The following is a 72,089-nucleotide window of genomic DNA, read 5'->3' on the forward strand; positions in this document are numbered from 1 at the left end:
TACTAGAGATAAAGAATTCTAAACTTACATGCATCTAATATGAAGTTCAAATACAGAGAAGAAATTCGCAAATCCAAGACCATATTGAGACTTTTAAACACATCTCTACCAGTAATTCGTATATCCAGCTAAAATAATAGAGTAAAAATACAGAAGATTTGAAAGAACACTAGGGTTGTCAGTTAGCATTTGAAGTAAGTTGGTAGTTAATACAGCAGGGATGGTTATTTAGTAGTAAAACTTTAACCAGAAGCCCTTTTTTATAAATGGTTACCACAAGGCTTTAGGTATCTTTATGTTTGATTATCAAGGAAGGATTCATTGATGGTTATTAGAAATGATCTCTTAAGTGAAATGGATTCAGAGTATGTGGGTTGGTTAGCAGTACTGTACAGGCATCTCTGCTCAGGCATGAAGACATTTTAAGAATCTAAGGAGTTCAGTAGCCTCTTCGGGGATTTTGTCCTGTCCTGTGTTCAGCCACATTCAGGTGTTTCTGCTCTTTGAACTCATTAGAACATTGCTGCTAGAATGGAGTTGAATCTGCTTCCACTGAGCATTTCATAAAGATGCTTGTAGAACAACTAAATGGGCAGAAAGCGGGGACTTCATTGATCTCACAGAACAACTTGTGATTGCTTACAAATTCATATTTGTACATATGGTAATATTCATTTTTAGACCTTTTATTTGTAACATACTATGCACAGTTATAGTGTTATTGGAGGGGAGACTGAGCTATGAGCTACAGATATTTATATTTAAAAAAAGTAATAATTATGAAAAATCTGATACATATAGGTTAGTTAACAACACCATGATTCCAATTCATCCACTAAAGGTCAAAATCCAAAATAACTTGAATCATTAGTATGGAATTTTTCTGGCTGATTTTATCTAATAAAGATTGACTATTTTATCTGAAGAAGTTGAATTATTACTGTGGATTGTAACTGGGTGATTTTGACTGATAGAAAATGAGAATATTTATGTTAAATCTGTAAAAGTACTTACAGGTCGTTTTCTTTTATGGAATTATAAAGACCTGTTTGAGAACAATTTGCTTATATCTGACATATGGGAAGAGCCCCAACAATGGATAGGAGATTTTTATTCTTCATCTGAGATTAACTTTTATTTGCATTGAGGATAGCAGTAAAAATTCTATAGGTCTCTTTCTGAAATATGAACTAATTAAGTTATTTATATATCACCTTCAGCAAATGGAAAAGGTAAATGTTTAGGTCTTGGGTTAGGAGTATTTTGATCTTACGTTCCTGTTATTAAGCAAGACAGAGAGTTGGTAGAGAATAAGGTAATTTAGTAGAAGAATGACATTAGGTGTGATAAATTGTTTTTAGAACCAGGACAATACTAGATAGTGTCACATTGTAAATTCTTTATCTACTGAAACTGTCATATAGTTATTTTTTTCTTCTTCCTTTGAACTCCTGCAACTTTTGCCTCTTGCCATTGTGGGGTTAGCTATTTTGCCCTTATCTTTCCAACGAATTAGATGCTACATTCTTCAGGGATAGGAAGACATTGTCTTTGGCTTTCTTTTCTTTTTTTTTTTTTTCTTCCTTCTTTTATTGAGAGATAATTGACATCCATTATATTAGTTTCTGAATTATATATTAGTTTGTATAAAGTCTTTGGCTTTCTTATATGCCCAGCCTTGCTAGCCCTTTGCCTTGCATAGTAAATATCTAGTAAATATTTAACTGACTAATTCATGCAAACCTACCACCTAGGGCTTTGCTGTCATCTCGGTGGTCATTTGGTAAATACTTGAGTGTATCACATATTAATCATTGACCTTTCAGAAGCAAAGGGAGTGTTCTTATGACTTCAGCCCTAGATTACTTTTTGTTTCCTTGCACCTAGCAAAGAGCCTTTCCCAGAATGGGCCTTTGTATGAAATTGTTGAATTCAAGTGAGGATTCTGTTGTTATGAGAAACTGTAATGCAGCCTTGCAGATGGTTTTACAAAGCCATAATGGCCTGCAGACATTTTTTGGCCACCATATTTTTCACTGACCCTTTAATCAGATGTAGTGATACTACATCTGGTGGCAGTGAAAACCACAGTAAAAAAGTATAACACCATTTCTATTGAATGTGGATTTAAGTTTCAGTTAAATTCTTTCTTGCCCTGCTCTTTTTGGCACCATCCTTGTTTGCTTTTAGTGTTTCATCTGTGGATCTGTACTTGTTTATTTGGCAGGTATAATCTGCCATTCCTTCCCATCCTCCATCCTCTGGAAGCCATTCTTACTTTGTGTCACCCCTATAGCTGGTGTCGACTCTGTTTCCTGGCTTCAGAGAAGGCTTTATGCCCTTTTTTTTGAAATGAGCTGTCTTTGATTACAGCTTGTCAGTATGGTCTGACTGCTAACATTGATTCCCAGCAGTCAACAACTTTGTCATATTGTTCAAGATTAGGTTTCGATGTGTCATTTTAATAGACTAAAAAGGCATTCTCAGTAAAATCGAATTCCTGTGGGAATTGTTAAGGATGCTTTCAAAATGAAGAAAATTTGTAATGTTTTGGAGATTTCACCGGGGAGGCATCAGGTGACTACATTTACTGAAACTGCCAGTGTTTTAGCTGAATTTTATATTCTGAAAATGCATTTTAAAACTTGCTTCCCTTTATTTAGGCAAAACATGATTCACAATAATTAAGCTTTGTGAGCTTTTTCATTTAGCAGGTCAGAGAATATTTTTATTTTTTGTTTTTGACAGAAAGAGAATATTTACTCTTTCTTCACATTTCTGTTTGTGACCCTAACTAAATTCATGGTTGTGCCAAAACATATGGATGTCCCATTCAGGCTAGACGTGTGGTATTTCTACAAACTAGTATTATTTAACTATATGTTATAGTGGTGAAAAGAGTAGGCTCTGAAACCAGACTATGTGGGTTTAAATCCTACCTCTTCCATTTATTGGCTGTGTGACTTTTAGTGTTAAATTCACTGTGCCTCAGTTTTTCATCTATAAAATGGAGATAGTAGTAGTACCTTCTTTATAGGATTTTAAGAAAAGATTTATTTATGTGTTTTAGAGAGAGTGTGCGCATGAGCAGGGGAAGGGCAGAGGGAGAGAAACTCAAGCAGACTCTGTGCTGAATGCAGAGCCCGGTGCGAGGCTCCATCTCAGTACCCTGAGATCATGGCCTAAACCAAAATTCAAGAGTCAGATGCTCAACTGACTGAGCCACCCAGGTGCCCCTCGTTATAGGATTTTTGAATGAGAGTTAATACACTTATAAACTGTATACTTCATAATGTACATATCTTATATTTAGATCTTAGTAAATATTATTTGTTATTATGCTGTTGTTTTTGGTATTTTGTAGTTGATAATGTCTAACATTTATTTGGAGATATTTTCAGCCTTACATGTGGGAAGGATGCTGAAGTAACCAAAGGTTACTTTATTGACCCAGCACGTTATCTCTGATACCAGATTTGCATACACTAGTTAACAGAATGAAAGTTTTGCATTCTCTTTGGGCTGCAGTGTGATAGCCCTCTGTGATTACTTAAGCAGACTCCTGGCAGTCTGATTCCTGCCTCCTGCCTCCAATCTTCTTTGAGAAAAATCCTATAAGTAAAGTTTTCCACACTTATTTAAATTACTATTGGTAGTATTTTGCTTACCTGGACAGCCATTTAGCAAGGCCATCCTTAATCACCCCTGATTTATATATATATTGTCTTGGGTTGAACTGTGAGGATCTCAGTTCCTTCCTCAGAGGGAAGTAGGACCTGGAAGGACTCCAAAAGAAGCCAAGTAGGCAGACACTACTAAGCATTCAGGTATCTATATTGGCCCATTAGCCATAGATGTGGCAATAGAGAGCTCTTAGCTGAGTAGGAAGGTCTAAATCTGTGTGGACTTGTTTTACAGCACTGGCTATTTCAAATCATGTAAGAATGCCTCTAGAGAGAAACTTGGTTGATTCCAGAGAAAATTTTATTTGCCACAGATGCTGGCCCTAGCAGTAAATTCATCTTAGGGCTGTTTGTAGTATGTTCCTCAGACTTACTCCTCGGTTCAAAGTAACCCCATCTATCCTACTTCTGTGTCTTAGCTAAACCACTACATACTGAACCTTCAGCCCTGCTACAGTTCCTGCCCATGTCATGCATGTCTGGAGCTTAGTCTTGTTTGGTACATGGGGTGAATTTTAAAACTGGTTTGTCCTTTTGACTAGGTCTTCAGAGTCTCATGAACTTGAGGTTTGTGTTCTTACCTATTGCTTGGATGGGGGAAGGTTTTGTTCTCAGAATGCTCAGACTAAACAAGTATGTGGGATGGAAACTCCAACTGCCAGTTTCTTTAGGAGAGAGGGAGATACCTAGATGTATGGTAGAGCTATATAGCCTTTCCCATATCCATCCCCAAGGCATTCACCAATTCCTATGGTAGGTAGACACGAAGATTTCCAACTACAAGTACCTACCACTGGTTGCCTGAAGGCTTTCTCTGGCTCCTGAAGCCAGCTTAGCTTGGACAGAGGAAGCACAACAACAGCGTGGGGAGTTAATATCCAGGAGCCCTCATTCAATGACGGACAGGAGTTGGTGGAGAAATACTTAGTTTCTCTTAAATGTTAATATGCTTAAGGATCATGGGAATTGCTTAAAAATTATTAGATCAGAGATGAAGTCCATAATTTGCATTTCTACCAAGCTTCCCGATGATGGTAACCCTTGAACCACACTTTGAGTAGCAAGACCCTAGCTCGCATGTGTCTCCTTTGGGATAAATATGAGGTTTATTATATACTGTCTTCTAAGTTCCTTAGCAGAATTAAGCTTCAGTTGCCCATAAATGTAACCTGCTAAACAGTGAATGTTTAATTATCTCTTTCTCTTTCCTATTTGACATCCCCATTTTTCGGTCTATTCTCCCTGGCATCAGCATTCAATAAATTACTTGCATTCTCATGCTTATCTCAGTATGTTCTTCTAGTAGAGCCCAAACTAAGCAGATGACTCTCCCAGCTTCTGGAATAGACAGTCCCAATAAGATAGTGGGCCTGTGCCCAGTGCTGAAGACTTTGGCTGACATGAGGTCATCTGGGCAGATCTGTTCCAGGAAAGTCTCACTGGGCATGAGGTGGCCCAGGTTGAGCTAGACAGAACTTTGCCTGTATTGATCTGAAAGTATTTACAGATGAGGGCATAGCTGGCATTCTTCCCTTGGGGGTTTGCCAGGACCCTTATGTGAGAGAAAGATACTGTGTTTCTCTCTAGAAAATTTGGGCTTATCCACTCAGTATGAACCACAAGTCCTAAGTACTTAGGTAATTTTTTTCCCCCTTAAGTGTAAAAGAAAAGCGAAGACCCAAATCCCCAACCCTAGGAAGTTTATCACACTCTTGAGGATTCATTAGAAATAAGGGTTAGGGAGTAGTTAGTCACCTGCACGCTTTCACTCTGAATTCCTGTTCTCAACTGAAGTCCTTTTAATCAAAGTCCCTTTTAACCAGTCTACTTGCTGCTGCATCTCACTCTGGTTCTCATTAGCTCTAAATTTTTTCTTTTTTAAAGATTTTATTTATTTGACAGAGAGAGACGCAGCAAGAGAGGGAACACAAGCAGGGGGAGTGGGAGAGGGAGAAGCAGGCCTCCCGCCGAGCAGGGAGCCCGATGCGGGGCTCGATCCCAGGATCCCGGGATCATGACCTGAGCCAAAGGCAGACGCTTAATGACTGAGCCACCCAGGTGCCCCTAACTCCAGATTTAAACACGGCTCCTTCTACATTCTCCACAGCATACTCCCATAATGCTATTTAGTGTGTTAGACCTTTCCAGAAGGTCTGAAGTTAAAGGATGGGGATTACTTAAAGAGCACTTGAAATTAAGTATTGCTAAGATATGGAATCACATTGAGTCACTCATTACCTATCGCTAAGAATCAGTATCAGAGTCAGTAAGGTTTGGCGCCCGTTTCTGCTGCCAGGCTTCCCATACTGGGGGCTACTTCTCCTGTTGGCCCCTAGAACCCACTTTATTTCTTATCTTCTCTAAGTCCAAGACCTTCCCTACCAGAGCCTCCTGTATGGCTGTGTAGACTATAGACTATGCAACTCCAGGGGCACAACTCACATAATGTGTGGTAGGAATGGCACCTCCTGGAGTTTGTGCAACTAGACAGCTCTGCTTTCTCTCAACCCTAAAAGGCTCAGACCCCATCCCTCTGAAACTAGGGGCTTTGTAAAATTTTCTGTTATTTTATTATACTTTTCTTTCAATCTCTGTTTTCTAGAAGTGCCACCAGAATCCTACCTTAGCATAACCAAAAGTCTCATTAAAGTATTTTTTCCCCAATCAAGAAGAATGGTTTTCATTCTATGAGGAATTCTATCTTTCTTCTAAGCTCAAATTGCATCCAGCTTCTAAAATTGCAATTTCTCTGTCTGCTCTTTCTATTTAGCCCATTAAAGGATGATACAGGTCCTATCTAGGCCTTAATCAAATATACCACTGTGAGGACCTCTGTCTCAGCTATGTCCCTGGGCCCTCAGGGAATTCTAATTCCCTCCAGACCTTTCTGGAGCTAGCTTTTTATCTTGATGTTGCCCTGCTTCCAAGGCAGCCTTAGAAAACCTTTCAATTGAAGATGTCACCTTGGCCATAATGCAAACGGTTCTTTGTATCTTTTAGTCCTCCCCAAAAGACTGATTTTCTTTGCCAGTGATTCATAGAAACCATAGAAGAGTGTGAGATCTGAGCCATTCTCAATGATTAGGAGCAGTTACAGACCTCAAGAAAAAAGATTGAATTCCAGAATCCATAGCCTATATTTATGCCAATAATAATAGGAAATAGAAACATAGGGATTAGAGCTATGGCAAAGCTCTCAAAGGGACCTAAATATAGTACTAGCTCTGTAAAGTTTTGGCAATTTACTTAATTTCTTAGTCTTCTCATCTGCAAAATGGAGATGATAATCCCTATCTCACAGGGCTGTTAGGATTAACATGCTAATGTTTGTAACATTCTTAGCATAGGGTCTAATAAGTAATAAGTTCTCAAAAAAATACTCTCTTGTCACAGAACTTCTAAATTTGTGTGTGAGAGGTGTGATGTCATGATTTAGCCTGATAGTCCTTCCTAAGTAACTTGAATCCACCCAGCAGATGGAAAAGTCCAGTGCAGGAGAATTTAGATTCTAAGTGGCATGGGTAGCACACCCCTCACCCCAGATTGTAATTAGTCTAAACTAAGGCAGCATCTTCCTATAAACTCCTGGGAGACTTAGAACCAATGACAGAGACTCAGACCTGATAGGAGGTGATATTATCCACAGCTGCAGTCATAGTCTTCTGTTACCATTTTTGGCAGGAGCCAGCTGTACCTGCTTTCGCTGCCCTGTATTATCTCAATAAAATAAAACAGTAATTATGTAATCCTCAACAACAAATCACATACTTAAGATTGTATTTAGAACCATTTACTTTCTAGGTAAAAATTAACACTGAAAGTATCTTAGAAAATGTTTGCCTATCTTGAAGGCTGAGTCATTCTTTTATCTTTCTGGTCTTTGTATCCACTTCACTGTTTTTCAAAATCCAAGAATGTGCTCTTATCTTGGTCTGCCCCATCTGGCTTTCTAGCTCTTTTTTTTTTCTTTCACTTTTAATACTCCTTCTATAGTGTCTTGCTTGGCAGGCCCATGTCTTCTTCTACTCTCAAAAGACAACTTTAGGGGCGCCTGCGTGGCTCAATTGTTAAGCGTTTGCCTTCGGCTCAGGTCATGATCCCAGGGTCCTGGGATTGAGCCCCACATTGAGCCCTGCATCGAGCCCCGCATCGGGCTCCCTGCTCGGCAAGAAGCCTGCTTCTCCCTCTCCCACTCTCCCTGCTTGTGTTCCCTCTCTCGCTGTCTCTCTCTGTGTCAAATAAATAAATAAAATCTTAAAAAAAAAAAAAAAAAAGACAACTTTATAATGGAAACAGTGTGTTATAATGGAAACAGTCCTTTTTGTGTATTGAACACATGTTCCAGAAGACCTTTCTTTTTTGTTGTCAACAATCATTTACTTAGCCAATATCTGGATTTTTAGTGTTTCAGGTATAAAATAAAATTTTAGATCATTTTCTTCTTTGTCTTCATAAATTGGGGGAGTGAAACCTCAGTGAAGATTAAGTGAACTAATGTATGTAACCACTTAGACTATAGTAAATGTTCAAAAAATGATGATTATTATAAGTATCTGACATTGGTGGTTATATTAGCTATATCATGGTACTAACATGATTTATTCAGTATTGTAGACATTAAAAAAATACATATTATGAAATTAGAATACCTTAGGCTACGGGTGCCTGGCTGGCTCAGTCAGGGAAGTGTGTGACTCTTGATTTCAGGGTTGTGAGTTTGAGCCCCACACTGGGTGTTGAGATTACTTAAAAAAAAAAAAAAGAGTATCTCAGGCTATCTTTGGTTTGCTCCCTGTGGATTCCTGAATATTGCATATACTTTAAGGAGAGGCTGCATAATAAATGCTATAATTGATATAACTTTTTAGATTTGTGAGGAATTGTTTTGGAACCTAGTTAATGAAATTCATATTTATAATGTAAAAGAAAAATACATACCCTAACGTCATCATCATCATTATCATCATCACATACATATGTAACATTTACTATTTCTTTTAAATGTTTTGCATATATTAACTATTTTACTTTCATAAACAGGTAGATACTAATATTATCCCATTTTGTAGATGAAGTAACTGATGCACAGAGAGGTTAAGTAATATGACAAAGCTCTAAGAGGTTAGTAATTGGAGAGCTCAGATAGAAATTCAGCCTGGCTCCTGTGAACAGAATTTAACTATTCAGTATACTCGTGCATATACTGTATGCTATACATTTTATCAGAAAATAATCTCTTATATTTTAACAATAGACTGTATTATCACAAAGTTCCAAAAAGTAAGAAATGATGCCAAGAAATCCCAAGAAATCCAGTAGACCTTAATGGAAACATATCACATCAACTATACTAGACCTACCTTAAGGAAGTTTGTAGGTAAAAAGTTAAATTATTCAGGAAGAGTGAAATAATAATAAAGAGAAATATTGGAATATTAGAAAAAACATACCCACTTGCTCATGCATATGTCATTGTATAATAATGACAATAATACTAATAATTTTTATTTCTTGAGTGTTTACTATGTGCTGGGCACATGTGTCTTTTGATATTGTCAGCAAACTTAGCAATTGTACTGTTATAATACCAATTTTACAAATGAGGAAACTAAAGCTATTCAAGGATTGGGCTATTAATGAAACCTAAACAATCCAACTTCAGAACATGTGCTCTTAATCACTATGTTTTACTGTCTGTCTAAATATATATATGTACTTACTTATTTACACACATAAATAACAAATTATAAGCATTTACATATAATATATTATAATGATATAAATATGGTGTATATGGTTTTAAATTGCCTTAATGTATTTCCCTGTAAGAATAATATTTATAAGTTTAGAAAACATATTTTTCCTTTATATTGGAACCATGCCCATGTTTACTTTCATCTATGAATTAAATTTATCTATTTGTCACTGGTACTTCCTTTTTTTTTTTAAAATTTTTTTATTGTTATGTTAATCCCCATACATAACATCATTAGTTTTAGATATAGTGTTCCATGATTCATTGTTTGTGCATAACACCCAGTGCTCCATGCAGAACGTGCCCTCCTCGATACCCATCACCAGGCTAACCCATCCTCCCACCCCCCTCCCCTCTAGAACCCTCAGTTTGTTTTTCAGAGTCCATCGTCTCTCATGGTTCTTCTCCCCCTCCTATTTCCCCCCCTTCATTCTTCCCCTCCTACTACATTCTTCTTCTTCTTTTTTTCTTTCTTAACATCTATTGCATTATTTGTTTCAGAGGTACAGATCTGAGATTCAACAGTCTTGCACAATTCACAGTGCTTACCAGAACACATACCCTCCCCAGTGTCCATCACCCAGTCACCCCATCCCTCCCACCCCACCCCCCACTCCAGCAACCCTCAGTTTGTTTCCTGAGATTAAGAATTCCTCATATCAGTGAGGTCATATGATACATGTCTTTCTCTGTTTGACTTATTTCGCTCAGCATAATACCGTCCAGTTCCATCCACGTGGTTGCAAATGGCAAGATCTCATTCCTTTTGATGGCTGCATAATATTCCATTGTATATATATACCACTTCTTATTTATCCATTCATCTGTCGATGGACATCTTGGCTCTTTCCACAGTTTGGCTATTGTGGACATTGCTGCTATAAACATCGGGGTGCACGTACCCTTTTGGGTCCCTACTTTTGTATCTTTGGGGTAAATACCAGGAGTGCAATTGCTGGGTCATATGGTAGCTCTATTTTCAACTTTTTGAGGAACCTCGATACTGTTTTCCACAGTGGCTGCACCAGCTTGCATTCCCACCAACAGTGTAGGAGGGTTCCCCTTTCTTCGCATCCCCGCCAACATCTGTCATTTCCTGACTTGTTAATTTTAGCCATTCTGACTGATGTGAGGTGGTATCTCATTGAGGTTTTGATTTGGATTTCCCTGATGCCGAGCGATATTGAACACTTTTTCATGTGTCTGTTGGCCGTTTGGATGTCTTCTTTGGAAAAATGTCTGTTCATATCTTCTGCCCATTTCTTGATTGGATTCTTTGTTCTTTTGGTGTTGAGTTTGATGAGTTCTTTATAGATTTTGGATACTAGCCCTTTATGTGATATGTCATTTGCAAATATCTTCTCCCATTCTGTCAGTTGTCTTTTGGTTTTGTTGACTGTTTCCTTTGCTTTGCAAAAGCTTTTTATCTTGATGAAGTGCCAATAGTTCATTTTTGCCCTTGCTTCCCTTGCCTTTGGCGATGTTTCTAGGAAGAAGTTGCTGCGGCTGAGGTCGAAGAGGTTGTTGCCTGTGTTCTCCTTTAGGATTTTGATGGACTCCTGTCTCACAAGGAGGTCTTTCAACCATTTGGAGTCTATTTTTGTGTGTGGTGTAAGGAGATGGTCCAGTTTCATTCTTCTACATGTGGCTGTCCAATTTTCCCAGCACCATTTGTTGAAGAGACTGTCTTTTTTCCTTTGGACATTATTTCCTGCTTTGTCAAAGATTAGTTGACCATATAGTTGAGGGTCCATTTCTGGGCTCTCTATTCTGTTCCCTTGATCTATGTGTCTGTTTTTGTGCCAGTACCATACTCTCTTGATGATGACAGCTTTGTAGTAGAGCTGGAAGTCCGGAATTGTGATGCCGCCGGCTCTGCTTTTCTTTTTCAACATTCCTCTGGCTATGCGGGGTCTTTTCTGGTTCCATACAAATTTTAGGATTATTTGTTCCATTTCTTTGAAGAAAGTGGATGGTATTTTGATGGGGATTGCATTGAATGTGTAGATTGCTCTAGGTAGGATTGACATCTTCACAGTATTTGTTCTTCCAGTCCATTGCATGGAACGTTTTTCCATTTCTTTGTGTCTTCCTCAATTTCTTTCATGAGTATTTTATAGTTTTCTGAGTACAGATCCTTTGCCTCTTTGGTTAGATTGATTCCTAGGTATCTTATGGTTTTGGGTGCAATTGTAAATGGGATCGACTCCTTAATTTCTCTTTCTTCTGACTTGTTGTTGGTGTATGGGAATGCCACTGACTTCTGTGCATTGATTTTATATCCTGCCACTTGACTGAATTCCTGTATGAATTCTAGCAGTTTTGGGGTGGAGTCTTTGGGATTTTCCACATAAAGTATCATATCATCTGCAAAGACTGAGAGTTTGACTTCTTCTTTGCCGATTTGGATGCCTTTGATTTCTTTTTGTTGTCTGATTGCTCTGGCTAGGACGTCCAATACTATGTTGAATAGCAGTGGTGATAGTGGACATCCCTGCCACGTTCCTGACCTTAGGGGGAAAGCTCTCAGTTTTTCCCCATTGAGAATGATATTCACTGTAGGTTTTCCATAGATGGCTTTTATGATATTGAGGTATGTACCCTCTATCCCTATACTCTGAAGAGTTTTGATCAAGAAAGGATGCTGTACTTTGTCAAATGCTTTTTCTGCATCTATTGAGAGGATCATATGATTCTTGTTCTTTCTTTTGTTAATGTATTGTATCACGTTGATTGATTTGCGGATGTTGAACCAACCTTGCAGCCCAGGGATAAATCCGACTTGGTCGTGGTGAATAATCCTTTTAATGTACTGTTGGATCCTATTGACTAGTATTTTGGTGAGAATTTTTGCATCCATGTTCATCAGGGATATTGGTCTGTAATTCTCCTTTTTGATGGGGTCTTTGTCTGGTTTTGGGATCAAGGTAATGCTGGCCTCATAAAATGAGTTTGGAAGTTTTCCTTCCATTTCTATTTTTTGGAACAGTTTCAGAAGGATAGGTAGTAATTCTTCTTGAAATGTTTGGTAGAATTCCCCTGGGAAGCCATCTGGCCCTGGGCTTTTGTGTTTTGGGAGATTTTTGATGACTGCTTCTATTTCCTTAGTGGTTATAGGTCTGTTCAGGTTTTCTATTTCTTCCTGGTTCAGTTTTGGTAGTTGATACATCTCTAGGAATGCATCCATTACTTCCAGGTTATCTAATTTCCTGGCATAGAGTTGCTCATAATATGTTCTTATAATTGTTTGTATTTCTTTGGTGTTGGTTGTGATTTCTCCTCTTTCATTCATGATTTTGTTGATTTGGGTCATTTCTCTTTTCTTTTTGATAAGTCTGGCCAGGGGCTTATCAATCTTGTTAATCCTTCAAAGAACCAGCTCCTAGTTTCGTTGATCTGTTCTACTGTTCTTTTGGTTTCTATTTCATTGATTTCTGCTCTGATCTTTATTATTTCTCTTCTCCTGCTGGGTTTAGGCTTTATTTGCTGTTCTTTCTCCAGCTCCTTTAGGTGTAGGGTTAGGTTGTGTACTTGAGACCTTTCTTGTTTCTTGAGAAAGGCTTGTATTGCTATATACTTTCCTCTTAGGACTGCCTTTGCTGTATCCCAAAGATTGTGAACAGTTGTGTTTTCATTTTCATTGGTTTCCATGAATTTTTTTAATTCTTTAATTTCCTGGTTGACCCATTCATTCTTCAGTAGGATGCTCTTTAGCCTACCTGTATTTGAGTTCTTTCCAACTTTCCTCTTGTGATTGAGTTCTAATTTCAAAGCATTGTGGTCTGAAAATATGCAGGGAATGATCCCAATCTTCTCGTACTGGTTGAGACCTGATTTATGACCTAGGATGTGATCTATTCTGGAGAATGTTCCATGGGCACTAGAGAAGAATGTGTATTCCGTTGCTTTGGGATGGAATGTTCTGAATATGTCTGTGAAGTCCATTTGGTCCAGTGTGTCATTTAAAGTCTTTATTTCCTTGTTGATCTTTTGCTTAGACGATCTGTCCATTTCAGTGAGGGGGGTGTTAAAGTCCCCCACTATTATTGTATTGTTGTCAATGTGTTTCTTTGCTTTTGTTATTAATTGCCTTATATAATTGGCTGCTCCCATGTTAGGGGCATAGATATTTACAATCGTTAGATCTTCTTGTTGGATAGACCCTTTAAGTAGGATATAGTGTCCTTCCACATCTCTTATTACAGTCTTTGGTTTAAAATCTAATTTGTCTGATATAAGGATTGCCACCCCAGCTTTCTTTTGGTGTCCATTAGCATGGTAAATGGTTTTCCACCCCCTCATTTTCAATCTGGGGGTGTCTTTGGGTCTAAAATGAGTCTCTTGCAGACAGCATATTGATGGGTCTTGTTTTTTAATCCAATCTGATAGCCTGTGTCTTTTGATTGGGGCATTTAGCCCATTTACATTCAGGGTAACTATTGAAAGATAGGAATTTAATGCCATTGTATTGCCTGTAAAGTGACTGTTACTGTATATTGTTTGTGTTCCTTTCTGGTCTATGTTGCTTTTAGGCTCTCTCTTTGCTTAGAGGACCCCTTTCAAGATTTCTTGTAGGGCTGGTTTCGTGTTTGCAAATTCCTTTAGTTTTTGTTTGTCCTGGAAGCTTTTTATCTCTCCTTCAATTTTCAATGACAGCCTAGCTGGATATAATATTCTTGGCTGCATATTTTTCTCATTTAGTGCTCTGAATATGTCCTGCCAGTCCTTTCTGGCCTGCCAGGTCTCTGTGGATAAGTCTGTTGCCAATCTAATGTTTCTACCATTGTAGGTTACATATCTCTTCTCCCGAGCTGCTTTCAGGATTTTCTCTTTGTCTCTGAGACTCGTAAGTTTTACTATTAGATGTCGGGGTGTTGACCTATTTTTATTGATTTTGAGAGGGGTTCTCTGTGCTTCCTGGATTTTGATGCCTGTTTCCTTCCCCAAATTAGGGAAGTTCTCTGCTATAATTTGCTCCATTATACCTTCTGCCCCTCTCTCTCTTTCTTCTTCTTCTGGGATCCCAATTATTCTAATGTTGTTTCGTCTTATGGTATCGTTTATCTCTCGAATTCTGCCCTCGTGATCCAGTAGTTGTTTATCTCTCTTTTTCTCAGCTTCTTTATTTTCCATCATTTGGTCTTCTATCTCACTGATTCTTTCTTCTGCCTCATTTATCCTAGCAGTTAGCGCCCCCATATTTGATTGCACCTCATTAATAGCCTTTTTGATTTCTACTTGGTTAGATTTTAGTTCTTTTACTTCTCCAGAAAGGGTTTCTCTAATAACTTCCATGCTTTTTTCAAACCCAGCTAGTATCTTTAAAGTGATGGTTCTGAAGTCTAGATCTGACATCGTACTAATGTCCGTATTGAGTAGGTCCCTGGCAGTCGGTACTACCTCTTGTTCTTTTTGTTGAGGTGATTTTTTCCGTCTTTTCATTTTGTGCAGAGGAGAATAGATTAATGAGAGAACAAAATGCTAGCAGGGTAACAACGTCCCCAGAAAATATACTCTAAACAAATCAGAAAAGACCTGAAGCAGTGGGAAAAGAAAGGCAAAGAGAGAAAAAAGAAAAAGAAAGAAAAAAAGAAAAAAGAAAAAGATAAAGATAAAAACAAACAAAAGCAGAACAAAACAAAACAAAACAAAAACAGAATGTGATCAAATATGATCAGGCTGCTTTATAGATCAGTGCCACACACTAGATTTTGGGTGTATTTTGGTCTGTTAAAAGAAAGTCCCTCCCAAAATTTTAAAGAAAGAAAAACTTATATATGTACAAAAATAAGGGTTGATATGATGAAGGGATGGAATATGACTGTAAAGATGGAAATTATAAAAAATTTTATAAAAGGATTTGATAAGTTGTTTGAAAAAAGAAAGAAGAGGATTAAAAAAAAAAAAAAGAAAGAAAAAAGGGAGAGAATGTGATCAGGCAGGGGAGTAGAAAAAAACCATACACTAGAGATTTAGAGTATATTTTGATCTGTTAGAAGAAACTATCTCAAGATTTTAAAGAGAGAACAACTTATATATATGCCAAAAATACGGGTAACTACTATGAAGGGATAGAATATGACTTTAAAAATGAAAAATAAAAATGTTTTTTTTAAAAAAGGGATTGATAAGATGTTGGTTGAAAAACGGGAAAAAGAAAAATTCAAAAAAAAAGGAAAAAAGAAAAAAAGACAGTTAAAAAAAATAATTAACTTTGAAAGACTAAAGAATCATGGTAAAAAAGCCCTGAATTCTATGTGCAGTATTTCCCTAGCGCTGGAGTTCTGCCGTTCTCATTGATCGGTAAACTTGGTCTTGGCTGGCTGTTCTAGCTGATCTTCTGGGGGAGGGGCCTGTTGCCGTGGTTCCCAAATGTCTTTGCCGGAGGCAAAATTGTCCCGCCCTTGCCGGTCCGGGCTAAGTAATCTGCTCGGGTTTGCTCTCCGGAGCTTTTGTTCCCTGCAAGCTTTCCGTACAGCTTTGGAGGCAGAGAGTGAAAATGGCGGCCTCCCAGTCTCCGCCCCGGAGGAGCCGAGAACTCGGGGTCCCGCTCCTCAGCGAGCCCCCAGAGAAAAGCAGTCAATCACTCCCGTCTCCCCAGTCTCCGGCCACACTCCGCGTTCACCCGGCCTGTGACCGCGCCTTTCTATCTGGCATCCGACCCCGGGTGGAGTCTCCAAACCCAGCAGATCCCCGCGGTGCGCTCTTGCACCTCTTCTCCCGGGGGAAGAAGGTGAGTCTCCCCGGATCTGCCGCTTGTTGGGTCCCTGCTGGAGGAGCAGTGGCCCGACTGTGCCGCGGATCACGGTTTATGACAACCCCGAGCTGAGAGCCCGCGCCTGGGCTCCGTCTCTGCAGCTGGCTTCCCTGCTCCGATACCTGGGAGCTCTGCTGCACTCAGGCACCCCCGGTCTTTCTGTGACCCCGAGGGTCCTGAGACCACACTCTCCCGCGAGGGTTCCACCCCCCACTTCGCCACCAGAGTGACGTCCCTCAGCGGAGCCGACTTCTAAAAGTTCCGATTTTGTGCTCTGTGGCTCTATCACTTGCCAGAAGCGGCGGACGGAGGCCCCTCCCCCGCCATCTATCCTCCCGAATAACGCCTCGGATTCACTTCTCCGCACATCCTACCTTCCAGAAAGTGGTCGCTTTTCTGTTCAGAGAGTTGTTGCTATTCTTTTCTTCAATCTCCTGTTGAGTTCGTAGGTGTTCAGAATGGTTTGATCCCTATCCAGCTGAATTCCTGAGAGGAGACGAAATCCAGGTCTACTCCTCCGCCATCTTGCTCCGCCCCCTCCTCCGATTTGTCACTGGTACTTCCTAAGTTGAATATCTTATGGATTATTTTTAAAGAAATTCTTATGGATCCTTAGTATTGACATTCTATTCTATTGTAATGTTACTGTAAAATATATATATAATCACATACAATAAACATATAATCAGGTATAAATTTCTTATGCTTTTAGCTCCTAAGGTTATTTTAAGATTGAGACTACAAAGCAATGAAATTCAAATTAACAATTCAAGTTTCATGTGATAGATAATGATATTCTATTGAAATGAAATTGCTGCTTGAGAAATCAATATGATATAGACTTATAGCAAACAGGATCTTTAGAGTTCGGCATGGCAGAAGTACCATGCTTCAAGTAATGAAATGTTCTTTCACAGCTTTTTTTTTTTTTTTCCTTTCTGTTTTTCTGTTGAAAGGACTATGAAACCTTCATTCACACAATGGGCAGAGGCAGCCTTTGGCCTTGGTGTGAATGCAGCATTTCTGTACTCAATGCCTTTGTCTACCTCAGTCTGTCTTTGTTTCTCTAAAATAATGCTACTTCATGCACACTGGTTGTAAACACGAACACAAATGTGAGCCTGCAGTGACTTGTCAGTACTTGGTCAGAGGGGGTCATGCAGATGACACTAATGAGCTTCTGTTCTACTGTCTACATTCTCTCCCTAAGGGATCTCATCTAGTTTCCTGGTGTTAAATACCTTCTACTCACTGACAACTCCAGTTTTTTAAAAGTTTTTATTTAAATTCCAGTTAGCTAACATAAAGTGTGCTATTAGTTTCAAGTGTATAATATAGTGATTCAGACTTCCATATATCACCTGGTGCTCATCACAAGTGCACTCCTTAATCCCCATCACCTATTTATTTAACCCATTCCTCACCTGCCTCCCTTCTGGTAACCATCAGTTGGTTCTCTATAGTTAAAAGCCTGTTTCTTGGTTTTCCTCTCTCTCTCTCTTTTTCCCTTTGGTTGTTTGTTTTGTTTCTTAAATTCTACATATAAGTGAAATCGTATGGTATTTGTCTTTCTCTGACTGACTTATTTCACTTAGCATAATACCCCTAGCTCCATCTATGTTGCAAATGGCAAGATTTCATTCTTTTTATGGCTGAGTAATATTCCATTTATCTATCTATCTCACATCTTCTTTATCCATTCATCAATCAATGGATCCTTGGGCTGTTTCCATAATGGCTACTGTATATAATGCTGCTATAAACATCAAGGTGCATGTATCCCTTTGAATTAGTATTTTTGTATTCTTTGGGTAAATACCTAGTAGTGTGATTGCTGGATTGTGGGGTAATTCTATTTTTAACTTTTTTTTTTTTTTATTATGTTCAATTAGCCAACATGCATATTTTTAACTTTTTGAGGAACATCCATTTTGTTTTCCAAGAGTGGCTGTACCAGTTTGCATTCCCACCAGCAGTGCAAAAGGGTTCCCCTTTCTCCACATCCTTGCCAACACCTGTTGTTTCTTGTGTTGTTGATTTTAGTCATTCTGACAGGTTTGAGGTGTTATATCATTGTAGTTTTGATTTGCATTTCCTTGATGATTAGTGATGTTGAGCATCTTTTCATGTGTTTGTTGGCCATCTATCTGTATGTTGTCTTTGGAAAAATGTCTATTCATGCCTTCTGCCCATTTTTTAATTGGATTATTCATCTTGACAGCTCCAGATTTTATCTATAGCCTATACTGCTCTTTGGATTTCCAGGCTTATTTATCTAAGTGCCTGGTAGACATCTTCACTTAGATTTCTAAATGGCATCTCATGGTTAACAAGTTAACTTTAATCTAGTTAACATCCAAAACAGGTCTCCTGATCTCCCTGACCCGCTCCAAGCCTTGTTCTGTATTCTTCTCCATCCCCCAAGAATGGCAATTCCACTCTTCCTGCTGTTCAAACCCCAAACCTTAGTCATCCTTTGCTTTTCTCTTTTTCTCACATCTTGAATCTAATTAGACTGAAAATCCTGCTGGCCTCACAACATATCCAGAATCTGAATAATACTTCTTTTTTTTAAAGTAGGCTGCATGCCCAGTGTGGAGCCCAATGCAGAGATTGAACTCACGACCCTCAGATCAAGACCTGAGCTGAGATCAAGAGTCAGATGCTTAACTGACTGAGCCCCCCAGGCACCCCAGAATCTGAATACTTCTCACTACCTCCATTGTTACCTCCCAGGTCCGGGGCCCCATTGCTTCTTGCCTGGCTGACTGTAGTAGCCTCCTAATTGGTCTCAAGCGCTTTCACGCTGGTCTTCTTGATTATGTAGTATAAGGTATGTTCTGTATAGCAGTGAGAGCCATGCCTTAAAAGTAAAATCCCTGTCAGATTACTGTATCATTGCTTTTCTCCAAACCCTCCAAAGACTCCTGTTTCAGAATGAAAACCAAAACCTTTAAAGTCTCTACAGTGTCCTGCCACTGTCCCTTACTCAGGCTATTCCAGCCACACTTTTCCTCAAACAGTAAGCATGGAGCTTCTCAGGGCCTTTGCACCGCTGTTCCTTTTTTGGGAGCCCTGTTTCTCCAGTTGGCCACCTGGTTTGCACCCCCACATTCTTCTGGCCTCTGCTTAGATGCCATTTTATCAGTGAGGCCTTTCCTGACAATGCTATAAAACATCCTGGCCCCAGCCTACCTCTTCCTTTTGACTCCCTCACCTGCTTTGATTTTTTTCTACTGCATCTATCACCATTTATGACATTATACGTATTATACAGTATGTATTATATGGCATTATATACATATATTTATAAATTTTTCTTGTCTGTCTCTCTTGTTAGGAATATAATAAGTTCCATGGAGGCAGGGCCCTTAGTACCTAAACTACTGTTTGACACTTACTGTGTGTGAAATAAACATTTGTTGAATGAATCAATCAATGCTTAGTTATCACCAGAACAAAAACACAAAAGGAAATATTGTTGGGAAGAACTTACAGATCAGAGGATGAAAAATTTCATGTCAGATTGTGACACAAGGGGCTGAACTCCTGAGGGCAAGTTAGATTTTGTAAAATTTAAAAAATCTTGCCAATGCCAGTTTTCATTTTTATCAGCCTAACATCTTTTTAAATTTTGCAGTTGAATATGAACTTCTAACTTCCCCCAAATATTTGCCTGTTATTCTCTGTATGTATATTTACTGCTTATCTGAAAGGCAACCTTGGCCAATTGTGTGACCACCAACACCATGCTGAGGTGTTAATGCAGTTCAGATTTGCTGAGAAAAAGCCAGTTTGTAAATCAGCCGCTCCCCTGATTTTCACTTGGAACTAATCCAAATATGGATACTCTTTAGTTTGTAAAATTTCCTGCACTCAGAGGAAAGGGGAGATGGCTGAACAGAAGTCCGGATACGCAGCAGAGACTCACATTCAGAGGGAAACAGTGTCTGTCTAACTGTGGAACAACTATCCATGTAGGAAACTAGAATGGTACCCAAAGAGAAAATAATTGTGGTGATTACACTGATAAGCTGGTGATACAGGGAAAGAAAGTACAAATTGAAGTTTCAGTAACAGGTATAAGGTGGCACTGTCTTTCTTTTCCCAGTATTCTTAGGAAAGTAATAAGATAACTTAATTACATGATTAAAATACTGAAAGTCCAGCAGAAATCCCATAGTTGCTACCTATTGCTTGCTTGCATTCTTCTCTTTTATTGGAAATGTTGAGATCTCTAGATGGCTATGGTTTACCTTTCTGTTTTCCTGTATCTTTTAGCTTTTATATCAAAGTATGGTTAATATAGAATTAAACCAAGCCTATCTTCACATTCTGCTTTTTTTCTTCTGATATAAATTGATGACTTACTCAAAATAATTTTTAAGTTATTACAAGCCAAAATATGTATACATTTTAATTATGTATTGTAACAAATAGTATGTTCATAAATATATAGTGCTTTGTTACGTAATTTATTAACATATGCTTTATATATTTGTTTGTACTCCAAGAATACCATGAAAATAAGGGCTAGAACCATGACTTGATTTTCAAGCATATGAGAAAGAATCTTTTCTTTTAAATGAAAAATTGAGTTATATAAAAACTATACTTTAGTGTTGTAGGAAGCACCCTGTTTGAAGCACATCTTTCCTTTTTTTTTCCTTCCTCCCATCCTCTCTCCCTCCCTCTTTTCCTCCTTCCCTTCCTTCCTTCCTGTCTGAATAGTTGAGTTCCTAGTATATGCTAGGAAGTAAAGATAACAAACTCAAGTCAGGACGGTGTGACGGCTAATTTAGCAGTTCCAGGCTATCCTGGAGTAGTTTCTTCAAAGTACGTTGGAATTGAGGAGGAGTCAGCCTGCATCTGGCTTTTTAGTTTGACATGGGGAAGGTGAGGCCTATTTCCATGGATTTGGGTCCTGGTAATTTAGCTTTTTGCAGGGCAGGGTGCTGCATTCATTCCCTAAGGGAGTCTTAATCACTTGTTAGTTTCGTTTAGTGTCTTTCAGCAACCTGAAATCTGATCTGAACCTGTTATTTTACCACATGCACACACACATTTCTGTATCTCGCTCTATTTATCTATCTTTTTAAAAAAAGATTTTATTTATTTTTTTTGACAGAGAGAGAGAGCACAAGTAGGGGGAGAGGCAGGCAGAGGGAGAAGGAGAAGCAGATTCCCTGCCAAGCAAGGAGCCCAATGCGGGGCTTGAACCCAGGACCCTGGGATCATGACCTGAGCCAAAGGCAGATGCTTAACCAACTGAGCAACCCAGGCGCCCCTCTATCTTTTTTCCTCTCTCTCTTTTGAGAGTTTTTATGGCTTCCTTCTTACCCTGTTGGTTTTAGACTTGTTTTATTTTTTTTCTTATTCCTCTTCTGAGTTATCTGTTTTAGTTTACAATGTTAACAGTTTATGTTTTGTACTGTAGCAAATTGTTTTGAAGGGAATGTTCTACATGATTCAATATGAAAATAAATACCCCCATGTCTATAGATTTGAAAAGACAGGTTGAGAACTGCCCTAAAATTGGATGAAATAGAAGATGAAATGTTTTTAAAGAAAATTAAATAGGCTTTTTAACTTATTTCCTGCAGACCATTAGCTAGAAAGAAAATGATGGGAAAGTGCTGTCACTGTTTACCTGATCACCTATTCCAAAATTTAAATGGAGTCCAGAGGTTGCCCTTCCTATTACTGGTGTTTCCTAGTATTACACCTTCACATCAGTTACTTTTTCTTTAGTTCAGAGTGAAGATGGCTACCTTAGAGAACTCTCTGTTGCAAATGCGGTCATTTCAACAAGAGAAAAGTGTCTGTACATTTTAATGTAGTACGTTGGACAAAATGTTTTTATGGAAAACCCAAAAGTCTGAACTTTGTATGGGTTTCCCACTGTCCCAAAAGAAGATGGAATTTTTGCCTGAGCCTGACCTGTATTTAAGTAGAGATTGAGTTCTATATTAGTTCTGTTTGGAATCCTCCTTGAAGACTTGTCCATCATAGTCAAGCCCAGGGCTCGGAAAATGTAAAAAATACATTGTATGGTAGCACTTAACAGTCCTTGAGAAAAATGATACATGTGAAGTATGATGGATTTTAGAAATTATACCAGCACCCTCTAGTTAGTGTTCCTTTACTTCTTCTGTTATAAATCAGGAGTTTGCAATTCTGACAGCTATTTTTTTTTTTTTTCCTGTCAGCTAGAACTTGACTCAGCCTCTTAACTGTAAGCAAACTGGAAATGGAGACTCTCTCTTATATATATTTATATGATATATATTTTCCTTGTATTTATAGTTTGAATTGCTGAATTTGTGTGTCTTTTAGACTAATACACTCCATGGTAAACAAAAATAGACCTTTTTTCCTTCACATTTGGAATAAAGAGATAACTGAGATGCTCATTTAGAAATAAATTTTTGGTTCCATCATACTGTTAAATTATAGCATGGCATTATTTTAAAACAAACTAATGGTGAAAACTGAGAATTTTTAACACAGACCTGCAGCATGGGGTCTATTCTACTGTCCTCATTCCAGCTGGAGAGACTATGAGGTGGCCAATTATAGCCTGTGTTAGAATTATCCATTTATCTATTTGACTGAGATCTTTGAATCTTCTAGTTGAAAAGGTCTTTTGGGACCTTCTAGCTCAACTCTCCTAATTTACAGTTGAAGGGATCTTTGGGAAAAGTTATTCCCTAAACTATTATGTAAAAAAGTATAGCATCGTTGTTGTTCAGTTCATGTGACTAGCAGTCAAATCTTTGTTAGGAATTTAATAGTTCCACGAATAGTTGTCTGACATATAGTTGGCAAACATCATATTCTCATTTGTAGGGAGGTCATCATATTCAGGAACTAATTTTCCCTGGGAGGGTTAAAACTGTAACACATGGAATCTGCCTTCACTAGGAGAACAACTGGAATTCTTTCAGAAGAGGAGACATTATGGAATCTCTGTTGTAGTAAAACACAGTATGATGTTACATGCACTAGGACATAGCAAGACCCAACTTCCATTTCTGCTTCCATCATTTATTTGAACCCTCCTTCCTCTCCTTCTTCTCTTCCTTTTTTCCTTGTCCACCTTGTTCCCAAAGGGAATTTTTATCTTGGGCAACATATTTCATCCCTTCTGTCAACTTCTGCTCACTTTCTCCTTCTGCTTCTATTGTGTAACCTTTCTATTCCCCATCCCCAAAGCCCATTCAGCCCCCAAAAATATATACATGCATATACATACATGCCTATGACACATGCCAAGATTTCCTATCATCTGGTTTGGTTACAACTTTTGGAAAAGTTGCCCTGTAATGGACGATTCTCCTTTTTTACTCTGTGTAGATCTAGAAAACATGATGAGAAAGATGACTGGTGTTCCTTTGATTTCATGCATGTTAATTAAGTGGTAAACTAGAAGTGCTCAGTTAAGTCCTGACTCCTTGTAGCTATTTTTTTTTTTTTTTAAAGATTTTATTTATTTACTTGACAGAGAGAGAGAGTAGCAGAGGGAGAAGGAGCGGCAGACTCTCTGCCGAGCAGGGAGCCCGATGTGGGGCTTGATCCCAGGACCCTGAGATCATGACCTGAGCCGAAGGCAGACACCTAACCGACTGAGCCACCCAGGCGCCCCCCTTGTAGCTATTTTTTTTAAATTGACTTAATTCTTCAGTCTCAGTTTGAGAGTAATGAATTACCAAATGGCTGAATTAGCAGATTTTGGCAGACTGTTTAATGTTCCCTTTGAAAATGGAAATGGTCAATAGTGTAATGTAAATGTCCTATAAAATTTGGGAAAAGGTAGTAATTCTGTTTTCTTATTTGTAACCTTATAATTTCTACTGTAGTGATGAGCAGACTTTTAGACTGGTAATTTAATAAAAATGTTAATAAAATAATAGTATGTGAGGCAGTTTAGTATATAATTTCAAATGTAATTTAGTAGAAAATATTAAACAGCCATTTTGTAAACTGACAGAACTCAATTTTTAATGGGTTGAAATACAGATGGAAAGAAATATAAAAATGGGTTAATAGTGTTATAATAGCTGTTCCCTTTAGATCAGACTGCACTGTCTTCAAGATATATGCCTATTGAATCTTGGCATTCTAATTTTATATATGACAGTAATGCTATTAACATTAAAATATATGACTTGATTAATAATGTTCAGTTGGTGGCTGTTTAACACTCTCACAGATAGGAAGAAACTTTGTCTAGCATATAAGAGAATTTCCTTAATTTTCAAAATTTAGAATAGTAAGTAGAAGACTAAATCAAAGTTTGCCTGTTGTTTTAGAAAATGAAAAGAATGCCTGTGGTTGCCTTTTTAGACTAGGGAGATTGGCACAGAATTTCATCTTCCTGATATTAATTTATACTACTCCTGTATTTTTACTAAGATAAATTTGTTTTTGAAAGTGAAAATAAATTATTTAAAGAAGATAAATCTTTTGCAATTAAGCATTGGCCTTAGAGTTGATTTGTAGGAGTGTTATCATTTGAAATGAAGTGATAGTTTCAGTAAGAGTTGTTAGAATTAGAAAATTAGAATTTTCCTTTAGGTACTTATATTGAATAAGTGGAATGTGTATGTTTATTAACAGTGAAGATAAATATGGTCATTGAAATAGCATGTGAAACATCCAATTCTTAATTTAACTAGAATGAATAAGAACCTTCCATGAATGAATTTTCATTGTATAACCTGATATACTCCTGAGTCTATATGGAGCTTTGCCTAGGAGTTAGCTCATAAATATTATGCTTTTGGATGAGGTCATTTTAGTCCTCCAGTAACTAAACCCTTGAAGGGAAGTCTAATACGGTGCTGGTTTCTGAAATTCACTCTTAAATTTAGAGTGATGCAGTGAGGAGTTACCTTTTAATATATAATATTTATTGCTTTAAAAACTGAAGTACTCTTCTTAGCCTATTATTAATGAATTGAGAGTTCAGCCTAACCTTCATGAACTGTTTAAACCAAGCACCTAGTGATATTTAAACTCACTGTAATATTTCACTTCATATGAATCCCAGAGGTAGTGGTTCTAAGATTGTAAGAAATCTACAGTGTTCCTTATATACATGTACTTACTTCTTTTACACTATGCCAGACCTTTAAAATTTATAATCAGAATGGTTTCTGTGGCCTTTAAATGTCTATGGTGCTTGATTTTTCTCTTGTTCATGGGATGCGAGGTAAAAAAAAAAATTTATACTTACCAACTTGGATACAAAGCTTTTCTCAAGAACCATAGTCTGATAGATTTAATATCTCCACAAGAATAAAAAAGTGATCTGTAGAGAGAGCTCAGTAGTGATCAAATACTTTGGGAGAGTTTGGGAGATCGGAGAAAGCTTCATGGAAAAGTTGTGTTGGACAGGTCCTTTAAATTAGTATAAATGGGGTTTGGGTCTAGTAGCAGACTCTGATGCTTTGCCCATCTGAGCAGAATTGCAACTATGGACAGTTCCTGGTATACTGATGGTTTCCACCTCAGGTAACCAGCACCTTTCAGCTTTAGGGTTTCCTCTGGCACCTGAGGAACTTGCCCGGCTATACTGTAGACGCCACAGGGAGCTGTGGAGGAGTTAATCCCCCTGTAGGCCATCCTCATTTGGGAGTTGAGAAGTTTCAGTGGGAAATGATAAAAAATCAATGGATGAATGCCCCTGCCTCCTCAGGCTCCTCCAGGAGTACAATTTGGTGGTATGACCTCCCTGTTCTCCAGAGGGAACCTAACAGGATTGTGCCGCTGTGGCTTATGGTGGTAACATGCTCATGAATACAGCATTATTGCATTTTCTTTCTTTTCACCTTTCCCATTTCTTTACTTGTACTTCTTGAGATCACTTCCCAAATAAACCACTCCAAAGTCCTTATCCCAACATCTACATTTCGTGGTACCCACATTAAAACAGTTTGGTGGAGATGGAGGAAGAATAGCATGGGTAAAGTTGTAAAGATTAACTACAGCATCAGTGAATGCCTCAGTTTAACTGGACTATCGGGTTTATGGTTCCAGGGCAATAAAATGGGTTAGATCAAAAAGAACTTAATCATAGACTAAGAACTGTGAGGTTTCCTTCAGGTATTGCAGATTTTTTATAGGCTTAACAAAGGGAGGTGACATGATCAGAGTTCTGCTTCCAGATTGTAGGCTGGTGGAGATTTTAAAAGAGATGAGAGTTAGAAGAGACTAAAAGTATGGAGAGTGTCTTGAGACCATCCTGTAGTCTAAGTGAGGTAGTCATACTAGTGGCAGTGGAAAGGAAGGATGGTCAATGCTGCATTTGGTAGTTGGTTTGATGTGGGTGTCAGGGCCCTGAAAAGCACTAAACGTAATGCAAATATGCTCGCCTCAATTGCTGCCTGGGAGGGTGTCAGTGCTTTATTCAAAGTAGAAAACCTAGAGGAGGAAAATATTTAAGTTTGCTTTTGTGAAAATCTGTCAGTTTCCTGAACAATATCCATTCTCCCTTTCTTTTTAGTGTCAGAATCTTCATTTTATTCAGGCCCATAAGATGCTCAGCTCAGAGGTATTTCCCAGCTTTCTTTGCAGCTGGTTGGAGCTATGTGACTAAGTTCTGGGTAATGTGATGTAAACCTAAGTGCTGTGTTAGACTTCAGGAAGCCCACATTATGAGAAGTAGGCTCATCTGGAGATGTGTCCTTTCACCTTGCCTTCCTTCTGCCTGCCTATTACATGGAACACAGTGGTCCGGGGCAATACTGGACTATGAGGTGACTTTGAGGATAGAAGCCATGTCAGAGGAATTTCTTAGAATTTGGGAAGCCATCCCATTCCCAAACTGCCCCACCTCCAGAGTTTATTTATATAAGAGACAAACTTCATCTTCTCTGAGCCACTGGTATATTGTGTTTTCTTTGAAGATTTTATGTATTTATTTGTCAGAGAGAGAGAGAGAGAGCACAAGCACAGGGAGCGGCAGGCAGAGGGAGAAGCAGGCTCCCCGCTGAGCAAGGAGCCCGATGTGGGGCTCAATCCCAAAACCCTGGGATCATGACGTGAGCCAAAGGCAGATGCCTAACTGACTGAGCCACCCAGGCAACGCTTGGGTTTTCTCTGATGACAGTTGTACCTAATGCCAAATGATGACACAGAGCATACTGAGTCTGAATTAAGAGCAGGTTATCTAGGTGAAGATGTAGGCAGTTGGAAATAAAGATCAATCGATTGAGAAATAAATATTGATAGCAACTAGCATTGATACAGTAATTATATGCTAGGTCCTTATTTTGTATGCAGATACAGAAGGGCGTAACAGTTGGTACGGGATGTACAACTGGTAAGTGGCAGAACTGGGATTGAAACCCAGATCTGTCTGATGCCAGAGGATGAACTCTTTGCTACAGTGTGGCATAGAACTCAGAAGAAAGGTTGCAAGCATTTATTTTTAAGGGAGATGAGCTGAGAGAAGAATCTTTATTTTTTTTAATTAATTAATTAATTTTTAAAAATTTTTATTTATTTATTTGACAGAGAGAGACACAGCGAGAGAGGGAACACAAGCAGGGGGAGTGGGAGAGGGAGAAGCAGGCTTCCCGCGGAGCAGGGAGCCCGATGCAGGGCTCGATCCCAGGACCCTGGGATCATGACCTGAGCCGAAGGCAGACGCTTAACGACTGAGCCACCCAGGCGCCCTGAGAAGAATCTTTAAAACTACTAAAAGCACAAAAATATTTATTTGCATATATATTTTACAAATTAAGTTTCATTACTTACAAATACTGTACATGAAGACATGAGTTCCACAGGACTCATAAGTAACATTATGTCATCAAAGAAATTAATAAAGAAATTCAGTTATCAATCTGAATTATAATAAATGGTAAAATAGGGAAGTTTATTTATTCCTTCTGTTTTCCTAGAGATGTTTTGTTAGGAATTCTACGAGGCCAAAACAAATGGAGAGACCTACAATAATTTTAAAGCTGGAAAAGAATTTAGAAGTTATCCAGTCAAATGCCCTACTTTTTTCAGATGAGAAACTGAGACCTGAAGAAGTTGAATGACTTGCCAAAGTTATATACATATCAATCTTGGACAGAACCAAGACAATAATTCTGTCTTCTGACTCACCCTCAAGTTTCCTCCATGCCAGGCTGAGGGAAGCTCCACTGTGATTTTCTCTTGAGTTCTCACCAGCTCTAATTCCCAGACTCTGAAGTGGTTCTGTATTACCTTAAAAGTACTTCCTACAGCAGGGAGGGAAAGTAAAGCCAGGAATCCAGCCATGGTGGCCATCTCTTTCAAGGGAAAATTCTTAGTCCCAATTCTCCTCTTCAGGAAACTGGGATTATGGTTTAATGTGACTATTTGACCAAAGAATATAGGAACATAACATTCAAACTCATCATTTGAGCATGCAAGGCCTTGGCTTATATCCTTCCCTGTGCTTCGCTCTGCTCTAGCCACAGTGACCTCTTGTGCTGTTCCTGGAAAATGCTGAATATGCTCCTACCTCAGGATAGTCTCACTTACAGTCCCTTCTGCTTCAAATATCTACTGTCATTATCCACAGAGCTTAATTCCTCACTTCCTTTATGTTCAGTTCATTTGTCACCTCATAGGATGTTTTACTGTTGATCTGTTTAAACAGGATCATTTATTTGTATATTCATTCATTAATCTGTCTGTTCTTGCTAGCTCCATGAGAGGAGGTGCTTTGTTTTGTTCATTGTTATATGTCCAATGCCTAGAGCAGTATCTGATTAACACATAGTAGTTTCTCAGTAAAAGATGTGGAATGAAGAGGACGTTATTAAAGTGATATTCTATAATATAGGCTATAATTTTAGAACCTACTCAATAGCTTTAGTTTTTCTTTTCTTAAAAACCACCATGGAATTACTGTAATATAGGAGGGTTTACCATATTGAAAATAAGATGTTAAAAATTACTCATTTGGAGCATTTTGGGTATAAGGCCTTTTCTGAGTCTTCCATCAGTAGCCAACAGGAGTTCTCTTACTCTTCAGCTATTGTAAATTTCCAGAATATTTTTGCAGTTTCCGAGCTAGGTCCGGGCACTCTGCCACCATTCCCTTTTGATGGTAAGTGACCCTAAGTCGATGTAGTTTACTTGTTATTAATTAGGTGTAACTTGGAAGAATTTACTTCAGAGTACAAGTCTTCTTTTTCAGCACAGAAATTGAAAATTCGATGCATACAAATTTATAGTCCTAGAAAAGCACTTCCTAATAATATGGCTGTGAAATGATGATGACGAGGAGGAGGGGGAGGATGACGATGATGATAGCATCAGCTAATGTCTGTTGAACACTCACTATGTGCTTGCACTGGTCTAAGCACTTCACATGTACTGAATTTTTAATAAGTGTGTCGCCATCAACATGTAGGGAAGACTTTCTAGTTAGAGAGCAACAGGATCAGTTTATGTCCTTAAACAGAAGAGGTAGTGGACAGTTCCACCTGTCTTCAAGGAAATTGTAATTTTATGGTCTTAATGAGGGAGATTAAATAAGCGTAATAAATAGCAGTGAATGCAGAAGCATGGTGAAAGAGACATAAAGCACATTCATAACAAAGCCTCAGGTGACGGAGACATAACCTGCATAACCAGCAATGAATGTGTAATAAGCAATGTCTTCAGATAATTTCTTTGAACGTATCTTATTAAGAGAATAGATACAAAGGGTTTTTTTTTTAATTTTGCCTGGCAAATATTTAACTTTCTTATGTGACAAATAATACAGAAAATAAACAGAAAAAAAGAAAAGGATATATTAATATATTTCTTATGTTAAGAAAAGATAAAATTTATAAAACGAAACAAACAGCAAAGAAATGATTTTGGAAAGGAACCAAAGTACTTTGAGAGAATTGCAGAGTGTAGTCACAGTCGTAAAATTCAGCATTTACCAGATAGAAAGTTGGTCATTCCTAGCTAAACAAAGCAACCATCTTCTTTTGTTAAGTTTCCCAAAGAGGTAACATGACTGCAAAACAGAAAATTTTAGCAACTAGCATATGGCAGCAGTGCAGTGAAATGGAAAGAAAAATGGCCAGTTTACTGGAATATTCTGTCATCAAGAAATTTGTTAGTATTCTGCAGGAGTGTCTGGAGAATTGATTTGGTTGTATGTGATTTGACAGAGCAACATTTTTTGCAACCTGGGAAAGCAGTTCCCAACGGATTTAAAATAGTTAGAGAAATTCATCAAGTGATTTTTTTGTTCCCAATGTAGCTTTATCTATGAAAATGGCTTGCATACATAGTTAATGTTGTAATATCATGGAAGAAAATATACAGTTCTTTTATCCATTGCCATATATCACTGAAGACACACATCTAGAAGTTATAGGCAATTTATGGATTTTCTAAATGTTTAAAGTGTCATGAATGGCTGATCTTAGTTTTATTCATTATGTTTTTATTGCCAATAAGTTACAAATACAGCAGATAAATGGGCATAAGATTAATCTTGTGATTGACTTAGGTGAAAGATATGGAACTTCTAATTTAAGTTCTCAAATTCCATAGTGTTATTCTGCATCTATTTGACATTACTTGCAAAGCAAAGAGAAAAAAAAAGCTGTAGTGTAACTTGTGAAATAAATGCAAGGGGTTACTAAATCAAATCAGGCAAACTGAAGTTATTTTGAATCTTCTATATATTTGAGTTTTTATATTTAAGGCTTTCTATCACTTTCTAACTCAGCTTAGATACTGGTTCTTCAGAAAAAGCTTCAGTGATCCCTACATCTACCACCAGGGTACAAACTTTCACTTGTAAGATGAATAAATTCTAAGGATCCAATGTATAGCATGGTAGCTACAGTCAATGATGCTATATTGTACTTGAAATTTACTGAGAGTAGATTTAAGTGTTCTCACCACACCAAATAAAAAAGAAAGTGGTGACTATGTAAGATAATGGATATGTTAATTAGCTTGAGTGTGGTAATCATTTTACAGTGTATACGCAATCAAACCATCACGTTGTATACCTTAAATATATACAATTTCTATTTGTCAATTATGCTTCAGTAAAGCTGGGGAAAAAAAATAAAGTCTCTCATCTTGACTTTATTGTAAACTCCCCTGTAAACTCCCCGAAGGCGGGGATGATGTCAGTCTTATTAACAAGCTAAAGTGAATCAAGGACATTAGTCTAAGGTTCTTCCTTCTCTTCTGAATCATCAGTTTTCCCTTCTCCGTTGGCTTGTGCTATTAGCATACAAATATGCTATTATTTTTCCTTTTTCATTTCTATCTTCCTTACAACTTTTCAGCAAAACTTTTTGAAATGGTTATTCATACTTAACTATCTTTACATTTTCTCTTCCTTTCCCTCTCTGACCCACTGTAATTAGCCTTTCACCCCCTATTGCTCCAATGACACTGCTGTTACCAAGATCGCCAATGAGTGCAAATGGTCATTTCTCATTTGCATATTATACATCAGGGATTGTAAGTGTAGGGTCTCAATACTTTTTCAATTAAATAAGCTACAAAATAACTACATATAGAGGACTTCTTCCACAGATCTGTTGATAACTTGTTAGTTTCCTGGGGTGGTCATAATAAAGTACCACAAAAACTTGATGGCCTAAACCAACAGAAATCTACTCTTTCGTAGTTTTGGAGGCCAGAAGTCTGAACTCAAGGTGTTGGCAGGTGTTTGCACTTCCTCCAAAGGCTCTAGGGAAGAGTCCTTCCCTGCTTCTTCCAGCTTCTCGGCCTGTGGCTGTGTAACCCCAGTCTCTGACTCCATCTTCACATGGCCTTCTTCTCAGTGTGTGTGTGTCTCTCCTCAATGTATCTCTTATAAGGACAATTGTCATTAGATTTAGGGTCCGCCCAGATAATCCAGGGTAATGTCATCTCAAGATCTTTAAATTATATCTGCAAAGACCCTTTTTCCAATTAAGCTCATATTCAAGGTTCCAGGGATTAGGATGTGGCTATATCTTTTATTCAACCCACTACACCATTCAACCCACTGCAATAATGATCTCCTTGTTCAGTGTTTTTATTTATAGTAGCGGTACGATACACTATTTTAAGCAGGATGGCAATTTAACAACTAATTAATTTTTTCATTCAATGAGTAGATTTTGAGTATATTCTATGTGTCAGGCACCATTCTAGGTCCTAGAGTGAGAGTGGTAAGTAAATCTTTACTCCCATGGAATTACATTCTAGTTAGGGGAGAAGCAGAATTATCTTTTGGTCTATGTGTATTGCTTAAAGTACAGCAGAATATTTCCTAAAGTTATAGATATCATTTTAAACTTGTAATTAAGTTGCCAAAAGTGATAGTGTTATAAAATCCAGAACATACAGAATTCTAAACAATAATATTCTGGTTCATTCACTGCCAGACTACATATCAGATGTTTTACCCATGTGTTAGAGCAAAAGGAAAAACAGAGTGCCAAAAGTCTGGTTAAATTTGTATTTATGTGTTGACAAGTGACACAAAGACCTAATAGTGTGATTATAAACCCCCAGGGTGAGTAAGAAAGTGATAGAATGATGATTTCCCTCATTAATGTTATATTTATACCACATTATTAGTCTAATTAAAATAAATATAAACAGTGTATCATCTATTATCATGAAGCCAATTTCAAATTAACTTCTGTTTCTGTAAAATCTTTCCTGCTTCCTTCTTTTCTAAAGGACTTAGTTATGCTTTCTTCCCTGACGGCTCTAAACTATGTGTATGTTATTATTCTTATTACCCCTGAATGAGCACCTACTATATGCCTAAGCACTTGGTGCTTCACCATCATTACCCTATCATTAACCATCTCCCAGTACTGTGATCCTGCGCTTCCATATGCATCCCAATTCAGGATGGTGAATTCCTTAAGAGGAGAGGCCATATCGTTTCAGCTTCTGTTTTCTCAGTACTTAACACAGTGTCTTATGTGTAGTGGGTGCTTAAAGATGACTTAAATTTAGTCAGCTATAAGCTTGGCAACTACCAGGAGCAAGATTGCTTGGATGGTGAGTGACCTTGCTGTGGCATCAGGCTGTTTGGGATTGAATCCCTCTTTGCCAATTTAACTAACTCTGTGTCATCATCCATGAAAAACAAAATAATAATGAAAAGACTTATGAGGCTGTATTACTTTCAGGACACAATTCCTGTAAAGCACTTAGGAGTGCTCATAGTAAGCACTCAGTAAATCTTAGTCATTAACATTGCTTGGTTTTTATTTTTAGTATTATTGCTTTAAACACATATCCTGAAAATACAATGAATTTTCATATCATGCAAAATAACTTTTAATTGAAGCACATGGAAGTTTCAGTTTGGCAGGACCTAAGGTTTAAAATTACAGCCACGTAATGAATAGAAAGCATAATTAATGGCTCAAATTTTAAAAGCCATTAAGTATTATATGTTAGTGACATGTCTTGGAATAATTGTCTACATAAAGTACATTTTTGTAAAAGAAAAATAAGTGGTGATGTTTTCTAAGCTTTCTACTGTTTCTTACAAGCTACTCTCTTTGATTGGATGTCATCCTTAACTTTTTTAATTCTTTTATACTTCATATCCGGCAATTCACCATGTTTTAAAAAGGCTTCCCTGTTAAGTATTTTTTATATGCATCTCTTCTCTCTTAGTCAATTTGTCAATTCTGTCTTTACTTTATCACTTTGAAAATTGAAGTCATAGAATTTAAGCAATGAGTAATAATAGTACTTACATAAATGAATTTTGCTTTGAATTATAATTCTCAATGTATTTTAATGAAAATATTTTTGGGAAGTTTGGGGCCATTTCAAAAATATTCTATTAATTTTTCCTTTCCCAAAATTATATTGAATCACTGACAAATGAGGTTTTTTAATCCAATAGTATTATTTGAAAGTATATTTCTAGGAGCTACCTATATAAGCTGTTGAGAGAAAGCATTGAGTGTGGGTTAAGGTCACAGGCTCCAGAACCGATCTTCCAGGGTTTGAATATGAGTTCTGCTATGTATAGCTGTGGAACTTTGGGTGGAATACTTTATCTCTTCATGCCTCAGTTTTTTCATCTATAAAATGAAGGTAGTTATTATTTACTAATAGAGTTGCCATGAGGATTGAATTGATTAAATCACTGAAGCCAGAACAGTGCCTGACACATAGAAAGAACTGAATAAATGCTAGTTTTTCAAAATTATTAAGTGACAATGGGTGAAGAGATGTTTTCAGTTTGAGCGGGCAGCATGGGCAAGTCACAGAGGTAGGAATCCATGGGATTTTTATAGGGGTTAGGAGTACTGATAAGGGAGAGTAGGGGAAAAGAGTCTGGAATAAAGTCCTAGAGGTCTTGCCCTCAACATTCCAGAGGAGAAGCCACAACAATGCCACATCCCATAGTGACAGACTTGCCCTAGTTGGGGATTTTAACTTTATTTTATTGGCAAGGGAAATGTTGAAGGTAGTACAGAGCCTAGTACATGGATTTCAGCACCAAACTTCCTGGAATTGGTTTCTGGTTCTTTTTTGTACCTGAGTTGCATCACTGATAATAATAATGATTTCTGTATTATAGGGTGTTGTGAGGATTAAATGAAGCAATGCAGGTAATATATTTAGAACACTATCTGGCTAATACTAATTGCTCAGTAGAAATTAGCTATTATAAATTGTGAGTAGAAGATTGATATGTGATGAGATCTGTGTAAGCTTTACATAATTCTAAGCACAGTACCTGATCTATATGAAAACAGAGCGAGAATGAGAAGTTTGCATAAGAGATATGATTAATGAATGTCCTGCACCTGAGATACTTTGTACAAGGTTAGCCTGGGAAAGGGTCGTTGCTGAAGTTATGGCAGCTATTTTGGAGCCCTCAGGGGCCATTGATACCATGGAACCTCCAGGCCTCTAATGAGTAGCTAGGAAGCTCAGAGGATGAGGACCACATTCAAAGGTCATAGATACAACTGCCTGTATTCCATAGGGTGCCTTTATGCAGATTAGAAGAAGATGTTCCTTTCTCTGGGTGCATATAGGTAGCAAGGCACATGGCTTGATAAGAAGAGCCCAGAATGTACCCCCTTATCCAGACACCTTTGGGCAGATACAGCCTGAGAAATCAAACACATCTGTCCTGGCCAGAAGGCACTTGAGATTAGAGAAATTCTGTCTCACTAGGGAACATGTGCATTATTTGTATCTTTTTGCCCATCTCTTGAATTTGAGGTGGTCTTGTGATTTGCTTTGACTAATAGAATGTGATAGAAGTAATTTTATGTGACTTCTAAGGCTAAACCTTTAGAGACCTTGAAGCTTCCATTTTGGAATTATGATCTATGTAAAAAAGCTCAGTCTGGCCTATTAGAGGATGGGAGGTCATGTGGAAGAGAACAGAAGTGCCCTAGTTGACAGCCAGCATTTCCTGACAGCTGCATCTTCATGGGTGGTCCCAGGCAAGACCAGAAGAGTAACTGCCTAGCCACACAATTGCTGATCTATATACTCTTGAGCAAGAATAAATGGATTTGTTTTAAACCCAAGTTTTGGGGTGGTTTGTTACATAGTGATAAATAATTGATGTACCTGGGTAGGCCAAAAGGGAAAGAGCAATCTCAAACTAATCCCTATAAAAAACTCATCTCTAATGCTTACAGTCTCTCAGAGTCCAGTAAAGACACTTCCAATGATAAGACATTGAGTCAGAATAAACATCTCCCTTTCAGGAACAGAGATATTACTCCATTGTACAGATCAGTTTGGTTTGTAGGAGCAAAAGAACTGTCTACAGAGATTTCCAGGATAGTTTCTGATGCTCATATGGCCTGGAAATGTCTGCTGGCTGATTGCCTTTTTTAGTTACTGTATGCCTCATCAAGGCTTCAGTGAAAGACTCAGAAATATAAAAAATGAAGAACTGCTAAGTCCCTGCCTAGTTCCAGTCACCATCATCACCAAGGGTGCTCTGTTACATTGTCAATGGTAATGCCTATTTTTGAAAAAGAGTGACTTCTAAAAACATTAGATAAACTTGAAACTCACATTAATGAGCCAGTAGAAAGTACAGCAGGAATCTGAAGGAATAAGAGAAATTAGAAGTGAAATGCTCTGTAAAATTAAAAAAATATATAGATTATGTTTAATTAATGGGAAAATTAAATAAGCAGTAGAATATTTGTATTTTGGTCAATTTTACTATCTTATGATTTTATAAAAGTTTTATTTTCTTTGACTTTCCAGTAATTTTTTCTTTAGTTTTAAGCTACAGAACCAGTTATTTTGATGCCAAACTGAAAAATACAGAGACATTTATTGGAATCACACAAGTTTCTTTTACTTTTCCTCCTTTCTTTCCCTCATCTTTCTCTTTCTTTTAACATAAAGTCTTCCCTGAAAGAGGAGTGAACAGTGAACCCCAGCTGCATTCATACTGGGTTCCTGCTGGAATTTCCACTCGAATCCCTAACATCTTGCTCTGATAGAACAGAGGGCCAGGCCCAAGCCATCTACTCCCTATGTCCGAAGACTTCAGCCTGGCCTTGCTTGGTCCTCAAGGCTGAAGTGTGTCCCAGGTCCCCCATTTTCCCATAGGCGATGGCACAGTTGTCAAAAATAAGAGCTACATTGATCAAAGTGATAGTGATCCTTCCACTGAAAACTCCACATTCTGGTATTATTTTGGCCTCTCCCATTTAGCACTCTTCCCTCCGAAGGATGAAGGGATGAACATGAAAGGGCTGGGCAGAAGCTGGGCTAAAGGTAGGGGGAAAAGCTGCCCTTTGAGATTGAACGAAGAGGGCATAGAGAGCATATGATCTATGCTCATTATCTTACTACTAATAAATACCAAAATGCATAGGTTATAGGGGAAAATGTCAAATCAATTAGTTAAGATAGGGGAAGTATGAGTGAGTGTGTTGTGTAGTTTATGTTTGGGTAGCATGGAATCAAACTGAATCTGAATCATGGCTCAGTCACCTGCTAGCTGGATAAATTGGGTAGATTACTCAATTTCTAAACCCTGGTCTCCTTGCCTGTAAAATGGAGATAATTGTAGAACCTGCCCTATAGGATTACTATCTGAACTGAAGAAAACAATGCATTTAAAGCACTTAACACAGTGCCTAGCACACAGTTAGTGTTCATTAGTGATAGATACTACTGTGGCATAAATCTTTTGTTCAGATAATGAGACAGATTAATTTTTAATTTATCATGTATCATTTAAAATAATTTAGTTGAAGCATTAAACAGCCAAATTGCATTATTCTATCTAAAAACTATAATATGATTAATATGATTTATAACCAGTATCAATGTTATTCAAAAAATTGTTAAAACTGAAAAACAGGACAATATTACTAAGGGATACAATGAAATAGAATCATAACAAAAGATTTAGGTAAAATCATTTATGACCCTGTTAAAAGGGAATACTATTATCAGGGATTTACTTTTCTCCAGGAGAGTTATTTAAAATGAGTGCATTCTCATGTCTGCAAACCTTCAGGTTGTTAAATTAAGTGGCTGCTTCTCAGTCCTCATCATACCTGACAGAGCAGTAGCATTTGACACACTGTCTCTCCTTGAAACATATTCTTTACTTGTCTCCTAAGACACCACATTCGCCTGGTTTTTCTTTTCTCTTTCTGCTTATCAGTCTCTGCTGGTTCCCCCTCATTGGCCCAGCCTCTAAATACTGGAGTGTCCCAAGGAATAGTCTTTGGACCTCTTTTCTAACTACATTCACTCTTGGTGATCTCATTCATTTTCACAAATTTAATTACAGTCTATATTGAGATACAGTAGGGGAGCCTTATCTGTGGTTTCACTTCCCGTGGTTTCAGTTACCCCTGGTCAACTGAGGTCTGGAAGCCGATGATCCTCCTTCTGATGGATTGTCCGAAGGTCAAAAGTAGCCTAACACTATGTCACAATACCTATGTCACTCACCTCACTTCATCTCATCACATAGGCATTTTACCATCTCATATCATCACAAGAAGGGTGATTAAAATATAATAAGATATTTCGAGAGAGAAAGAGAAAGACCACATTCACATAACTTTCATTATAGTATTTGTTATAACTGGTTTATTTATTATTAATTATTATTGTTAATCTCTTACTGTGCCTTTCTGACTTCATCTCCTACCACTGTCTCTCTGGCTCATTCTGCTCCAGCCCTACTGGTCTCGTTTCTGTGTGTTGTATTATAATGTCAGCTCCATGGGATAGGGATTTTTGTCTGTTTGGTTCTCTACATATATCCAACATCTAGAACAATATCTGGTGTAAAATAAGCATGCATTCAATATTTCTTGAATATACGATGGATAATTTCTAAACTCATCTCTTTTTTTACAACTTCTCCACAAAGTCTACAGTATAAGGCATTGATGTATATATTGTCTTTATTAGAAATCTGGTGTAATGATGAGATTTTTCTTCATTATAATATTATTCAATTTCTTCTCCCTCTAGATAATTAACACATCGCCCTCATACCCTATTTTCCTGGGTGTTCGTGTGCTCAGACTCTTATTCCCCTTCCCCTCAATTATCATGTAGCGCAATATACTGTTCTTTCCCTACCCTGGGTTAGGTCTGGTGAAATTTGATATATGGCTTGGGAAAAAAGAATGGAAAAACCAAATTTTCCCATTTTCTTTTCTTTATTATGGTGCTTTTATATTTGATGTTTAAAATCATCTTAAGGTAGATCCTAGGGGCAAAAGTTAAAGTATATCTGTGTAAAGTAACATGACTTGCTGTAACAGGTAATTCCCCAAATCTCAGTGGCTTAACACCAGAGATTTCCCCTCTTCCCCCTCAGTTATATAAAGTCCAAATTAGATGTTTCTAATCACTGGCTTCTAAGTGACTTATTTTATCATACAAACCTACCTACCATCATGCAAGTTTACCACAGAAGAGGGAGAGTATAGAAAATTATTGCAGGAAATCTTCATCCAATAATATATTGCAATATATATTGAATATATATATTATATATATATTCCCAATTCTAGTGAATATATATCACTTCCACTCATATTCACTTGTGTAGAATTCACTCAGTAATCCTACTAGATTTTGGCAAGGCTGGGCAGTGTGATTCATCTGTGTGCCCAGGAAGAAGCAGAAGCAAGTTTGGTGATGACCAGTCTAGAGCCTCTGCCACATTTGGTATTGCCTTCCTTTCTCTCCTTCACTCCTTGTCCACACATCTCCGAAATAGTGATACTCTTTTTGCTTAGTGTTGGACAGAATAATAATAATAATAATAATAATAATAATAATAATAATACTTTCTGCTTTTCACTGATTATATTTTTTAATTCTTACAAACTTGTCAGGTAGGACTGTTATTATCACCATTTTACTGAGAAAATTGAAGCAAGGAAAAGTTAGTCTGTCTAGTGTCACCATCTATTAAGTGATAAGATTTAACCAAACTGTCTGATCTCTCAGTCCATCTACCTCACAAGCATACTATATTGCCTCCCAAGTTTTGAAGGGAGTTAGAAAAAATTTTCCACATGATACTGCTTCTCAAGGAGGCAGGATAAACCTGGAGGAGACCCTTTGCACCCCTACTCCCACTTCAAATGGCCTCAGTTCATCTGATGACTTGACCTCAACATTTATTTCCCCAATTCCTAACCAGAATGACTCAAGGCCTCCCAATTCTAGACCACTGCACCCTGATAGAGTAACAGCGTGGGGCTAAAGGATGGAGTGAAAAACAGCCCTGTTTGTGTAAAAATCCTCTTAGAGCATTTCATTGTGGGCACTTTTCACAGTTCTTAACTCTCCTAATTAAAAAGTGTTTCACCAAATAACACTGCGAATGTTATAGTAATTATAATGAACTCCCTTACAAAAAGAGGCACAGATACTAGCTATAAACAATCTATATACTTGCATAATACCAGCCATTAGTGATAGTCTGTGTGAAGAAAACAAAGCCAATAAATTTTATGCTAATGCAACAGAATGTTATTTATTTTTTTAGTTTCATCTGAGCCACCAAGATACAATAGACATCAGATACCAAAATGAGTTGTAAGACACCAAGATGCAGATTTTCAAAGGAAATATTCAACTACTGGATTCCATCTTCCACAAAAGATATTAAAAAGGATCAATTTATTAGAGATTAGAGAGGATTTGTTGAGGATGCTTCCTTTGGAAAATAGCTTGTGCTGTTATTTGCCACCTATTATATTATCTCCTAGTGTGGGAGGTGTTTGACTCCTCTGGACTTTGGGGAGCACATTTAGCTGGTGTCTGAAGCCTACCTGAGGTATCTGAAAGTGAAAGGCTTGCTAAAATGGCCTTTGGAAGCTAAGTGGAAGGTTTGGTCTGGGTAACTGAGTTCCATATGTGAATCCTGAGGACCAGATAGGGGACCCAGGGAAGGAGAGAGGATTGTACTGAGTAATTTTGACCCCTGCTTGAGAAGACTGCCAGGGAAAGCAAAGGAATGCCGGTGGAGGCTGAGCAGTGGACTGTCAGGAAACCAGGGACTGGGGGAATAAGCTGCTGGAGGAATAGGATGGATCATTCCATATTACTGGAGTTGCAATCCAAGGAACTCAGAAAGGGAACACCTGAGAACTCATGAAAATGTCAGCAAGACAGGGAGGGAGGAAGGGAGGGCGGGACAGGGAGGCAGAGAGATATATTTACATACCTACAAGGCCAAGAGAGTAGGAAACCATTTTACAGCAGTACCAGTCAAGGGAGAACTTTGCATCTCCCCTTTCTTTCTCTCCCTTCTTTTGTTTAGGCTCTAGGGAAGTCAGTTTACTGTAGTCCCTAGCTAGGGGAGAAGAGAAGGTAGTCTAGCCCTTGAATGAAGATAAAAGTACTGTTTAATGTTTTAGATTGAACCTTTTATTTCCTTGAGACTATTCTGCAACTAAGCAATTTTCTACTGCCTAAGACTGTTCAGAAATATCATAGAGCCTGCTAGAGTTTTCATTCACTGGTAAGGGGAAAAACTTATCCCAGTGAGTATCTTTTAAAAAGACATTAGGAGACAAATATAAAGTTGCTTTTGGATTACATCCCATGATTTACATTCCATGATTATATTTCATTGTACAATGTAAGGAAAGTGTTGCTCTTCAGTAAACACAGACTTTCTAACATCACTGATTCTTAATTTCATATTGATATTTGCACGTACCACTTTTCTGCCTTTTAAAGGATAAGAAAGCTATTGCTTAATTCATTGATTGATGGCTGATTGGTATGTACCTTAAATTTCAGGCAATTTGAGAGTTATTATAAATTTATAAATTAAATCCACCACTCAGAGTGTCTTTTCTGTGGTCATTATGAAAGTTGAGATTTTAGGTGAAGGGGTTGAAGAAAGCATAGGCAGTTTCTATGTCTTTATCTGACCATGAGATTGCTCAACTGAGTAGGTTTTTTTCCTGTGCTTTTTTCTTTCTTTATCTGAGTCCTTGGAAAAAGAGGGGATATCTTCAGTGTATGTTAAAAGCTTGACTGATTGATTTTTTTTCCTGACTCTCTGTGGAAAGAGTTGCTCAAAACCAGAAAAGTGAACAGATGGTATTTTTGGAGACCAGCATGGTATTTGTTTTCAGGGACTTCCTTGGATCATGTCACAGAATGGATCAATCAACAGGCATTTTTTGAGCATCTACTAAGTTCTTAGTACTGTGCTCGGCACCACAAGGGTTTAGAATTCAGTCCAACTAAATTCAGAGGATTTTTACTGAGTACTGTCCCATCTCGGGAATTCTGTTAAGCTCTGAGAAAATTAACTTGAATGTTTAAACTCATGGCAAGTAGTCTGATTGTGAAATATGTATACAATCCTAATACTGTGTCTAATGATATGAATGTCAAATGTGGAATATAAACAATACTGAGTGGTAATAATGATGAGGAAATGATTCATTCTAACTGAAAGGATTAAGGAATACAAGATATTAATAGCTATTACTTATTGATAACTCAAGATAGTCTAGGTACTCTATAAGCATTTTCTGAATTTATATTTAAAAGTCCTCTTGGGATAGTTATTATGTTTTCACTTTTCTGATTAGAAGTTTAGGAAACATAAGCAGCTTGTCCAAATCACGTAGCTAATAGGTGTCAAGAACAGCATCTAGGATCCAGGTCTGTTTGGTTTCAAAGCCTATGTTTTTTTTAGCTGCACTGTAAAGTCTCAGTTTGTGAAGGATCATTCCACATGAAAAGGAATTGTGTAAGTAGGGTATAGACTCAAGAAGGAAGTTTTCACAGGTAGATTGTAGTCTATTGCAGTTGGACATGGCTTAGAAGACTTGGAAAGACTGGAGGCATATTGTGGAAGGTCTTGAATTTCATGCAAGGGAGTGGGGTTCATTCTAGGTTCCTAATGAGAAGACATTGAAATATTATATATAAAAAAGGACAAATAGATGATAGCAGTATTTAATAGGTGCTACTTGACTGATGCTCACTGTTTCTAAATGTAATTTAAAAATATTGTGTCCTTATTTTTGTGACATTAAAAGTAATATAGTCCAAATCATCTTGTAGCTGAGCCCAGGACAGTGACTGTGTTTGCTTTTGTGTATAAGCATGTTGGTGATCAGAAGTACTCATTGCGCTAATGAGAATAGAACAGAAGCCAATTTCATATCAAATGACACTATTTTAGGAAGTAAATATCAAAGACAGAGTGCAAAACTGAGCAAGTAAAGCTTTTGCATTAAGTAGGATGGAGAAAAGGAGGAGAGACACTTTTCATCTCGTAGCTTACAGGAAGGTGGGCATGTCAGGCTTCTAGGGACCTGCACCAGAGCCATATCTTCCATGAAAGTATTTAACAGAAGCAAAAACTGTATTGAATTAACATTAATTTGAACTTTCTTGATTTCTTAATTTTGGTATTTTATTTGTAACTTTGATTTCATGATTGCGTAAGTGTTACGAACAAAAGGAATTTATATCGTTTTGAGTTTGTATGTATTTAAATAAGAGTATACTATATAATTATACCTAAGGCTAACATTGAGGGCTCAGGAATATTCTTTACTCTTAAGTTTGAGAAATACTTGAAGAGTAATTACTATGGAGAATGTTAAAAAGAGCATATGAAGAGAAAGAAGTTAGAGGGTAGGGTTGAATGCCAAGTGACTAAGAATATAAGCAGAGGCACAGAAATAGGAGTACAGGCATATCTTGTTTTATAGTGCTTTGCAGGTACTGCATTTTTTTACAAATTGAAAGTTTGTGGCAGCCTCGTATCAAGCAATTCTAGCGCCATTTTTCTAACATCGTTTGCTCACTTCATGTCTCTTATGACACATTTTGGTAATTCTGACAATATTTCAAACTTTTTCATTATTAGTATATTTATTATGGTGATCTGTGATCAGTGATCTTTGATGTTACCATTGTAATTATTTGGGCTTCATGAACCATGTCCATATAAGATGACAAAATTAATCAATAAATGTGCGTGTTTTGACTCCTCCACTGGCTACCCCCCGCCTCCCTCCATCATCTGTCCCTCTCCTCAGGCCTTCTTATTCCCTGAGAAACAACCATATTAAAATTAGGCCAATTAATAACCCTACAATGGCCCCTAAGTGTTCAAGTGAAAGGAAGAGTCACATGTCTCTCACTTTAAATCAGAAGCTAGAAATGACTAAGCTTAGTGGGGAAGACATGTTGAAAGCCGAGATAGGCTGAAAGGCAGGCTGCTTGTATCAAACAGGCCAGTTTTGAATCCCAAAGAGAAGTTCTTGAAGGAAAGTAAAAGTGCTACTCCTCCAGTGAATATACAAATGATAAGAAAGCGAAACAGCGTTATCGCTGATATGGAGAAAGTTTTAATTGTCTGGATAGAAGAGCAAACCAGCCACAGCATTCTTTTAAGCCAAAGCCTAATCCAGAGCAAGGCCCTAACTCTCTTCAATTCTTTGAAGGCTGAGATTGGTGAGGAAGCTGCAGAAGAAAAGATTGAAGCTAGCATAGGTTGGCGCATGAGATTTAAGGAAAGAAGCTGTCTCTACATAAAAGTACAAGGTGAAGCAGCAAATGCTAATGTAGAAACTACAGGCAAATCATCCAGAAAGTCTAGCTAAGATAATTAATAGAGGTGACTACACTAAACAACAGATTAACAATGTAGATCAAACAGTCTTTATTGGAAGAAGATGCCATCTAGGACTTTATTTTTTTTTTTTTTTTAAAGATTTTATTTATTTATTTGAGAGAGAGAGAATGAGAGACAGAGAGCATGAGAGGGAGGAGGGTCAGAGGGAGAAACAGACTCCCTGCCGAGCAGGGAGCCCAATGCGGGACTCGATCCCGGGACTCCAGGATCATGACCTGAGCCGAAGGCAGTCGCTTAACCAACTGAGCCACCCAGGCGCCCCTAGGACTTTAATAGTTAGGAAAAGCCAGTGCCTGGCTTCAAAGCTTCAAAGGACAGCCTGACTCTCTTGTTAGGGACTAATGCAACTTGTGACTTGAAGTTGAAGCCAATGTTCATTGACCATTCTGAAAGTCCTAGGGCTCTTAAGAATGATGTTAAATCTACTCTCTCTGTGCTCTATATATGGGACAAGACAGCCTGGAAAATAGCACATCTCTTTATAACATGGTTTACTGAATATTTGAAACCCATTCTTGAGAACTGCTGCTCAGAAAAAAAGACTTCCCTCAAAATATGCCTGCTCATTGACAATGCATCAGGCTACCAAGATCTCTGATGGAGATGCACAGTCAGATAAATGTTGTCATGCCTGCTAACACAATATCCATTCTGCAGCCCATGGATCAAGGAATAATTTCAACTTTCAAGTCTGAATGATTTACAAAATACATTGCATAAGGCTACTGCTGGCATAGTGATTCTGTGGATGAGTCTGGGCAAAGTGAATTCAAAACCTCCTGGAAAGGATTTACCACTCTAGCTACCATTAAGAATATTTGTGATTCATGGAAAGAAGCCAAAATATCAGTATGAACAGGAGTTTAGAAGAAGTTGATTTCAACCCTCCTGGATGATTTGGAGGGGTTCAAGACTAAAACTAAAGTTGAGGAACTAATTGTGATGATAAACCTTGAAGGGATGAAGAGTTGCTTCTAATGGATGAGCAAAGAAAGTGGTTCCTTGAGATGGAATCTACTTCTGGTGAAGATGATGTGAAGACTTTTGAAATGACAACAAAGGATTTGGGATATTACGTAAACTTAGTTAATAAAGAAATGTCAGGTTTTGAGAGAAATGATTCTGATTTGAAAGAAGTTTTACTGTGGGTAAGATGCTATCAAACAGCATCATTTGTTCATGAAAGGAAGAACCAGTCATTGTACCATTTTTATGCCCTGGGAAATAACAACAACAACAAAAAGTCTATTTCACTTCCTTTCTTGTGGTCTGGAACTGAACCTGCAATACCTCCGAGGTATGCCTGGAAAGAGATGGCTTGACTAGAACATGAAGTCTTTTTTGTGGTAATAGACAAGGTGGCTAGAAAAGTCAGAAACTCTGATATTACAGAAGTTTCATTTCCCCAAAGAGGAAAGTAGATATGGGGGAGGCAAATGAGATAATGAATAGATCACTTAATTTGGTTATCCTCAAATTATACCCTGAGAGAAGGCTTTGAGTAGAGGAGTTTTTCTGGGAGATGATCCCAGGACATACTGGTAGAGGCATGGTGAGGTGTGAGACAAGGGAGGGCAGGAGGACAATAAAGAGTGTGTTTCTCAAAGAAGTTACCACTTTGGGTGACTAGAGCTTAATCCCCTTGTCCACTGGTAACTCTGGGAGCAAATGCAGAACCAGTGTGTTTGGGTTATTACATCAATGGACAGAGAAACTGAGATATTTAACCATATTCTGTAGCACTTCCAGACTACTGCAGGGACGGCAAAGCAAGGTTTCAAAGCCGAAGAAAGCTCTCAGGCAATTATTTTCAGGGATTGGATTTGGAAGTAGGACTCTGTGCAATGAGGTGGTAAAGCCAAAGGGTATGAGAGGAACATTCATGGCATTTGCCCCATGATTTTTTTTTTTTATGTTTAGTTAATCACCATACATTACATCATTAGATTTTGATGCAGAGTTCCATGATTCATTGTTTGCGTATAACACCCAGTGCTCCATGCAGTACATGCCCTCCTTAATACCCATCACCAGGCTAACCCATCTCCCACCTCCCTCCCCTCTAGAACCCTCAGTTTGTTTCTCAGAGTCCATAGTCTCTCATAGTTCATCTCCCCCTCCGATTTCCCTCCCTTAATTCTTCCTTCCTGCTATCTTTTTTTTTTTTTTTTTTTTAACATATAATGTATTATTTGTTTCAGAGGTACAGGTCTGTGATTCAACAGTCTTACACAATTCACAGCGTGCACATAGCACACACCCTCCCCAATGTCTATCACCCAGCCACCCCATCCCTCCCACCCCCCACCACTCCAGCAACCCTCAGTTTGTTTCCTGAGATTAAGAATTCCTCATATCAATGTGGTCATATGATACATGTCTTTCTCTGATTGAATTATTTCACTCAGCAAAACACCCTACAGTTCCATCCATGTCATTGCAAATGGCAAGATTTCATTCCTTTTGATGTCTGCATAATATTCCATTGTATATATATACCACTTCTTCTTTATCCATTCATTTGTCGATGAACATCTTGGCTCTTTCCATAGTTTGGCTATTGTGGACATTGCTGCTATAAACATTGGGGTGAACGTACCCCTTCAGATCCCTACATTTGTATCCTTGGGGTAAATACCCAGTAGTGCAATTGCTGGGTCATATGGTAGCTCTATTTTCAACTTTTTGATGAACCTCCATACTGTTTTCCAGAGTGGCTGCACCAGCTCACATTCCCACTAACAGTGTAGGAGGGTTCCCCTTTCTCCATATCCCTGTCAACATCTGTCATTTCCTGACTTGTTAATTTTAGCCATTCTGACTGGTGTGAGGTGATATCTCACTGAGGTTTTGATTTGGATTTCCCTGATGCCGAGCGATGTTGAGCACTTTTTCATGTGTCTGTTAGCCATTTGGATGTCTTCTTTGGAAAAATGTCTGTGCATGTCTTCTGCCCATTTCTTGATTGGATCATTTGTTCTTTGGGTGTTCAGTTTGAGAAGTTCTTTATAGATTTTGGATACTAGCCAGTTCTGGTAGTTTATACATCTCTAGGAATGCATCCATTTTTTCCAGATTATCTAATTTGCTGGCATATAGTTGCTCATAATATGTTCTTATAACTGTTTGTATTTCCTTGGTGTTGGTTGTGATCTCTCCGCTTTCATTAATGATTTTATTTATTTGGGTCATTTCTCTTTTCTTTTTGATAAGTCTGGCCAGGGGTTCATCAATCTTGTTAATTCTTTCAAAGAACCAGCTCCTAGTTTCGTTGATCTGTTCTACTGTTCTTTTGGTTTCTATTTCATTGATTTCTGCTCTGATCTTTATTAGTTCTCCTCTCCTGCTGGGTTTAGGCTTTATTTGCTGTTCTTTCTCCAGCTCCATTAGGTGTAGCGTTAGGTTGTATATTTGAGACCTTTCTTGTTTCTTGAGAAAGGCTTGTATTGCTATATCCTTTCCTCTTAGGACCGCCTTTGCTGCATCCCAAAGATTTTGAACAGTTGTGTTTTCATTTTCATTGGTTTCCATGAATTTTTTTAATTCTTCTTTAATTTCCTGGTTGACCCATTCATTTTGTAGTAGGATGCTCTTTAGCCTCCACGTATTTGAGTTCTTTCCGACTTTCCTCTTGTGATTGAGTTCTAGTTTCAAAGTACTGTGGTCTGAAAATATGCAGGGAATGATCCCAATCTTTTGGTAGAGGTTGAGACCTGATTTGTGACCTAGGATGTGATCTATTCTGGAGAATGTTCCATGTGCAGTAGAGAAGAATGTGTATTCTGTTGCTTTGGGATGGAATGTTCTGAATATATCTGTGAAGTCCATTTGGTCCAGTGTGTCATTTAAAGTCTTTATTTCCTTGTGATCTTTTGCTTAGATGATCTGTCCATTTCAGTGAGTAGGGTGTTAGTCCCCCACTATTATTGTATTGTTGTCAATGTGTTTCTTTGCTTTTGTTATTAATTGCCTTGTATAATTGGCTGCTCCCATGTTAGGGGCATAGATATTTACAGTTGTTAGATCTTCTTGTTGGATAGTTCCTTTAGGTAGGACATAGTGTCCTTCCTCATCTCTTAATACAGTGTTTGGTTTAAAATCTAATTTGTCTGATATAAGGATTGCCACCCCAGCTTTCTTTTGGTGTCTATTAGCATGGTAAATGGTTTTCCACCCCCTCACTTTCAATCTGGGGGTGTCTTTGGGTCTAAAATGAGTCTCTTGCAGACAGCATATTGATGGGTCTTGTTTTTTAATCCAATCTGATAGTCTGTGTCTTTTGATTGGGGCATTTAGTCCATTTACATTCAGGGTAACTATTGAAAGATAGGAATTTAGTGCCACTGTATTGCCTGTAAGGTGATGGTTACTGTACATTGTCTGTGTTCCTTTCTTGTCTATGTTGTTTTTAGGCTCTCTCTTTGCTTAGAGGATCCCTTTCAATATTTCTTGTTGGGCTGGTTTCGTGTTTACAAATTCCTTTAGTTTTTGTTTGTCCTGGAAGCTTTTTATCTCTCCTTCTATTTTCAATGACAGCCTAGCTGGATATAGTATTCTTGGCTGCATATTTTTCTCATTTAGTGCTCTGAATATATCCTGCCAGTCTTTTCTGGCCTGCCAGGTCTCTGTGGATAGGTCTGTTGCCAATCTAATGTTTCTACCATTGTAGGTCACAGATCTCTTCTCCCGAGCTGCTTTCAGGATTTTCTCTTTGTGTCTGAGACTCGTAAGTTTTACTCTTAGATGTTGGGTTGTTGACCTATTTTTATTGATTTTGAGAGGGGTTCTCTGTGCCTCCTGGATTTTGATGCCTGTTTCCTTCCCCAAATTAGGGAAGATCTCTGCTATAATTTGCTCCAATATACCTTCTGCCCCCCCCCTTTCTTCTTCTTCTGGGATTCCAATTATTCTAATAATGTTTCATCTTATGGTATCACTTATCTCTTGAATTCTGCCCTCCAGTAGTTATTTACCTCTCTTTTTCCCAGTTTTTTTATTTTCCATCATTTGATCTTCAGTATCACTAATTCTCTCTTCTGTCTCATTTATCCTAGCAGTTAGAGTCTCCATTTTTGATTGCACCTCATTAATACCCTTTTTGATTTTCACTTGGTTAGATTTTAGTTCTTTTATTTCTCCAGAAAGGGTTTCTCTAATATCTTCCATTCTTTTTTCAAGCCCAGTCAGTATCTTTAAAATCATCATTCTGAATTCTAGTTCCAACATCTTACTAATGTCCGTATTGATTAGGTCCCTGGCAGTCGGTACTGCCTCTTGTTCTTTTTGTTGAGGTGATTTTTTTCCATCTTGTCATTTTGTCCAGAGGAGAATAGATGAATGAGAGAACAAAATGCTAACAGGGTAACAACATCCCCAGAAAAATATACACTAAAGAAATCAGAAGAGACCTGAAATTGGGGGAAAAGAAAGGGAAAGAAAGAAAAGAAAACAAAATAATTAAAAACAAACAAACAAAAAAACCCAGAATATGATTAAATATGATCAGGCTGGTGCACAGATCAGTGCCCCACACTAGATTTTGGGTGTAATTTAGTCTGTTAGAAGAAAGTGCCTCCCAAGTTTTTAAAAAAAGAAAAACTTATATATGTACAAAAATAAGGGTAAATACGATGAAGGGATGGAATATGACTGTAAAGATGAAAATTATAAAAGATTTTATAAAAGGAATTGATAAGAAGTTGGTTGAAAAAAGAAGAGGATTTAAAAAAAAAAAGGGAGAGAATGTGATCAGGCAGGAGACTAGAACAAAGCCATATACTAGAGATTTAGGGTATATTTTGGTCTGTTAGAAGAAACTGTATCTCAAAATTAAAGAGAGAACAACTTATATATATATGCCAAAAATAAGGGTAACTAATATGAAGGGATAGAATATGACTCTAAAAATGAAAAATAAAAAAGATTTTTAAAAAAAGGGATTGAGAAGATGTTGGTTGAAAAAGGGAAAAAGAAAAATTAAAAAAAAAAAAAGTTAAAAAAAAACTTTGAATGACTAAAGAATCATGGGAAAAAAGCCATGAATTCTATGTGCAGTATTCCCCTAGCGCTGGCGTTCTGCCATTCTCATTGATCGGTAAACTTGGTCTTGGCTGGCTGTTCTCGCTGATCTTCTGGGGGAGGGTCCTGTTGCCGTGGTTCCCAGGTGTCTTTGCGGAGGCGGAATTGCCCTGCCCATGCGGGCCCTGGCTAAGTAATCTGCTCCGGTTTGCTCTCAGGAGCTTTCGTTCCCTGCAAGCTTTCCGTATAGCTTTGGAAGACAAGAGTGAAAATGGCAGCCTCCCAATATCTGCCCCGGAGGAGCTGAGAACTCAGGGCCCCACTCCTCAGTGAGGCCCCAGAGAAAAGCAGTCAGTCACTCCCGTCTCCCTGGTTTCTGGCCTCACTCCATGCTCACCTGGCCTGTGACCGAGCGTTTCTATCTCTGGCTCATGACCCTGTGTGGAGTCTCCAAACTCAGCAGATCCCTGCGGTGCTCTACTGTGCCGCTCCTCCCAGGGGAGGAAGGGGAGTCTCCCAGATCTGCCACTTATTGGGTCCCTGCTGGAGTAGCAGTGGCCCAACTGTGCTGCAGATTACGGTTTATGGCAACCCCGAGCTGAGAGCCCTTGCCTTGGCTCCGTCTCTGCAGCCGGCTTCTCCGCTCTGATACCTGGGATCTCCGCCGCACTCAGGAGTCTTTCTGTGACCCGAGGGTCCTGAGACCACACTGTCCCAGCAAGGGTTCCACCCCTTGCTTAGACACTGGAGTGACGTCCCTCAGAGGAGCAGACTTCTAAAAGTTCCGAGTTTGTCCTCCGCTGCCCTATCACTTGCGAGAAGTGGCCAACGGAGGCCCCCTCCCCCACCGTCTATCCTGAATATCGCCTTGGATTCACTTCTCCACACGTCCTACCTTCCAGAAAGTGGTCACTCTTCTGTTCAGGGAGTTGCTGCTTTTATTTTCTTCAATCTCCTGTTGAGTTCGTAGGTGTTCAGAATGGTTTGATACCTATCTAGCTGAATTCCTGGGACCAGATGGAATTTAGTTCTCCTACTCCTCCGCCATCTTGCTCCTCGGGCCCATGATGTTTTAAAAGATTTCCAGTTTTGTGTGTGAAGGAAGCTAACATTTCCAAGTGCCCATCGTTTACCTTGAATTATGATGCCCACTTGCATATTTGATTCCTGTGAAAATAATGCAGAACAGAGATTCTCTCCATATTTCATAGGCGACAAAATTCAGCCCCAGAATTTAGTAATCTCTTCAAGGTCACACAGCTAAATCTCAGCTAAGAAGTGAGAAATATAATACCTAACTCTGAAAAAAGGGTTTTTAAAGGAATGATGTGCTCTAATGCAGATGAAGCTTTTTTCTGTTCTGACATGAAAATCCTGTCCATCTGCATTCATTGATGTCAGTGCTGACGGAGTTACTGCATTCTTTTTTTTTTTTTTTTAAAGATTTTATTTATTTGACATAGACACAGCGAGAGAGGGAACACAAGCAGGGGAGTGGGAGAGGGAGAAGCAGGCTTCCCACTGAGCAGGGAGCCCGATGCGGGGCTTGATCCCAGGATCCTGGGATCATGACCTGAGCCGAAGTCAGATGCTTAATGACTGAGGCACCCAGGCGCCCTGAGTTATTGCATTCTGATGGACATCAGACCACTGAGGCCTTCATGTGACTTAAAATTCAGTCCTGAGGATGCTTATAGTTTGTCAGTGGTTTAAGGGCTATGATTCCTCTCTGATGCTTGTGTGTACATAGCCCCTTGGCCTTGGGTCCTTGTCTTGAAGTGGTGCCATCTATCTATGATCACTGATGTCATTTTCTTATAACCTGCAGCTTTGGGCTCTTTGGCTGTGTTGTGTTAGAGCATTTTTTTCCTGCTTACCTTGTATGTCGTTGTTCCAGTTCATCTCATTTCACTATATAAGCAGTTGCTGAGGAATTCTGTTGTCATCTATCTGTCTTTGCATTCCTAACTCCATGAGACCGAGCCATAAGCAACATGCTTCAGTGATGGGACGTTGATCAATGCTCTGAGTACATGGATCCATTGATGTTTTGAATGTCAGGGATATAAGCAACCTTCATCCTCCCCCTTCATCTTATTTTATACTAAATGGAAATTTTAGAACTTTATGAAAGTTGAAAAGAAATTACCCATATATCCACTACCCAAAGGATGCTACTATGAACAGTTTCTTCTATTTTACCAGGTACTCTAAAAATATATATATTCATGGTCAATATGTGTATAATTTTACATTCTATTACTTTCATTCAACAAGATATGATTGGTAGTTCTTAATATATATAATTTATAAGTATAATTTAATATTTATATGCCATTTAGAAATGATTTTCATACATTAATTTACTCAACCAAACCCCTATTTTTATGTTTTTAATATTTTAATGCATATCACTAAATTGCCTTTTAAAAGTATCATAAAAAATCACATTGTTGTTAGCAATGTTTGATAGTGCCTATTTCACCAAACCATGCTCTTCCATAGTAATTCTAATTAAAAGCATTGTTTTTGGTAATCTGCTAGACAGAAATGCTATCTTCTTATAAAATAAGATTTTATTGGACTTCTAGCAAGAGTGAGCAGTTGTCATATGTTTTTAAAACTTGATCCCTTGTGAATTTTCTGTTTATAATCTTTGTCCATTAATCAATTTGTTTCTCAAAGGTTTTTTTATTGATATGTAATGACTAATTTTCATAGTATATATATTGATTCTTTATTGTATTAATGGCATGTATTTGACACTTTTTCTTTTTTAACATTCAGAAGCTTTACATTTTTATGTAGTCAGGTGAATTGACTCTTTTCCTTGTTGTTTTTTTTTTGTTGTTGTTGTTGTTGTTGTTCTCTCAATGATGAATATATTCATCTATAAGTAACAGAAATCTTTAAGAGTGACATATGTAAGGGGGGGGGTTTCTTGCAGAAGCAGAAGTATGTATTAAGTTGTAATAGTAGTGGGTTAGTTTCTCATTAATTTCGGAACCAGGGACTTTTTCTCCTTCAACTCTGACATCTTTAATCATTGTCAGAAATTTTTGAATGTAAGCAATCTCTTCATTGAGGAAGCTGAGGCTCAAAGAAATTAAATGATTTGTCCCTGCCACTCAGCTAATTGGTGGAAGAGTCTTGTGGTCTCTTTGTTTAGGCTCTAAACTCTATTATACCATGTCATCAATTGATTATTTTGCTGTGTATCTCATATTGGTACCTGCTAATGGCATATCATACATATGCAAACACAACTTTGCTCTGCACTCCTTCAAGATGTGTCCAGGAAATCTTATGTACTGATAATTAGCATCTCAGTTTTTCAAATATTTTATAATAGATAAAATCTTATGTTATTATGAAATGGGTAAGTTCAATATCTGCTAAATTAAAGACCTTAGTTTTAATTAATTTTAATACTTAATTTTAATAATACTTAATTTTAATACTCTTTTTAAAAAAATTTTATTATATTATGTCAGTCACCATACAATACATCATTGTTTTTTGATGTGGTGATCCATGATCCATTGTTTTCGTATAGCACCCAGTGCTCCTTGCAGTACGTGCCCTCCTTAATACCCATCACCGGGCTAAACAATCCCCCCTCTCCCCTCCCCTCTAAAATCCTGTTAGTATCTCAGAGTCCATAGTCTCTCATGGTTCATCTCTCCTTCCAATCCCCCCCCCCCCATTTTACCCTTCCTTCTCCTAATGTCCTCCATGCTATTCCTTATGTTGCACAAATAAGTGAAACCATAGGATAATTGACTTTCTCTGCTTGACTTATTTCACTTAGCATAATCTCCTCCAGTCCCATCCATGTTGATGTAAAAGTTGGGTATTCATCTTTTCTGATGGCTGAGTAATATTCCATTGTATATATGGACCACATCTTCTTTATCCATTCATCTGTTGAAGGGCATCTAGGCTCTTTCCACAGTTTGGCTACTGTGAACATTGCTGCTATGAACATTGGGGTGCATAGGGCCATTCTTTTCACTACATCTGTGTCTCTGGGGTAAATACCCAAGAGTGCAATTGCAGGGTCATAGGGTAGCTCTATTTTTAAATTTTAAATTTTTGAGGCACCTCCACACTGTTTTCCAAAGTAGCTCTACCAACTTGCATTCCCACCAACAGTGTAAGAGGGTTCCCCTTTCTCCACAACCTCTCCAACATTTCTTGTTTCTTTCCCTGTCCATTTTGGCCATTCTAACTGGTGTAAGGTGGTATCTCAGTGTGGTTTTGATTTGGATTTCCCTGATGGCTAATGATGATGAACATTTTTTCATGTGTCTGTTAGCCATTTGTACGTCTTCTTCAGAGAAGTGTCTTTTCATATCTTCTGCCCACTTTTTGACTTGATTATTTGTTTTTTGGGTGTTGAGTTTGAGAAGTTCTTTATAGATCTTGGATACCAGCCCTCTATCTGTAGTGTCATTTGCAAATATCTTCTCCCATTCTGGGGGTTGTCACTTTGTTTTGTTGACTGTTTCCTTTGCTGTGCAGAAGCTTTTTATCTTGATGAAGTCCCAAAAGTTCATTTTTGCTTTTGTTTCACTAGCTTTTGGAGATGTATCTTGAAAGAAGTTGCTGTGGGCGATGTCAGAGAGGTTACTGCCTATGTTCTCCTTGAGGATTTGGATGGATTCCTGTCTCACATTGAGGTCTTTCATCCACTTTGAGTTTATCTTTGTGAATGGTGTTAGAGAATGGTCGAGTTTCATTCTTCTGCATGTGGCTGTCCAATTTACCCAGCAGCATTTATTGAAGAGACTGTCTTTTTTCCATTGCATGTTTTTTCCTGGTTTGTCAAAGATTATTTGACCATAGAGTTGAGGGTCCATATCTGGGTTCTCTATTCTGTTCCATTGGTCTATATGTCTGTTTTTGTGCCAGTACCATGCTGTCTTGGTGATCACTGCTTTGTAATATGGCTTGAAATCGGGCAACGTGATGCCCCCAGCTTTGCTTTTCTTTTTCAACATTTCCTTGGTGATTCAGGGTCTTTTCTGATTCCATACAAATTTTAGGATTATTTGTTCCAACACCCTGAAAATTGTGATTGGAATTTTGATCGGGATGTCAGTGAAGGTATAGATTGCTCTGGGTAGATAGACATTTTAACAATGTTTATTCTTCCCATTCATGAGCATGGGATATTTTTCCATCTTTTTGTGTCTTCTTCAATTTCTTTCATGAGTGTTTTGTAGTTCCTAGAGTATAGATCCTTTACCTCTTTGGTTAGGTTTATTCCGAGGTATCTTATGGTTTTTGGTGCTATTGTAAATGGAATCGTTTCTTTAATTTCTCTTTCTACAGTTGCGTTGTCAGTGTATAGGAAAGCAACTGATTTCTGTGCATTGATTTTGTATCCTGCCACATTACTGAATTGCTGGATGAGTTCTAGTAATTTGGGGGTGGAGTCTTTTGGGTTTTCCACATAAAGTAGCATGTCGTCTGCGAAAAGAGAGAGTTTTACTACTTCTTTGCCAATTTGAATACCTTTTATTTCTTTTTGTTGTCTGATTGCTGTTGCTAGGACTTCTAGTACTCTGTTGAACAGTAGTGGCGAGGGTGGGCATCCTTAACGTGTTCCTGATCTGAAGGGAAAGGCTCTCAGCTTTTCCCCATTGAGGATGATATTCGCTGTGGGTTTTTCATAGATGGATTTTATGAACTTGAGGAATGTTCCAGAGGGACATTCCCTATACTCTGAAGAGTTTTAATCAGGAAAGGATGATGAATTTTGTCAAATGCTTTTTCTGCATCAATTGAGAGGACCATATAGTTCTTCTCTCTCCTCTTATTAATGTGTTCTATCACATTGATTGATTTGTGAATGTTGAACCACCCTTGCATCCCGGGAATAAATCCCACTTGGTCGTGGTGGATGATCCTTTTAATGTATTGTTGGATCCTATTAGCTAGGATTTTGTTGAGGAGTTTGGAATCCATATTCATCAGGGATATGGGTCTGAAATTCTCCTTTTTTCATGGGATCTTTGCCTGCTTTGGGGATTAAGGTAATGCTGGCCTCATAGAATGAGTTTGGAAGTTTTCCTTCTCTTTCTATTTTTTGAAACAGCTTCAGTAGAATAGGTATTATTTCTTCTTTGAATGTTTGGTAGAATTCCCCAGGGAATCCATCAGGCCCTGGACTTCTGTTTTTTGGGAGGTTTTTGATCACTGCTCCATCTCGTTACTGGTTATTGGCCTATTCAGGTCGTCAATTTCTTCCTGTTTCAGTCTTGGCAGCTTATAGGTTTCCAGGAGGGCCTCCATTTCATCCAGATTGCTCAGTTTATTGGCATATAGTTGTTGATAATAATTTCTAATAATTGTTTCTATTTCCTTGGTGTTAGTTGTGATCTCTCCCCTTTCATTCATAATTTTATTAATTTGGGTCCTTTCTCTTTTCTTTTGGTTAAGTCTGGCCAGTGGTTTATCGATCTTATTAATTCTTTCAAAGAACCAGCTTCTAGTTTCGTTGATCTGCTCTACTGTGTTTCTGGTTTCTAACTCATTCATTCCTGCTCTAATTTTAATTATTTCTCTTCTAATGCGTGGCTTATGCGTCATTTGTTGCTTTTTCTCTAGTTCTTTAATGTGTAGAGTTAGTTGGTGAATTCGGGATTTTTCTATTTTTCTGAGTGAGGCTTGGATGGCTATGTATTTCCCCCTTAGGACCGCCTTTGCAGTATCCCATAGGTTTTGGACCGATGTGTTTTCGTTCTCATTGATTTCCATGAATTGTTTAAGTTCTTCTTTGATTTCTTGGTTGACCCAGACATTGTTGAGCAGAGTGGTCTTTAGCTTCCAAGTGTTTGAATTTCTCCCAAATTTTTTCTTGTGATTGAGTTCCAGTTTTAGAGCATTGTGGTCTGAGAATATGCGGGGAATAATCTCAGTGTTTTGGTATCAGCTGAGACCTGATTTGTGACCCAGTATGTGGTCTATTCTGGAGAAAGTTCCATGTGCGCTCGAGAAGAATGAGTATTCTGTTGTTCTAGGGTGGAATGTTCTGTAAATATGTATGAGGTCCATCTGGTCCAATGTATCATTCAAAGCTCTTGTTTCCTTGTTGATTTTCTGCTTAGATGATCTGTCCATTGCTGAGAGTGGAGTATTGAGGTCTCCTACAATTAACATATTGTTATCAATATGACTCTATTTTGGTTAACAGTTGACTTATATAGGTGGCTGCTCCCATGTTGGGGGCATAGATATTTACAATTGTTAGATCTTCTTGTTGGATAGACCCTTTAAGAATGATATAGTGTCCTTCTGTGTCTCTTATTACAGACTTTAGTTTCAAATCTAATTTGTCTGATATAAGAATTGCTACCCCAGCTTTCTTTTGAGGTCCGCTGGCATGGAAGATGGATCTCCATCCCTTCACTTTCAGTCTGGATGTATCTTTAGGTTCAAAGTGAGTCTCTTGTAGACAGCATATGGATGGGTCCTGTCTTTTTATCCAATCTGCAAGCCTGTGCCGTTTTATGGGAGCGTTTAGGCCATTCACGTTGAGAGTGATTATTGAAAGATATGAATTTATTGTCATCATTTTGCCTGTGAAGATCTTGTTTTTATAGATTGTCCCTGTAAATTTCTGTTGTATATCACTCTTGGGGTCTTTCTGCTTTTATAGAACCCCCCTTAATATTTCTTGCAGGGCCGGCTTAGTGGTCACATATTGTTTCAGTTTCTGCCAGTCGTGGAAGCTCTGCATCTCTCCCTCCCTTCTAAATGAAAGCCTTGCCAGATAAAGTATTCTTGGCTGCATGTTCTTCTCATTTAGTACCCTGAATATGTCTTGCCAGGCCTTTCTGGCTTGCCAGGTCTCTGTGGATTGGTCTGATGTTATTCTGATGTTCCTCCCTCTGTACGTAAGGCATCTCTTCCCCCTAACTGCCCTTAAGATGGTTTCCTTGGTTCTAAGATTTGCAAGTTTTACTATTATATGCTGGGGAGTTGGCCTGTTTTCCTTGATCTTGGGAGGGGTCCTCTCTGCCTCTAGGGCACGAATGTTTGTTTAATTCCCCAGATTAGGGAAGTTCTCAGCTACGATTTGCTCAAATACATCTTCTAGTCCTCTCTCTCTCTCCACCCCCTCCAGGATTCCCATTATTCTGACATTGGAACGCCTCATGGTGTCACTTATTTCTCTGATTCTATTTTCATGGATTCTGAGTTGTTTTTCCCTGGCCTCCTCTTTTCCCTTTTTATCTATTATATTGTCTTCCAGGTCGCTTATTCTCTCTTCTGTCTCAGTTACCGTAGCTGTTAGATTTTCTAGATTGGATTGGATCTCATTGATAGCATTTTTAAGTTCTGCCAATTCACCTTTTATATCTGCCCTTAAAGACTCTATGTTGCCATTAATTGATTTCTCCATTCTAGCTATTGTCTTCACAATTGCTAGCCTGAATTCCATCTCTGACATCTTGGTTATGTCTGCATCCATTTGTAAATCTGCGGCATAAGTCATAATCTCTGAGTCTTTTCTATTTTGGGGTCTCCTCCTCCTAATCATTCTGTTGAGGGGTGTTTGAGGGAATGTATAGAGTCCAAATTATTGACCAGAACCCAAGGAAGATGCACCTGTTTTCTTGGGACCTTAGGGTTGCTGGCCTCTTGTTTTCCCAGCCTGTCTTCTGCAGGAGGGGCCTGCTGCGCTGTTACTCAAGGAACCCTGTTTGGGCGGAGTTGCCCTGCGCCCCTGTGTCGTGCGATGGGCTCAGTGGGAATCAGTTTTGGGGGCTTTTGTTCTCTGGCGGCTTTCCTTGGCGGCTTTCCACGTCTGTTCCGTGAGTCAGAGCAGAAGAGACCATTTCCAACCCTCCGCCTCAGAGCAGAGAGACCGCAGTCTGTTCTTCAGTGAGCTCTCCAGGCCACACCGTCTCCGTTTCTGTCCGTGCTGCTCTAAACTGCATTGGCCTGGGTTGTGCAACCCTCCGCAGCGCTCTCAGTCCTGCCTCCAGGTCGGAGCATGTCTCTGCTCTTTGTACTTCTAAAACCGCCAGCCACTCCCAGTGTGCGTGCGCATGACCCCGCCGCCCCGGATTTCCGTCCCGGGGACTGCAATTTGCAGGCGCGACCCTGCCACTCCTGGTTTACACCCCGGGGACTTTAGAGTCCTTTCCCCGCGCTACAGCTCTACGAGTCTGCGCCCCGTCTGCAGCGCGTGAGGCTGTCACTCACCGGCGGTGTAGGATACCCATGACCAGGCACCCTCCCGCTTCTGTTTATCCTCCAATATCTGCCCGCGAAATCATGGCTCCCCGCTTCCTACCTCAATACTAACCACCTGAGATATTCTGTTTGTAGAGATCCAGATCTTCTTACATCTCAGGCTGGTTTTGTGGGTGCTCAGGGTGGTCTGGTAGATATCCAGCTCAATTCCGGGGACCAGTTGAAAGAGGGTCCCCTACTCCTCCGCCATCTTTCCCCCTCAGCCTAATTTTGATACTCTTACTATATGTTCACAGGTGTAACAGACTTTCAGTGAAAAAGCCCAAACTATTAAGAGCTATCTGCAATTCTTCTATTTTATATTAAAGATTAACTCATGGGCAGTAAATTCAGAAATCTACTGAGTAAAAGACCAGATGGGCTGACTTTGATTGGTCAAAGAAGGAAATGATATCAGCAACATCTGTAAGCTGCTCACAGGGAAATCTAAACCAACTTACACGAAGTCTGTATTAGTGAAAGCATTCAACCTGACCCTGTGGTAAATGAGCTTTTAAGTGAGTTGACAACAGCAGTTGATAATATTTTAATCTGTAGAAGATGTAAATAGTAGTTGAAAGCAACTAAAAATTAAATCCCACATAGTAGGGCAAGCTTATTTTCTAAGGCAATAGGATGCATCCTGTTTTCTTTTTTTAAAATTTTTTATTGTTATGTTAATCACCATACATTACATCATTAGTTTTAGATGTAGTGTTCCATGATTCATTGTTTGTGCATAACACCCAGTGCTCCATGCAGAACGTGCCCTCTTTAATACCCATCACCAGGATAACCCATCCTCCTACCCCCCTCCTCTCTACAACCCTCAGTCTGTTTTTCAGAGTCCATCGTCTCTCATGTTTCGTCTCCCCCTCTGATTTCCCCCCCTTCCTTCTTCCCCTCCTGCTATCTTTTTTTTTTTTCTTAACATATATTGCATTATTTGTTTCAGAGGTACAGATCTGAGATTCAACACTCTTGCACAATTCACAGCACTTACCAGAGCACAAACCCTCCCCAGTGTCCATCACCCAGTCACCCCATCCCTCCCTCCCCACCCCCCTCTCCAGCAACCCTCAGTTTGTTTCCTGAGATTAAGAATTCCTCATATCAGTGAGGTCATATGATACATGTCTTTCTCTTTTTGACTTATTTCGCTCAGCATAATACCGTCCAGTTCCATCCAAGTCGTTGCAAATGGAAAGATCTCATTCCTTCTGATGGCTGCATAATATTCCATTGTATATATATACCACATCTTCTTTATCCATTCCTCTGTCGATGGACATCTTGGCTCTTTCCACAGTTTGACTATTGTGGACATTGCTGCTATAAACATAGGGGTGCACGTACCCCTTCACATCCCTACATTTGTATCCTTGGGGTAAATACCCAGTAATGCAATTGCTGGATTGTATGGTAGCTCTATTTTCAACTTTTTGAGGAACCTCTGTACTGTTTTCCACAGTGGCTGCACCAGCTTGTATTCCCAACAACAGTGTAGGAGGGTTCCCCTTTCTGCACATCCCCGCCAACATCTGTCGTTTCCTGACTTGTTAATTTTAGCCATTCTGACTGGTGTGAGGTGATATCTCGTTGAGATTTTGATTTTGATTTCCCTGATGCTGAGCAACGTTGAGCACTTTTTCATGTGTCTGTTGGCCATTTGGATGTCTTCTTTGGAAAAATGTCTGTTCATGTCTTCTGCCCATTTCTTGATTGGATTCTTTGTTCTTTGGGTGTTGAGTTTGAGAAGTTCTTTATAGATTTTGGATACTAGCCCTTTATCTGATATGTCATTTGCAAATATCTTCTCCCATTCTGTCGGTTGTCTTTTGGTTTTGTTGACTGTTTCTTTTGCTGTGCAAAAGCTTTTTATCTTGATGAAGTGCCAATAGTTCATTTTTGCCCTTGCTTCCCTTGCCTTTGGCTATGTTTCTAGGAAGAAGTTGCTGCGGCTGAGGTCGAAGAGGTTGCTGCCTGTGTTCTCCTTTAGGATTTTGATGGACTCCTGTCTCACATTTAGGTCTTTCAACCATTTGGAGTCTATTTTTGTGTGTGGTATAAGGTAATGGTCCAGTTTCATTCTTCTGCATGTGGCTGTCCAATTTTCCCAACACCATTTGTTGAAGAGACTGTCTTTTTTCCATTGGACATTCTTTCCTGCTTTGTCAAAGATAAGTTGACCATAGAGTTGAGGGTCCATTTCTGGGCTCTCTATTCTGTTCCCTTGATCTATGTGTCTGTTTTTGTGCCAGTACCATACTGTACAATACTTGATGATGACAGCTTTGTAATAGAGCTTGAAGTCCGGAATTGTGATGCCACCAGCTTTGCTTTTCTTTTTCAACATTCCTCTGGGTATTCGGGGTCTTTTCTGGTTCCATACAAATTTTAGGATTATTTGTTCCGTTTCTTTGAGGAAAAGTGGATGGTATTTTGATAGGGATTGCATTGAATGTGTACATTGCTCTAGGTAGCATTGACATCTTCACAATATTTGTTCTTCCAATCCATGAGCATGGAACGTTTTTCCATTTCTTTGTGTCTTCCTCAATTTCTTTCATGAGTATTTTATCGTTTTCTGAGTACAGATCCTTTGCCTCTTTGTTTAAATTTATTCCTAGGTATCTTATGGTTGTGGGTGCAATTTTCAATGGGATTGACTCCTTAATTTCTCTTTCTTCTGTCTTGTTTGTGGTCTATAGGAATGCCACTGATTTCTGTGCATTGAATTTATATCCTGCCACTTGAATGACTTCCTGTATGAGTTCTAGCAGTTTTGGGGTGGAGTCTTTTGTGTTTTCCACATAAAGTATCATATCATCTGCAAAGAGTGAGAGTTTGACTTCTTCTTTGCTGATTCCGATGCCTTTGATTTCTTTTTGTTGTCTGATTGCTGTGGGTAGGACTTCTAATACTATGTTGAATAGCAGTGGTGATAGTGGACATCCCTGCCGCGTTCCCGACCTTAGGGGGAAAGCTCTCAGTTTTTCCCCATTGAGAATGATATTCGCTGTAGGTTTTTCATAGATGGGTTTTATGATATTGAGGTATGTAACCTCTATCCCTATACTCTGAATTGTTTTGATCAAGAAAGGATGCTGTACTTTGTCAAATGTTTTTTCTGCATCCATTGAGGGATCATATGATTCTTGTTATTTCTTTTGTTAATGTATTGTATCACATTGATTGATTTGCGGATGTTGAACCAACCTTGCAGCCCAGGGAGAAATCCCACTTGGTAATGGTGAATAATCCTTTTAATGTACTGTTGGATCCTTTCGGCTAGTATTTTGGTGAGAATTGTTGCATCCATGTTCATCAGGGATATTGGTCTCTAATCCTCCTTTTTGATGGGGTCTTTGTCTGGTTTGGGGATCAAGGTAATGCTGGCCTCATAAAATGAGTTTGGAAGTTTTCCTTCCATTTCTATTTTTTGGAACAGTGTCAGAAGAATAGGTATTAATTTTTCTTGAAATGTTTGGTAGAATTTCCCTGGGAAGCCATCGGGCCCTGGGCTTTTGTTTGTTGGGAGATTTTTGATGACTGCTTCAATTTCCATAGTGGTTATAGGTCTGTTCAGGTTTTCTATTTCTTCCTGGTTCAGTTTTCTTAGTTTATACATGTCTCGGAATGCATTCATTTCTTCCAGATTATCTAATTTGCTGGCATAGAGTTGCTCATAATATGTTCTTATAATTGTTTGTATTTCTTTGGTGTTGGTTGTGATCTCTCCTCTTTCATTCATGATTTTCTTGATTTGGGTCATTTCTCTTTTCTTTTTGATAAGTCTGGCCAGGGGTTTATCAATCTTGTTAATTCTTTCAAAGAACCAGCTTCTAGTTTCGTTGATCTGTTCTACTGTTCTTTTGGTTTCTATTTCATTGATTTCTGCTCTGATCTTTATTATTTCTCTTCTCCTGCTGGGTTTAGGCTTTATTTGCTGTTCTTTCTCCAGCTCCTTTAGGTGTAGGGTTAGGTTGTGTATTTGAGACCTTTCTTGTTTCTTGAGAAAGGCTTGTATTGCTATATACTTTCCTCTTAGGACTGCCTTTCTGCATCCCAAAGATTTTGAACAGTTGTGTTTTCATTTTCATTGGTTTCCATGAATTTTTTTAATTCTTCTTTAATTTCCTGGTTGACCCATTCATTCTTTAGTAGGATGCTCTTTAGCCTCCATGTATTTGAGTTCTTTCTGACTTTTCTCTTGTGATTGAGTTCTAGTTTCAAAGCATTGTGGTCTGAAAATATGCAGGGAATGATCCCAATCTTTTGGTAGAGGTTGAGACCTGATTTATGACCTAGGATGTGATCTATTCTGGAGAATGTTCCATGGGCACTAGAGAAGAATGTGTATTCTGTTGCTTTGGGATGGAATGTTCTGAATATGTCTGTGAAGTCCATTTGGTCCAGTGTGTCATTTAAAGCCTTTATTTCCTTGTTGATATTTTGTTTAGATTGTCTGTCCATTTCAGTGATGGGGTGTTAAAGTCCCCCACTATTATTGTATTGTTGTCAATGTGTTTCTTTGCTTTTGTTATCAATTGCCTTATATAATTGGCTGCCCCATGTGAGGGGCATAGATATTTACAATCGTTAGATCTTCTTGTTGGATAGACCCTTTAAGTAGGATATAGTGTCCTTCCTCATCTCTTATTACAGTGTTTGTTTTAAAATCTAATTTGTCTGATATTAGGATTGCCACCCCAGCTTTCTTTTTGTGTCCATTAGCATGGTAAATGGTTTTCCACCCCCTCACTTTCAATCTGGGGGTGTCTTTGGGTCTAAAATGAGTCTCTTGCAGACAGCATATCGATGGGTCTTGTTTTTTAATCCAATCTGATAGCCTGTGTGTTTTGATTGGGGCATTTAGCCCATTTACATTCAGGGTAACTATTGAAAGATAGGAATTTAGTGCCATTGTATTGCCTGTAAGGTGACGGTTACTGTATATTGTGTGTCTTCCTTTCTCGTCCATGTTACTTTTAGGCTCTCTCTTTGCTTAGAGGACCCCTTTCAACATTACTTGTAAGGCTGGTTTTGTGTTTGCAAATTCCTTTAGTTTTTGTTTGTCCTGGAAGATTTTTATCTTTCTTTCTATTTTTAATGACAGCCTAGTTGGATATGGTATTCTTGGCTGCATATTTTGCTCATTTAGTGCTCTGAATATATCATTCCAGTCCTTTCTGGCCTGCCAGGTCTCTGTGGATAAGTCTGTTGCCAATCTAATGTTTCTACCATTGTAGGTTACAGATCTCTTCTCCTGAGCTGCTTTCAGGATTTTCTCTTTGTCTCTGAGACTCGTAAGTTTTACTCTTAGTTGTCGGGGTATTGACCTATTTTTATTGATTTTGAGAGGGGTTCTTTGTACTTCCTGGATTTTGATGCCTGTTTCCTTCCCCAAATTAGGGAAGTTCTCTGCCATTATTTGCTCCAGTATACCTTCTGCCCCTCTCTCTCTCTCTTCTTCTTCTGGGATCCCAATTATTCTAATGTTGTTTCATCTTATGGTATCGCTTACCTCTCGAATTCTGCCCTCGTGATCCAGTAGTTGTTTATCTCTCTTTTTCTCAGCTTCTTTATTTTCCATCATTTGATCTTCTATATCACTGATTCTCTCCTCTGCCTCATTTATCCTAGCAGTTATCGCCCCCATTTTTGATTGCACCTCATTAATAGCCTTTTTGATTTCTACTTGGTTAGATTTTAGTTCTTTTACTTCTCCAGAAAGGGTTTCTCTAATAACTTCCATGCTTTCTTCAACCCCAGCTAGTATCTTTAAAGTGATGGTTCTGAACTCTAAATCCGACATTGTACTAATGTCCGTATTGAGTAGGTCACTGGCAGTCGATACTTCCTCTTGTTCTTTTTGTTGAGGTGATTTCTTCCGTCTTGTCATTTTGTGTAGAGGAGGATAGATTAATGAGAGAACAAAATGCTAACAGGCTAACAACGCCCCCAGAAAATATACTCTAAACAAAACAGAAAAGCCCTGAAGCAGGGGGAAAGAAAGGGAAATAGAGAAAAAAGAAAAAGAAAAAAAAGGAAAAGATAAAGATTAAGATAAAATCAAACAAAAGCAGAACAAAAAAAACCAAAACACCAGAATATGATCAAATATGATCAGGCTGGTACATAGATCAGTGCCGCACACTAGATTTTGGGTGTATTTTGGTCTGTTGGAAGAAAGTGCCTCCCAAAATTTTAAAGAAGGAAAAACTTATATATGTACAAAAATGAGGGTTGATATGATGAAGGGATGGAATATGACTGTAAAGATGAAATGTATAAAAAAATTTATAAAAGGAATTGATAAGAAGTTTTTTGAAAAAAGAAAGAAGAGGATTTAAAAAAAAGAGAAGGAAAAAAAAAGGGAGAGAATGTGATCAGGCAGGATTTTAGAAAAAAACCGTACACTAGAGATTTAGGGTATATTTTGATATGTTAGAAGAAACTATCTCAAAATTTTAGAGAACAACTTATATATATATGCCAAAAATACAGGTAACTACTATGAAGGGATATAATATGACTCTTAAAATGAAAAATAAAAATGTTTTCTTAAAAAACCGATTGATCATATGTTGGTTGAAAAAGGTAAAAAAAAAATTAAAAAAAAAAAAAGATAGTTAAAAAAAAAATTAACTTTGAAAGACTAAAGAATCATTGTAAAAAAAGCCATGGATTCTATGTGCATTGTTCCCCTAGCGCTGGAGTTCTGCCGTTCTCATTGATGGGTAAACTTCGTCTTGGCTGGCTGTTCTTGCTGATCTTCTTGGGGAGGGGCCTGGTGTCGTGGTTCCCAAATGTCTTTGCCGGATGTGGAATTGCTCCGCCCTTGCCCGGTCTGGGCTAAGTAATCTGCTCAGGTTTGCTCTCGGGAGCTTTTGTTCTCTGCAAGCTTTCGGTACAGCTTTGGAGGAGGAGAGTGAAAATGGCGGCCTCCCAATCTCCGCCCCGGAGGAGTCAAGAACTCGGGGCCCCGCTCCTCAGTGCGCCCCCAGAGAAAAGCAGTCAGTCACTCCCATCTCCCTGGTCTCCGGCCACACTCTGTGCTCACCCGGCCTGTGACTGAGCATTTCTGTCTCTGGCACCCGACCCCATGTGGAGTCTCCAAACCCAGCAGATCCCTGTGGTGCACTTCCACGCCGCTCCTCCCAGGGGAGCAAGGGGAGTCTCCCCGGATCTGCCGCTTGTTGGGTCCCTGCTGGAGGAGCAGGGGCCCAACTGAGCCGCGGATCATGGTTTATGGCATCCCCAAGCTGAGATCCCGCGCCTCGGCTCCATCTCTGCCGCCGGCTTCCCCGCTCCGATCCCTGGGAGCTCTGCCGCACTCAGGCACCCCCGGTCTTTCTGTGACCCCGAGGGTCCTTAGACCACACTGTCCCACAAGGGTTCCACCCCCCGCTTAGCCACCGGAGTGTCGTCCCTCAGCGGATCCAACTTTTTAAAAGTTCCGATTTTGTGCTCCGTGTCTCTATCACTTGCCAGAAGCGGCCGATGGAGGCCCCTCCCCCGCCGTCTGTCCTCCTGAATATCGCCTCGGATTCATTTTGCCGCACGTCCTACCTTCCAGAAAGTGGTCGCTTTTCTGTTGAGAGAGTTGTTGCTATTCTTTTCTTCGATCTCCTGTTGAGTTTGTAGGTGTTCAGAATGGTTTGATCCCTATCCAGCTGAATTCCTTAGACCAGACGAAATCCAGGTCTCCTGCTCCTCCGCCATCTTGCTCTGCCCTCTGCATCCTGTTTTCTTAACTTCAGTCATTTTTAAACCAACTATAAACTATACAGATTTATTTAATATTATTTAAATAAATAGTAATATAATATATTCCTTTAAAATAACTTTAAATTGAATTAATTAATTAATTAATTTTAGAGAGAGTGCGTGCACCTCAGTGGGGGCAGGGAGGGGTAGAGAGACAGAGAGAAATTTTTTTTTAATTTAATTTTATGTTAGTCACCATACATTACATCATTAGTTTTTGATGTAGTGTTCCATGATTCATTGTTTGCATATAATACCCAGTGCTCCATTCAATACATGCCCGCCTTAATACCCATCACTGGGCTACCCCATCCCTCTACCCTCCTCCCCTCTAAAACCCTCAGTTTGTTTCTCAGAGTCCATAGTTGAGAGAGAGAGAATTTTCAGCAGGCCCCACGCCCAGCACAAAGCCCAACATGGGGCTCTATCTCACGACCCTGAGATCATGACCTGAGCCAAAATCAAGAGTTGGACACTTAACCAACTGAGCCTCCCAGGTGCCCAAGTTGATTTATTTTTAAAAATAACTTATTTTAAAGTAATAATACCTATGAACTCTTGGGTTTCATCTACTAAGTATACTTCTTCTAATACCTACTAATATGTGTAATTCTATTGAAATAAAATAAATGGTCTCCATGTATGATCTAAAATCACCATAGGTCTCAATCTTTGAGAAACAATGGCTTAAACAATCATTTACTATGGAGTTTAGATGAAGAACAATAGGACAAATGTTCAGTGACTCTATTAAATTTGTGAATTAAACATTCTCTTGCTTCTCTAAGATCATAATCAAAATTATGGCTTAGATATATTGTCTGTTAGGTAATAGCATATTAATAAGGTTATCTTTGTTGTTGGTAGATATTTTATATAATTTAGCTTTAAAAAACAGCCTCAAATAACAGCCTTTCACGAGTGTTGAAAAGATTTTAGTTTCATTCTTAATCTTTCAATAATAGATCCCAGGAGTGAATAAGGTTACACATTTCACTTTTATAATCATCTTGGCTTAATCTACTGAAGTTAGGAATGCATTAATATGGCATAGCACATTATTTCTTCCAGGCTGCTTTATAATTTGTTCAGAATGACTGCAGATCCTACTGAAAGCAATTCAGATACTTCAAAAGCAGCTCATCATTCATGATTAAAGACACATAAGCCCAAAGAAATATCTTCAGCTAATTTTGAAGAATCATTGAAAGATTGTGGGGAGCAGCCTTCCTAACCAAATTTAGAATTCTGTTTACAGTTAGAGATATCTAGGCTTATATTCATTCAATCATGAAATCCAGACTACAGATTGAATGGAAACATTTAAGAATGTTAACTATTTTGATGGAAATCTTTCTAAAATGTATTATCCACTTCCATGCCTTCTTAAACAAATAATGCTGAATATAATGGGTATTTCCTTTATGACTCAGGATCATCATTTATGAGCTGTCATTAGGATACCGTATTACCATCTGGTTCTGTGGTTTTCAGTTTTACTGTCTAGTTTTCTGTTAGCTTTATTTTGCAACTGTTATGTTTGGCTCCCTAATAAGCTTCTACCTTGAGTCTCCAGTTTGCTGCTACCAGTTTTCTATGGCCTCAGCATTAGACAGTGTAGTTTGTTTAATACTATGTGTCAAGTACGTGTGATTAGGAGAAGTTTGTTAAATGTGCTGTTATAGTATCAGAGGGTGAAGATTTCAGGGACATTTATCTTCCTACTTCTAATTCAAGATGGTGTTCTGAATGCTTGCATTTGAGAGAGGAGTAAAGTTTAAGTAAGTGAGTTATTCAGTGAGCGATTTTGTTTTTTGTTTCTTAGTTTTGGTCCTGAATGATAATGTAATATTTTATCAGCACAGTTTTAGGGCACTTTCATATACCAGACTGAATTTTGTTCAGGCTGTTTGGGTTTGCTTATGCTGTTTTCTATCTTTGGGACTGGTGCAGTGGAGACATTCCGTAAATATTTAGAAAATTTTAAAGACACACCTTTGAACTTGTTAGGACACAACAAAGAAGCATTCCCTTTCTTTTCCAACTCTGCTATTTAGACAGAACTTCTGTCTCTGCAGAGAAGTTCTCTATCCATTTATACTCCTATCCTAGTTGTGTAATTCAGCCACACACACAGAGCAATCACATTTTTTTTTTTTTTTATAATTTACCCCATTCTTTTAGGGATCCAATGAGGAGATCCAGGAAGATATGTTACTATGCACCAAGAGGACTTTCTAAGAAATCTTTGTTGGGGGTACAAGTTGAGAAATGATGATCCATCAGTGGTGTTCATAACAAGGTGTACAAGACATGTCATTGAGAAGAGGGGAGAAAACACTGGAATTGCTATACCTATTTATATCATTTTAAAAGTCAGGGATAAATAAAGGTTTACTAATATTTGATATCCAGAGCTGATCTGAAATGGTAAGGTTTCAAATGAAGAGTGGGAATTCCATAATCCAAAGTCATTGACAGAAGTCATTTATTAACTTTCCAGTTAGTGCAACATGTTATGATTCATATGCTATTGAATGCCATTAATGTGGTTAATTTTATACAATAAAGATTTTAAAATATTTGGATCCTTAGAATACTTTTTAATGAGATGAGGAATGACCAAGAAAATATTTTGAATTACATTGAGGTCTGTAAGTTTTCTGATGACAAAGTACTGAAAAATGTTGTTTAAGATGAGTTAACATAGATTTACATAAAAGCAAAGTTCCAACTTAGTTGACTTTTTTTGTGACAGTCAGGATCAGTGGTTGTCAGAAAGCAGTTAATTTGAAAAACCAGCAATATACTTAATTGTCCCAAACACAGTAAAGTCAATGTTATAGGAATTAGTGAAAAAGTAAGTGCTTTTCAAAAAGAACCCGTTGAGAGAGCATTCTGAAAATAGCTATTTGGAAATGCTTTCCTCATTATATAATCCTGTTATTAGAGATGATATATGTCATTCAAGAGTATTAGCATACTTAAAAATCTTAGAAATAAAAAACTTAACTCTTTCAAATGTCTTCTAGATAACAAATATGTGGTTAGTGGAAAGATACTGTTTTTATTTATGTGAAACTACTCAGAAAGTGTGTTTTTATATTTTCAACTAATGAGGTAAAAATCTATTGAAACTCTTTATTTGGAAGATGTTACTTTTTCTATTTTTCCAGAGTTTTGTTATGAAAAGTTTCAAATATACAGAAAAGTTGAATTTTATAGTGAACATCCCTATGAATGAGTTACCCTACGAGATAGAGAGAACAGGTGTTATACTAATTTATAGAGAAAAAAATTGAGACTCAGGTTAGGTAAATACCCTATGGTCACACAGCTAGTAAGGCAAAGAGGTAGGGACTTGCAATTGTTTGTAACTCTGAGTCCAGTGTTTTTCAGGTCTACCACACTGCAGCTGCCCAAAGTTGCAGCCTTGACAAAACTGTCCACAGGACTGGTTTTCATTCCTGGATTTTGACCATAAGCTTTCATTAGGGTCCCCATTTCTTCATCCGCTAATTCATCCTTTCATTTATTCTTTTAGTCATCAAATATTTATTAAGTATCTCTTATATGATATGCTTTGTAAATTAGACATGGCTTTACTAGAAATAAGAACTAGCCCCTACTTTAAGGCATGATGAATGTATAAGCAAATAAATTCAATTTATTTATTACTTTAATCGTTATTACTTTAAAATAATATAATTCAGTATTTTTCTATAGCCATATTTTGGGTTTATTTAAGTTTATTTGAGTTTATCTAAGTCATATTTTGGGTTAATTTAAGAAAATAGCATGTAGAAAAGCCAGGGATAAATTTTTGTTTTGCTGTATGTCCTTTTCTTAAGAATCTTTGAATCGCTGGCCATTTTACATACTTTATAAATAACCAGATTAGGGGCGCCTGGGTGGCTCAGTTGGTTAAGCGACTGCCTTCGGCTCAGGTCATGATCCTGGAGTCCCTGGATCGAGTCCCGCATCGGGCTCCCTGCTCGGCAGGGAGTCTGCTTCTCCCTCTGACCCTCCCCCCTCTCATGTGCTCTCTCTCTCATTCTCTCTCTGTCAAATAAATAAATAAAATCTTTAAAAATAAATAAATAAATAAATAAATAACCAGATTAATTAATATAGATTAATAATGATAAGAAATATTCAAGTATTATACTTTAAAGACTATTTAAAGATTATGCATACACATGTATCTATCTATCTGTCTTTAATTGATCCCTTAGCTCCTATTATAAGGTGATTTATTATCAAAAGAAGAAGGTATCTAATCTAAGAACTCCGAGTATCATGCCAGATAAGACATTTGTAAGGCCTATCCTTAATAAAATTTCCTATTTCCTTTAGATGTTTCTAAAATTAAGGCTTTTTCTGTATGTTCATTTGAAATGATTACTTAGGGGCTCAAGCAGAGAATTTAGATTGATTGGTCTTGTGGTAAAAGTATTTTTAAAAATTCATATTATTAAAAGGAAGGCAAATGATCCAATCTTTTTAGATGATGGGAATGAGAATTCTGATGTATATACAGACATACCTCATTTTATTGTGCTTCACTTTATCGTACTTCGCAGATACTGTGTTTTTTTTACAGTTGAGGGTTTGCAACAACCCCGCATCAAGCAAGTCTGTTGGCAATATTTTTCCAACAGCATTTTCTCACTTAGTGTCTCTGTGTCACATTTTGGTAAATCTTGCAATATTTTA

This window comes from Phoca vitulina, unplaced genomic scaffold (genome assembly GCF_004348235.1).
Source record: "Phoca vitulina isolate PV1807 unplaced genomic scaffold, GSC_HSeal_1.0 scaffold22, whole genome shotgun sequence".
Classification (NCBI taxonomy): Eukaryota; Metazoa; Chordata; class Mammalia; order Carnivora; family Phocidae; genus Phoca; species Phoca vitulina.